Source organism: Perca flavescens, chromosome 3, assembly GCF_004354835.1.
Source record: "Perca flavescens isolate YP-PL-M2 chromosome 3, PFLA_1.0, whole genome shotgun sequence".
NCBI classification, from domain to species: domain Eukaryota; kingdom Metazoa; phylum Chordata; class Actinopteri; order Perciformes; family Percidae; genus Perca; species Perca flavescens.
Genome location: NC_041333.1, coordinates 13,789,886 through 13,861,974, shown reverse-complemented (window position 1 = coordinate 13,861,974; position 72,089 = coordinate 13,789,886). Strand labels below are relative to the sequence as shown.

Below are 72,089 nucleotides of genomic sequence, written 5' to 3'. Positions count from 1 at the left end.
ACCTCCTCTTCTGCCTCTTCTCCCTCCTCCACCGCCATATCCAGAACTCATGCCTCCGTCAGAAACAAGCTGTGGTGGTAGCACCAGATGCTACAACGCTGTCAGGATATCAGTTAACGGAACGTTAACTAGTAAGTAACGTTAGCTACTCGCTAATGCTAACGTTGCTTAGCTAGATGTGTTGGATGGACTTTTGGGACAGAGACTGAAGTTAAACATACGAGGCTACACCTACGTAGCTACTGACAGTGCATTTCTTGATTGCTAGCTACATGTACAATTTAAATCTGGGTTCACTCTTCAAAATACAGCACTTCGTGCTATCTTGTTTCCATCCAGCATGTCGCACAGAAATGACGTCAGAATGTTTTGGCAGCATGATATTGTCGTGGCGCTCTGTGATTGGTTATCCTCCCTCCACTCACTTTTCTCAAATTATTCACAATTAAATGATAAATTGTTTGGGTAAAAATCCTCTTCAGTAGATGTGGTGGTATTTTTTTTTCTTAGACATATCATTTTGATAACCCACAAGCAAATGTGGCTATATTAAAAGCTTATCTAGAAGCACAACTTTAGGCTGTTTGTAGTCTATTGGCCTACTGTAGGTTTAATAATAATAAAAACATTTATAATTTGATTAGTTATATTCTGTTATAGCCTTTAACAACTCTTTAAATCTTTAAAAAAACGTATACTAATGTAAACCTCGATGACAGATAATGTAATAACAAGATAATTACAGCTGCTGTGATTGTCGAGTGGACAGTAGTTGATATAGGCGTGATTCAAATTAGAGGCAAATGTTTATTATTGCCTTTTCCTTCAAAAGTAAAAGATTTCCATTTTAAAAGAGTTGATACTATACTGATGTAGTCCTACTGAGTCCTTTAATCAGAGGTTGATCACTGTCAACAAAAGATACAGTACCAGTCAAAGGTTTGGACACACTCAATGAACAACACACTTGAATGAGAAAGTGTGTCCAAACATTTGACTGGTACTGTATATTTTTGGGAAACACTTTTTTGGCTAGATCTTCAGTTGTTTTGTTTTTTTACCCGACACTAACAAACAAACAGAAAATTGGTCATATGTATCATATGCTTTGTAGAGTCTTTATTCTTCATGCAGGACAGGAAGGTTGAATATCTTGTAAACAATTAAGTCTTGGTCTCAAAATATTGTTTACTAAAATATGCTTTTTATAAGTCATCTCCTGCATTTAAAGTAATGTCCTATTTTGAAAATTAGTACACCCAATTTATTATGTTTTATTTTTATTTTTTATTTTCTTCTAATTTAACATGGATTTTCTATCAGCATGTTTATCTGGTGTATTGCATTATGCCACTGTATTGTGGTGCCTGTTTGGGTGTCTGTACACAGATCATCAGACCAAAAAAAGAAACCTCTGGCTAGTCATTCCCCAGACCCTAATCCGTAACATTTCTATTTGTCCTTCAATAGTTAGGCAAGTCAATTTTGAATCACTGAAGAAGCAATGATTGGTGGAAAAGATACATTTATATTACTTTTTAAACCACGTCCTCAAGCTCTGAAAATCCACACCAGGGAATATAAATGCGCAGACAGAGACAGTCTGTGCTGTAACGGCTCATCCTGCTCCCAGCTCAACAGACCATCGGGAATGACCTGTTGTCTGGGCCTTAAAGGTTAAAGCCAAATGAAAAAGATCTACCATGACTGCTCTTAAGCTTTCTGGCTCTGCTGTATTGTGGGCATTGTGATGAATAGCATCAGCAGATTTAAAACCTTAACCTCAAATTCATAAAATGTCTGCAGCTTTTCAGTAGTCCCTTTTAAAATATGATATTTTTTTTTTTTAAATATATCTACTCCAATAAAGTTTAATAAACAACAGCAAAACAAACTGAACTGGATTAATGACATTAACTATTAGTCAAAAACACTGCCTCTGGTTGTAACTTTGGCACTGCATTATTGTTTTTGATAAACCATCTGAAAACAACATGGCAATACTAAAGTCAGAGAAACACAGTGGGCAGGCAACACTCCATTCAATCAATAATTGGTTCTGCATTGTTATTTTTGATTTTGTGGTCGTTAGTTTACTCGTTTCTGCTCTTCACTCTTCACTGGCTGATTGTTTTTAAATGTTCACACTTACATGCAATTATCTAACTGGACTGTACTCAACATTCTCTAGTTTTGAAATTAGCTGGAATATTGAGTTCAAGATGTGTTTTTTCCTCATGTCTCTAGCTCATGTCTCTAGCTTCCCTAGATGCTCTGCTGTAATACTGTTTTCGCTCTTCTACCTTTCCCTTCTTCTCTCTCTCTCTCTCTCTCTCTCTCTCTCTCTCTCTCTCTCTCTCTCTCTCTCTCTCTCTCTCTTCTGGATGTACAGTACAGGTCAAAAGTTTGGACACACCTTCTCATTCAATGTGTTTCCTTTTTATTTTCATGACTATTTACATTGTAGATTCTCACTGAAGGCATCAAAACTATGAATGAACACATATGGAATTATGTACTTAACAAAAAGTGTGAAATAACTTTTTTTTAATGTCTTATATTTTAGATTCTTCAAAGTAGCCACCCTTTGCTTTTAAGGGTAAAAATTCCACTAATTAACCCTGACAAAGCACACCTGTGAAGTGAAAACCATTTCAGGTGACTACCTCATGAAGCTCATTGAGAGCTGACAGTACTTAGGTAAGGACTACTAGCCAGTCAGAAGCAGAGTATGAGGGCGTGCCCTGACAGTAAGGACTACTAGCCAGTCAGAAGCAGATTATGAGGATGTGCCCTGACAGTAGCTAGCAAACCAAGGGTTTGCAGAGTTATCAAAAAAAGCAAAGGGTGGCTACTTTGAAGAATCTAAAATATCAGACATGTTTTCAGTTATTTCACACTTTTTTGTTAAGTACATAATTCCATATGTGTTCATTCATAGTTTTGATGCCTTTAGTGAGAATCTACAATGTAAATAGTCATGAAAATAAAGAATGAGAAGGTGTGTCCAAACTTTTGGCCTGTACTGTATATTGTAAAATAAAAAATATTAACACCAAATTTGTGCCATGAAGCACATGTCAGAGACAAAATAATTGAAACAGCAATTCAAGGTGTGACTGTCATTAATGGGGGGTGTGAGCTCGAGAGTGCATCGCACCCTCGAGCTCTGCGTCATATCATGCATCACCACTTTAAAATCAACTTCTGCTCTTTACACACTCACTCTCCTGTTCTGTCGTCATCATAGCAATGATACATTCGAGCATGTGAAATGTTCCATTTTATATACTGTGAAATGAAAATTTGCAATGCGTGTCCACATTTAGGGTGTCGTCACCTTTTTTTTAAATTAAGGAAATGCAGCTGCCCACACAGACAGCCACGCACAGACCCAGTGGAAGTAGATCATTTCCTGATAAAATGAACCATTGTCATTTAGTGTGAAAAATAAGCCTGGTTTATGTGATTTCTTTTGTTTCAATCTCTATCTTGAGGATCTTGGTTTCATCAGCTGTCTCACATTAAATCTATAGCTCTGTTTTTCAATTTTAAGATTTGATAGAAATATATTCAGTCTTGTCTTTCAGCAGGACTCAGTTTGTAATAAAAACAAATAAACTGTGAATAGCTCAATTTTGCTTGTTTAAATTAGGAGTGACTGCCAATACTTTTGAAATATGTGAGCACGATCAATATCTCAGCGGGAGGGGGCCAGGTGGAGTCAGATTGGAAACATTGCACGAAAATAGCGACAAATAGGAAAGGCAATAATAAAGGAACATGCTGAGGATGAAGCTGAGATGTGTGCGGTGTGAGGAGAAATTTGAGAAAGCCCTTTGAGTAGTGGAGGGGTTGTGAAAACAAAAGGATACTAGGGAAGAAAGGATTGTTTCGTATGCCCTGGGCCCCCCTCCCCCCACTCCCCTCAGTACTGTTGGGAATGTACAATTCTTCTGCACACACGGTTTTCATACCCTCGGGGCTACCTGTGATGCATCCAAATGATCTCTGACCCTAATGAATCATTAAACAAGACCTCAGATAAAGCATCACATTTTAACATTGGTTGTCTTTTTTCCCTTCTTCTAGCTTAGGCTTACTCTCGAGGTCTCAAGCAGTGCTAGTGATGCTACATTTTGATGCCAGCTTACCTCCACCTTATTGCTGCAGCATAATCAGAGGTTGTGAGTGGGAGGTGGAAGTCCTTGGATCAGAGAGAAATGACAAAACATTAGCAATAGCTGTTGATGTTTTATATTATTTTGCTTTGCTACTATTTGCTTTCCAGTCTCTACCTCTACTGTCATTCCACAAAGGCTACATCTCTAAAAGTCTGCACAAGCTGCACAGATGAAATAGAATTTGTGAAACCTCCCTAAAACACAAGAAAATGTAATGTCTTTACTGCAGATTTTAGGTCAGCTCAAACACAGATAAAAGCATTATAAAAAATATCATGCAGCTGTTGTGGATTAGTCATATTGCTGTCATCTGAGGGGCACAACAACCAATGATGGTAGCTAATGCACTTTATTTGCTTTTATTCTGTAATAAAGATCCGATTTGAGTAGATTGTGTGTTACCGAATCAGTCCAGATGGTTAACATGACTGAGTAAACACACATTTGTACAGCTAATGTGCAACTCCCAATTTCTGACAAAGCAAATAACAATTTATTGATCACAAGGGTTTATGAGAATGGTTGACCAGTAGCTGAAACGTTGTCCTGTTTAGAAGTGAGAATAAGCAGATGATCCAATTACTTCCATTCTGTTAGGCTGTGGAGATGAAGCTGCGCTCAGTTGAAAACCTTTGGCACCATTAACAGCAAAAATGGTTTACATTAAATACAACTATACATTCATTATGATTCGCCTGTACATCATTTTCTTTTACATTTTGCCCGGGAGCACTCAACATAGAAATGCATTGCAATCCAGTTGGAGGCAATTTTCTGGTATGAATCTTTAATGACAACATATTATATATATATATATATATATATATATATATATATATATATATATATATATATATATATATATATATATATATATATATATATATATATATATATATACACACACATACTTTACTATATATACTTTAGAATGTATATATATATATATATATATATATGTGTATATACATATATATATGTGTATATACACACACACATATATATATATATATATATATATATATATATTCTAAAATTACTCTGAAATACCTATTTTTACTATGTTACTGCAATGTATACACACACATGTAAATGTAAATGTACATATACGTAATATTATCTGTGAAAGACAATAAAGATGTATATGCTTCTGATAGATGTTCACAGTCTATGTTACCATTCAAAAACAGTACTGAAATACATAATACTATCTATGAAAAATGTATTCCAGTCCTGAATGTATGCATGTATTCAATACAGAAAGTGATTGGATGGGCAGTGAACTGAGCAGGCAGAGAGATGATCCCCCAAAGTGGCTCTGAAATGTACATTCATATGCTGCTTACTGTAGTAAAATATGCACACTGTCACTCATTTAAATTGCACCAAATGTGCATGAGGCAGAAAACTACTCTGCATAAGTATCCCCTCGACCTCTTCTTCAATAATGCATTGCACTGTCCCTCAAATGCTTGGCCTCTCCTTTCCTTTCTTTCTCTCGCCTCCTCCTTCTCATTTGATAGAAGCAAGATTAATTGCGTAAATACATGATGGACACACAGCAGCTGGATGCAAAGGAAAACACACCACAGTTTAAACAAATAAAGTATATGCAGAAACACGTGAATATTTTTGGTAGCGGACATCACAAACCATTACGCTCATTATGTATACCCTCATCCTTACGGGCAAGGCTACTTCTCACACAAAAAAAAAAGCACAACAACACACACTGGGATGAGTCAGACACATGGACCGGGTGACCCCGCCCCTCGCAGCTGAGTCACCCGTGATGTAGTCTACAGGAGCAGCTTCATATCAAGCCCGTGACTAGACCTGGGCCCCTCCTTTTCCACTTCTAAGTGAATGTCTCTTTCTCTGTATCTATTTTAGACATGTGACAGGCTGCCATATGGTTGAAACTCTTGCAAGGAATATAGATGCTCTGCTGGAATACTGTTTTCGCTCTCCTCTCTCTCTCTCTCTCTCTCTCTCTCTCTCTCTCTCTCTCTCTCTCTCTCTCTTTCTTTCTCTCTCTCTCTCTCGCAGGAGACAAAGCGGAGACAAAGCGGAGACAAAGCGGAGACAAAGCGGTTCTCTCTCTCTCTCTCTCTCTCTCTCTCTCTCTCTCTCTTTCCTCAATTTACAATACAACTCTTGCAAGGAATATAGATGCTCTGCTGGAATACTGTTTTCGCTCTCCTCTCTCTCTCTCTCTCTCTCTCTCTCTCTCTCTCTCTTTCCTCAATTTACAATCATCTCTCTTCCTTTCCAGGCTCATCTAACTCTACGTGCTATGCAGAGGAATACTAGATGGAAGTACAAGCGTAGCCAAACAAACAATTCTAACAGTCTTTAGTCTCTATTTGGGTCACCTCTCAGTTCTATTAGAGTGGTGATCAGAAATAAGTAAATATAGAATGATTAGGAAATTTGTCTTTCATCCTTTGCCGTCAGAAGTGCTCCTTCAAACCTCCTCCTAAGAGACACCTTCTTGTCATCCTGTATGTACTGTATGTCACTCTTCCTTCTCCCCAGCTTGCTTTCTGTAGGCCTCGTTCAGCAGCTGTATCTCCTCACGATACCCAGAGCTCTCCTGCGTCTGCCGGCGGCTGTTCTGCCGGTGAGCCTCCACAGTGTCAGGTATAGTGATATTGATGGTCTCTGCCTCTTGGTTGCCACTGTTGGGGATGAGCAGAGAGTAAGAAGCCGTCTCACCCAGGTCGCAGGAGACAAAGCGGTTCTCCCTTCGTGAGTAACGCAGCGATGGCGAGCGGGTGTGGGTGGAGGACTGGCTGATGTTGGAGATGATGGACACACTGTCCATGGCCTCCTCGTTGTCACATATCTCCAGAACCTCAAGGTGGATCTTGACGTTGGTGTCGCCAACCCCAGCTCCTATGCCCAACTCCATTCCGATCTCCATGCCCATCCCTACGCTGCTGACGTTCACGTCTCCAGCCTGGCCTCCGGATGCTGGGTCGTCTGCACTGGGCTCATGGCCAACTGATTTGGAGCGATACACTTCCACCTTTGATGCAGAGGGAGATTTATAATTCAAGTTATTCATAGACTGTATGGGGTCACAATGTAATTCAACTTTAGTTTAATTTTGTTCTGAAACTAAAGTATTTTCATCACAGGGATCATTCATGTCTTTTCCTATTTTATCTTGGAATACACTGTATGATGCATAGTATATGTCTTATTTTACTTTAGTATAGTATAAGTCATATGTAACTTTGTCCCATATCAAATCACCCCACGTTATAGGGCCCTTAAATTTCTCTCTACTCCAAAATCATCTCAACTATATCTTCCATTAGTCTTTGCCAAGTTGTGGTTTTACAGGCACCACTAGTCAACAAAAAGTTACAGCACATAACTCCCCATAAAAACCACAACTTGGAGGCTAGCTGTTTCCTGCTCCTTCAAATCTTTTACAACCTCATGTCTCTAGCTTCATAGGCCTAATTGATGAACAGACGGAGAGTGATACCAATCTTTTCATCTAAGTCTCAGCAAGAAAGCAACAAGCATATTTCCCAAAAATGTCAAACTATTCCTTTGATGAAAGGCTTAGAATTACAAGAGGGCTATTACCTTCTTGGCATTGTTGGAGATTTTGAGTCCGTCACTGCTGACCTCATAGGTGGAGAGAGAGAGTGTCTTTCCAGTTGGTGATTGCAGAGATACGGTGCCCTGAAAGGCGCACAGGGGGATTGCCAGACCACCTGATGAGCGCTGCACAGGAAAACCAAAGAAAAGAAAAAATAAAGTAATCTAGTCATCTAGCACAACATCTTTATTTACGTATTTACCTGGCAGGTCCCATTACTTTAGAATATTATTATGCATATTACTAAATTAAATCTTGGCTGCTCATCATGTTATTGACAAGAAGTACAAAGTGTAATGATCCTTTTGCATCTGGTTCCCTTTATTCAAACTAATTGAGCTTAGATCATGTCCATGATGTTAAGGGCAGGGATTTGAATGTGTTGACTAACCATTTCTATCCCAAGGGTTAAAGGTGCACTATGAGTTCCTGCATTGTTTCAGGGCAATTTCATTGTTGTCTCGAATCATAGGCATCTCTCCTTGATCCGCTAGCTGCCTGCCCCCTAGTGTGCATGCACATACAAACCATCTTGTCGGTGATTGGCTGGAACGTGGTTTGTTGTATTTTGGTGCACAGCCTGTGCCCCTAGTGTTTGTTTGACGTTAACAACCCCTGTGTTTTCTCCCGAGGCCAGGTTTTTTCACAGTGTATTCAGGGGGCAGGCAGCTAGCGGATCAATCTCTATCTCTGTCACGTTCAACTATGTAGAGGTCAAATATGGGCAGTTTTACGAAAATTAATGGCTAATTGCAAATTTTGTCCGACTGTGTGTCGGAGTTCAGCAGCCGGTGCTGCCTGTGTTGCTGCCTCGCCGCCCAGCCTGTCCTCCTTCACAGACCCCGGCCTGCAGTGAGGTAGATGGAGCTCCGTCATGGCTGGCAGCCCACGGTGCTCCATACCCGCGCAAAGTCACCGTTTCTGGGTTACTGGAGTACCAAACACCGCTGCCCTGAGAGAGCTCCAGGCCCTGCAGCTTGCTGTTCTCCCTCCCCTCTTCCTGCTAAATGGCCGGTGTGTGTGAGTGAGAGAGCGGTCAGCGAGCTTGTTACGCCCGCAATCTCTTACCACAGGTTCCAGTTCATCTTATAATGGATATGTGTGTTAAGTTATTTAAACAAACGATCGGGGAAATAAACGCCTCTTGTCCGCGAGTCCCATTGATAGAGCCCGTGGCTGGATGGAGCTCTATCACTGAGAGCTAGCTAGCCTCCTCCTAGACCTCTGAAATTCCCAAAAATGCATTAAATTGCTTATTAAAAATAAGCTTTGTAAGGCCTTAGGGTAGCTGTGATATATATATATGCCCGTGATGAAATTCAAAATGTAAATATACTCTAGTTATGCCAAAAGTGTATCTAGCTAGCAGCGATCTTTACACATAGGATTGAAGGGACACTAGCAGCTAACGAAACCCCTCATATTCACAAAAATGCATTAAATTGAAATCGTCACAAGTGTTAGCTTTGTAAGACCTTGGGGTAGCTGTAATATAAGTGGCGTGACGAGATTCAAACTGTAAATATACTCTAGTTATGCTGAAAGTGTAGCTAACTAGCCGCAATCTTTACCCATAGGATTGAAGGGACACTAGCAGCTAACGAAACCCCTCATATTCACAAAAATGCATTAAACTGAAATCGTCACAAGTGTTAGCTTTGTAAGACCTTAGGGTAGCTGTAATATAAGTGGCGTGACGAAATTCAAACTGTAAATATACTCTAGTTATGCCGAAAGCGTAGCTAACTAGCCGCGATCTTTGCCCATAGGATTGAAGGGACACTAGCAGCTAACGAAACCCCTCATATTCACAAAAATGCCTTAAATTGAAATTGGAAATTTCACATTGTTTTCATTAAATTAAATTCAACACATGCATTAAAGTGAGCCTGTGTCAATTTGATGTGTTTGAGAAAATGCATATTGCTGGCAGGGGGAAGGAGAAACATCCTGCGGTTCGACAGTGGGGAGACTGTGGCAGGTCTCATTAAGCCCTCTAAATTATTTAGATTAGTTCAATGTAATGATCTGATTGTGACTATGACGCACAATAAAAACAAAGAGGATGTCAATCTCTTGTCCTCCCTGACTGTTTTCCTGTCACTGTCTTTGCATTATTGTGAATGGAGAGAGACACAAAGGGAGAGACAGACCATCATGTAGAGCTGAAAATACAATCGAGTAATGCTCAGAAGCCATCAATGTGGAAAGTGCATTGATGGATGTGTACGTGTGTGTGTGTGTGTGTGTGTGTGTGTGTGTGTGTGTGTGTGTGTGTGTGTATTCTGGGTATACTCAAATGACTTACTTGTTTTGATCACATTTAATGTTGCAATTCTTTTGCAAACATTTCGATTGTGCATTGATTTTAAAGTATTGCTTTTGCAGCATGGCTGAGTGGCTTTGAATTACCATTATATTTTCCATTCACGTTGCCCGAAGGATGAATTTTGGTGATCCCCGACTTTTCCTCTGACACCACCATGGGCTTGACATTTTTTATTTTAGTAGCAAATTTTTTTTGTAGTGAAATGCCTCAATAACTATTGACTATATTGAAATATGGAAATGGAAACATGGAAAAACAATTAATCGTAATGACTTTGGTGATCTATTGACTTTCCATCTAATGCCACTGTTACGGTCACATTTGGGGTTAGGAATATGATTGAAATGTCTCAACAAGCATTTGATGGATTGGTATAACATTTTGTACAGACATTCATGTTCCCCTCAGGATGAATTGTAATAACTTTGGTGATACCCGTTTTTTATCATTCGGTCAACATTTTAATTTATGACCATATACCTGCAAAACCAATGACATTCCCATTAGCCTCAGCTGGACTTTGTGTTTAGGTAATGCTAATTACCAAATGTTAACATGCTAACACACTAAACAAAGATGATAGACATGGTAAACATTATAACAAAACATCAGCATGTTAGTATTGTCATTGTAAGCATGTTAGCATGCTAAATTTGGCAATAAGTTCAAAGCACCGCTGTGCCTAAATACAGCCTCACAGAGGTTCTGTCGTGGCTGTGTACATTTTTTCTGTACCTATATTTTAACGAATGAATTAAAGGAATGAAAATATACCACCTATTTTGTATAAGCAACACTGTCCAGTATCTGTTGTTGACGCCTACAGAACCTGGCATTTTATTGATTCTTGTTGTGTTATTTTCTTATTTTCCTGTCCATTCAAAATCAATAGCTTTTTTTTTTATTCTCCACCTTGTAGCCTTTTGGTGAGAACATTTATTTACAGTTTGAAATGTGTCCCAAGGGTACAAGGTTTCAATTCTCTACATCTGAATGCACATTAGATGCGCCCCCAGCTCTGTGCTTGCTAGCAGGGAGCATAAAGTCACAGAGAGGGTAAAGATGTCTTTAAGCTCTAATTCCACCTCTCCCTGTGGATGCTGAAGGCCAAAGGGGCTGACAGTAAGGAGGACAGACGCTTGGTAATGACATCTAGCCTGCTAACAAGGAACAAAACACAGTCAAGAAGCACTATAAATCCCAAAGTATTTAGGCTTGTCTTTTGTGTTGCTTGGCTTTGTGTACATATGCAGTCTGTGTGTGTGTGTGTGTGTGTGTGTGTGTGTGTGTGTGTGTGTGTGTGTCTGTGAGCTAATAAAGGGGGAAGGTTGCTGGATCTGTGCAGCTTAATTATGTTATTTTTTTGTCTTTGATTTTTTTGTATGCAGCGTGTGACTGCACATGCACACTGTATACCGTACTTATATACTGACCCCAATCAATGAATAAAGCCTAAGGAAGCATGATATACAGAGTTTGCTTTATAAGAACTGAGAAGTAGGACAGGCACACACACACACACACACACACACACACACACACACACACACACACACACACACACACACACACACACACACACACACACACACACACACACACACACACACACACACACACACACACACCAGCAGTGAGCATCTCAGACTTGTACATGATGCAAACTGAGTGCCAAAGCCAAGCTGTAGATGCATGCTCTGTGGATATTTCACCCTCTGGTGATTTTCAAACCAAAACATTTCAGACTCATAAGTAGAGCAGAGACAGAGAGGAAGAGACACATAGATAGTCAGTGTGTTTGTCCGTGTGCACATATATGCACACATGTTTCTGCATCTGTTCATGTCCCAGTTTTGAAACTGTCATTGCTCTAAAAGTCACAATTACTCTGCTGTGGTAATGTTAGGTAATGCCTGCGGCTGCTCTGCTGTTTTTCTAGAGAAAAGTGAGGCTGTGCTCTCATCTGTGTCTGGTATCTCCAATGCCAGGATACATCATTAAGGCCTTACTGTTTTTACCTTGTTTAACAGTTAAATTGGGTCCAACAAAGAGAGAATTAGGCTTCTGGTATTACAAAGAGCAAATCATGTGGATAGTGATTAATGTGCTTGTAGCAAACTGTCTTGAGCTGCATTGTTTGCATTTAGTAGTATTTGACTTCTACTGGATAGAACAACTATTGAGTGACAGAGCAAATAATACATTTATAAGCATAGCTTTGGGTCTTGGCAGAGAGATAACTCTGCACTATAGATAAATAGATATACAGCATGCATTTGATTTCAAAATGGATTGTGTTTAATTTTTATATTCAATTTGCATACCAAATCACCTTGCACAAAAAACATTCACAAACACACATAACGGAGCTTACCTTGAGTGGTTAATTTTTACTGTAATACTGATATTGAATGATCTGATTGCCAAAAACGGACTAAAAAGACTAAAAGCAATGAACTGAGCTGTGCCTTGAGAGTTGGTCTGATTTTAGAGTGGAGCAGCAATGAAAGAATATTTGGTTTTGAAAGACAGGCTGACATTTGTTATGCTGCTGATAGTATCTTGATCGATTGCTCTATTAGTCAAATCCATTGATGCTTAGCACAAACAAAGATGCAGAAAGAGGAAAGGAGAGGAAAGAAGAGGAGAGAAGAGGAGAGGAGAGGAGAGGAGAGGAGAGGAGGACAAACAGAAAGTCAGACAGGCATTCAGACAAATACACGCACATAATTTTCCAAAGCCTGATTATGTAAAGACTGCATCCTAGTCCAACAGCTGTGTGTCTCTGTATCTCAGTAAAGGTGCACTGCAATGAGAACACATTTAATTTCCCTTTGAACAAAATGTAAACACAGATATGGAGATTGAAAATCTATCCATTTTATGGTTTGGAGGCAATTATCAATCTTAAACGATCCTCTCTAGAATGCATCGCCATATGTTGCATGCTAATGCAGCAGTTGTTTGACTAGTTAGCAAACCAATACAGTGTGAGTGTGGAAAATCAATTAATGCCACCCATAAACCACAGAGGGACAGGTAGAAATTACTTAATTCAATGGTTCAACATCAGACTAATAAACTGAGGACTCTGGTGGTTCGTGTACCTGTCTGGGTGTTCTCTCTGATTTACTCCTGCACCACTCCCAGTCTGTCAGCTCGATTTTCCGACACTCCTCATGTGACAGCCTCCTCTCCGGGCCCTCGAACACGGACGACGTATCAGTGAGATTGTGATCGTGCTCCTGGTGATGAGAAGGCAGCGAAGGGACACGGCAGAAGTTGTCGTCATCTCCGTGGTTCTCATGAGGGAGTGAAGGACAATCAGCCAGTGCCTCTCCTCCACTGGCCACCGCTTCCAACAGAAGGTCTGCATGAGAGGAGCTGTCCACAGGGCAGGTGGTGCTGAAAACAAAATCAGGCCCCAAGCTGGAGAGCCCGCCACTTTCTAATGCATCCAGACGCGTATTAGTGAAGTCACAGTTAAAGAGGTTGTGATAGGCAGGCTTCTCAAGGGGTGGACTGTTATGAGACATTGCGGCATGTGACAACTTGTAGACTCCATAGCCTTGTTGGAAAGAAAGACTGAACTCAAATCTTCTTTTCATCACTGTGAAAAAAGTAATTGAGAATCATTGTATTACACCTTTCATCTACATCACAATGGGAAACTTGTTCAGGGGTATATAATGTAGAAAGACACTTGATGGTGAATTGCTGGTAAATTTGCATAACCTCATGGTTTACCTGAAGGTTCCTGCATTGAATCCCGTTTGCAGTTAATGAAGCAGCCACATGGCATGTGGATCCAGCGCTCAGACAGCACGAATAATGGAGTGAACGCAGGGGCAAGCAGAGTGAGAAAGAAGCTCAGCGTCTCCAGGGATGAGCTGCGTGCATTCACTGCGTGGCGCACCAGCACCAAAGTCTGTGAATGAAGAGGAAGAAGGAAATTAATTCACTGAGGAGTCCGTGATTCAATATGCATTAGGAAGTGTGGAGAGGGAGACCCACGAATGAATATGAAGCCCATACTGGGCTTTTTTGCTTTTCCCTTTCTTTTGTTTCTGTATTCAAAAATGATATTTCTTTAAATGCAAACACAATAGATACATAGAGACATAGAGACAAACCATCTTAGGAAAGACGTGTGTTTCTTAAGAGACAATAAATAAATCACCCCCACAGAAATAAAATTCATTTTGAATTGTAAGGTTGTATTTTCTGATGAGTGACATTGTCTGTGCTAATAATATCCGGTGCTTTTGCTCATTTTCAGTGTTGCAAGTCTGTTTGCACATCATTGTCTGCTGGCTGCACAGCATTTATCATAAAATTAAAAATTAAAAAATTAAATGTGATGAGCAAAAGCAAATGTTGAAACAGTGGCACTCACTGTGTAACAATCATGGAAGGTATTTCACAATGCAGCTCAATGAATGCTGCCCTTTAGGTGTTGACTAAAACCTGCCAAAACTGGTCTCACGGCCTTTCAGGAATGTTAATTGAATGGGACATTGTATGTAAATAAATAATTGCTGCTTGTTGTTTTAAATGTCAGTTTTTAACTATTTGAATGAGACCACAAACCATGATGAGATGTATTAATGCTTTCAAAACTGTAAAGATACCAGATTATTAGTTAAATACAATACTGTAGTGATTCCCAAAGTTGCCTAGAGAGACATTCAATGTCTCATAATAGGTCTCTAGTAGTAGTAGCATCATCTCTAACAAAACAGGAGGAATATTTTAATGTATTTTCTTCATCACATTAAAGAATTTTAAGAGAGTATAACTTTTCTGACATACTGTAAGAGTCTACATTTTGTTACTTGTGTCCACGTGTAAACTTCTTGAACATCTCTTTGTTTCCCCCAAAAGGGAAACAATGTACTCCTTTATTATTCTTTTGGGTGAAAGGTATTACATGTACTTTCCACCACAAGTCTGTACTATAATTGGTTGACCCAAAGAGCTAAGTTCTGCTCATCTTAATAACTTAAATCACCAAAGTAACAGAAAGAATTGGGTGAGTTTAATTGGGGCAGACAGGAGGTTTAGGTTAAAGTGATTTTATTCTAAAGTTCAGTTTTGGAATCGTATTTTTCTAGGTTGTTCCAATATAATAAGACAGTTCCACTTGTTTGAATTGTAGTTTTATGGATTTTATGTCAGTGTAAAATAGGGCATATTCCCAAAAAAATAACACTGAAAACTGGAAACAAGTTGGAAATAAGTACAAACCATAGCACATCTTGTTTGCGAAACAATAAAATACCAATTTTTAACCTACTAGATTACATGGTTTGCAGGGCATTTTCTTATTACTGTATGTTGTTGCTTTTGACTTCAAATATTGTCATTTGCATGCATCACGCTGCTTACCATCATTGGCATCCATAAAATAACTCGAACAACCGCCAGGATCATGGAGAAGCGCTTTTGCGCAAACACCACTGGAGTGTCCCCGACAGCAGCAGTCCTCTGCCCTCTGACAGACACTGGGGACAGACCGCTGTCCTCTTTCTCTTTGAGCTCTGTCCCGCATGAACTAGGGCTCAGCTCGTTGTAGGCACCGAAACTTTTGTCCAATCTGTCCCTGGAAAAGGAAGGAAGATCACAGAGGGGGACGGAGCCACTCAGTCCCCTCGCCATCTCCAAATAGCTGGGGTACAGTAAAGTCCTCTGGGACTCCCTGGAGCACAGCAGCTGATAGGTGAGAGGGATGAAGAAAAATAACAAGCCGCAGAAACACATGGAGTATAAAGAGAAAAGCAGCATGGTGTAAAAACTGTCGCTCTCTGGGAAACACCCAAGAGAGGCCGGCGTAAAGCTGCCCCATCCGCACAAAGGTAACACACTGACGGCAAGGCTGACCGCCCACACACCGGCAATGGCCCATATCACTCTTAGGGGCCGGCGGACAGATTGAAGCACTCCAAATCTCTTTGTAACATAAAAAGTGTAGGCTGCTATGAGACAAGCCTTCATATTACTAGAAACACCCTGGAACACGTACAGAAGTCCAGATGAAGTGCACAGGCTGCCCGACCCTCCACCTCCATCTGACTCCCACTGCAGGAGCATGAACAAGGAGAGAGGGACCACACTGAGCAGGTCGTCCACCGACATGGAAGCCACAATGAGACATAGGGATGTTTTTCTCCTCATCCGAATGAGAGACAGCAGCGAATACACACCTCCGACAAAGGTAGCAGCGGCGATGATTACGCACAAGCCGAATAGCAGCAGGCGGATTTGCCTTTTCACCCCCGAGGGGTCTGTCTTCTCGTAGGTGGCCGTGGAAAGGTAGCTCTGGTTGGGCGCCGGAGAGCTAAGGTGCGTCGTGGACATTTTCAATAAATTAACTTCTCTGTCTCTTTTGGCCCTTTTAATTGGTCAAATCGGACTCATTATCCTGTAAAGTTTACTGCGGTGCAAATATGTAAGGATGGCACAACTTGCGCCGCATCTCTAAAAAAAAAACCACACACCGTGTAGATGATGAGAGAGACATTATGAAATATCCTCCTCCGTTCCAACTGAGAACGCACGCGTAATCAAAGCTTCCCGGTGCCTTGGATGTGGAGCCTCCGGGTACCGTGCTGGCAGGCAGGCAGGCACTTGTGTTCAAATCGCGCGACCAGGGCACCTCTCGTTTCCAGTTGCCGACTTACGCGATGTCGTCATCATCATTTCCTCACACGGTCATTTGGGGGTGGGCCAAACGCTGCCTACTACTACATTGCCTCTATTTGGTCCGATGCATCAGGCGGCGTTTTCATTTACGGCTTGGCTCGACCCTCTCCTCAGGTCATGCCAAATACTGTCGTCGCCCCCCCCATCTCTCTGAGGGACTTTTACCCACAACTGAATACAAAAGATAAAGAAGATCCCTTAAAGGATGTTTTTCCTGCCAATGCAGATTTGTGTTTGTGTGTAAGGGGCCCATCCATTTGTGGTTAATTCCATTTGGAAACCAAACTGACCATACAGACAGGCTTTCATTGTTGCATTTTCAAAACCTTTTTTGCTTAATGTAGTCAGGGCACTAAATGCCGGGGCTAAAATTAGAACGCAAACATAAATTAGATAAGATTTGAGGCTGAGCTGAGTTGACTGTGTATGGCTGGATGCTCTCCGAGCCACACTGTAAACAGAATAAGGCCAGTTTACTGTAAGTGCATGTGTCTGCATTTAATCCTGTTATAAACTGTCAGAGTGGAGCAGCCCTCATGAGACAAAAGGGCAGAGGACACGATCATGGCAATGAAGTACCTTAAAAGCAAGTTATCCTTGTTTGACTCATCCAAATGGACACTGTGTAATCTTGGTTGGTTGTGTGTTGTTGGTTGGTTGTCACTAGAGGCCTGTGTTTTAAATCATGATTTAGGGAATGATTAAGTTGTAATTAAGCCGCCTGATAGTTTTATTAGATGCAACATTAAAGCAGGTTAAAAGGAACACTTTGGTAGATGCAAACAACTCCATCCATGTCCATGTCTTTATGTGTGTGTGTCTGTGTGTGTGTGTGTGTGTCCATGTCTTTATGTGTGTGTGAATCCTTTACCCATGGTGTGTTGTCCTTGTCTCATTCATCCCTGTAGTGTTCAAGGATTTTCAGGCTGAAGGACTCCTCAGTTTGTTTAGATGGTTCATGAGTTCATTTATCCTCACAGCAGTCCCTAGATAAGACAGATAGATAGATAAATAAGATAGAGATAACTCTCCATGTGTAGTGCTCTGTTTATCACTAGTGATAGATTTGTAGACTTGCACCCTTTATGTAAATGCAAACATGGATGTGCATGATGATGACAGCCCGTGCTTTTGTATTTACACCCCTCCATCATGTTGTCACTCGCTATATTATATCATTACACTGTATCTGTGGATGCTCAGCTCTTTCAGTTTTGTGCAACATATATCAATGTGAATGCATACATGAGTGTAAGTGCACCTGACTTTAGGTCTTGCAATTGCATTAGAGTTGGGGCTAAGTGACTTACAGCCAATCTAATGACTAGACTCTCTGGGGCCATGAGGACACAGAGAGGAACACAAAAGGAAAAAACACAATCTACAAGGGTGCATAAACACAATCACCCCCTCCCCCCCCCCCCCCCCCCACACACACACACACACACACACACACACACACACACACACACAGATGCACCAGCTGAGCTCAGCGTCACACATCAAGGTGATCTACTTTGTGTGTGTGTTTTGTGCATACTGCATGTTTTTATTGTAAAGGAATGTGTAACTGTCTATCAAAGTTTGTTATTATGATGTATTAATGTATGCATGAAATGGCACAAAGTAAGAGTGAAACTATGTAAAGGCTTTCACCGACAAGTGCATTGGTGAGGAATAGAGTAAGTGTAATTCAACAGAATCTGTTGGAAAATATGAGAAAAGCTAACATTCTGTCGAAACACATCCCATCATCTATTCATGCAGGGCAAACTGAAAACAAATGTTATATCAAGGTAGTTTGATGAAGAGATGGAAAGGAAGAGACACAACATCACTGAAAAATACATATGCAATTATCACTAAAGTCAAGATTCATGCATAAAGTGTCAGTTTGTGCACTGTCAAAACAAAACAATACAATACATCTTACATGCATTATGGATGCATAATGGGCTCGCCTAACTCTAGATAAGATATACAAGCATATATCCCATACAGTGAAGTAGATTTGGCATAGCTGTTGAAATGTTAAAATGTGCTCTTCATTTTGTTACAGTTATGGCAAATTTGCCATAGCTACCATGTTTAGCCATAGCATGCCTCATGCAAAAATGGAAACCTGAGTCCTCTAGACATTCAATCAATTTGTCTTATTTAAATTCCAGACATTGATCTCCTGTCAACAGCAGAAACAGAAACACTGCTGCGCAAAGTTTTCTAGCTTCAATATCCACGTTCTACTGAACAAAATTAGATCAAAGACATATTTCTCCAACTGCAGACTGATCATTCAGATGTTCCTGCCTGCTGACACATGATGCAGAATCTATCCTGTGCAAATCTGTTTAGTAAACAGAAACTGAATCTTCCATTATTATTATACTGTGGAGAGTTATGGTAAATTAAATCTCTTAAATGAGGCCTGTTATGACCAATATTGTTCTTGAGTTTACACAGAAAAAGGTACTTTGCTAAAACCCGACATTTTCATCACAGCGCCTACTTTCATAGGTTGGTCTACTTCAATAAACATGTGATGAAATCTCTTGAAGTCAAACAAAATTACATTATAACTAATGAAGCAAGAGTTTAATTTGAGAATAACAGCCATTTTACAATATCTAATAAATCATTCATCCGTAATATTGGCTTGGAAATGAAAATGAAACCATGGGACCTCATTGTGTCTGCATCAATTCATCTAGATTATGAAATGGAAGCAGGTAATCAATGATAGATGGCATTGATATGTTGTATAAACCCTTCAAAATCATGAATAATGTACTGTGTTGTACATATGCTCATACGTCTGCACGCATGTTTGCACTAAAAAAACACCGCCATTACTCAGTTGCTTACTGGCCTCTGGTGGTGCATCCTAATTTAGCACAGCACAGTTAGTAACTTCAGATTGTAACTGCTGGAGTGTCTCTGCTTCCTACTCCCTCCCACACACACACACACACACACACACACACACACACACACAAACACACACAGAGTCTAAGTGCATCATTATCCTAAGTCTACTCCCTCCCTCCCACACACACACACACACACACACACACACAAACACACACAGAGTCTAAGTGCATCATTATCCTAAGTCACATCAAATATTAATGAAGCAGCACTTGACACAAAGACACAAAGACAGAATCCGAATGGAAGATTAAATTTGCATAAAAGAGAGAAGTAAAACTGAATGAGGACAGGGATAAATAGTTATGAATTCATAATGACTCACACTTAAACTCTGCTACTAGTCGTTTTGCTGCCTAAACCTTCGTTGTTGTCGCATGACTGTCGCATGACTGTCACCTTTTGTCGGCTTAAAGCAACACTAAAGCACTTTTCCCGCTTCGGTCTCCCTACAGGTTGGAAGCGGAATTGTCCCATTATGCAAGTTTGCCAGATCGGGTAGCTGATCTGTAGTTCGAATCAGACATAATGAGACATTTACAACAGCGGTAATGGACAATTCGAAGCGGGAAAAGTGCTTTAGTGTTGCTTTAACTCAACTGCAACGGCCTCTGAAACAACCGGCGACTAATGATGACCGGTACCCGGCTCACAGTGTCCTTTTCTCTGCAAAATTTAACTGTAAAGAAAGCTAGCTAAACTTTACTGTCATGTAGCCGGTCGTCACGTGACCAGCGGGTGGTCGCCGTATTTCATAGGATATCATACGAATTGTTGTGCATATGTTTTCGTAATTTATCATTATGGGTTGAGGGGCACAATAAACATCAAATTCTCAAGAGCAATTTTTGAAGTGGACACAAATAATGCCAACTGCCAAAATGTTACAGTTGTATAGGATGTGTGTAGTTGTGATGTGTGGAGATGATGCTGAACTGATCCCCTAGCAAGTAGGCTAGATAACTAGCCAGCTGGCTCATGTTCTGTAACCAGTGAAAGCATGTTGGGTGGAACTAGCAAGCTAGCTAATCAACTATCCAACAAGCTATTAAACTAGCTACCAAACAAGCTAGGTACACAGAGGACTCATGGAAAAATGTGTCGTGAGTGACTCATTTATTAATGACTCAGCATTGTCTGTGTTAGAGAAAAGAATCCCTTCAGCCAATGTTTAAAATCAAGAGAATAGCCCTGTCTATTTACTAGAGTTCCACAAAGTGATTCAAACTTTGTTCTCTCTCAGTAGTTAATCTGAATGATTTTAGTTCACAATTCCGTCTTTCCTCTTTCCTTGACGGTTTTTCCTTGCTTAGCCACAATGGATGGACCGAAACACAAGAAATATATTTCTTACAAAAAAGAATGTAAATCTGGAAGATATTCACTTGATTTGTCTACGTCACGCTGCTGAAGCCCCATGTTAGGTTCAGATAAACTTTGAAACATATTTTACGAGGACCGTGGATTTGGTCCCTTATCACTTGCATTGTATTAGAGAGGGATCTCTTTAGGGCCTGTATGAACAGGAGAAATAACTACAGAGAGAAAAAAATATTTACATATGGGCTGTACTTGAAAAATTGTGAACCTATCCTGTAAGTATTACCAGGTCACAAATAGTTTTGGATATGTCCACCAGATGGACCTATTGTTCTGTGGAAAAGCTGGCCTATGTGATGGACAAGTCAAACATAATCCTGGATAATGGGTCACTCGGGATGAGGCAGGTGTACCAAAGTATTGCCTAAAGCCACTATAAGCTGAACAAAACCAGAGCCAGACAACAATGTATTTGTCTTCTAAATCCATATCTGCTTTCCTGCAGGATTGTAACCCTGATAGTGTTATGTGAGGACGCTCGTGCCGCTCTGCAAGTTCTGAACGCAGAGGATCCGGTGCGGCTTCAGGTTGGGTCACAGCTACAGTCCTTAAAGGACAGAAATGCTCAAAGCATCTGACTGTGAAGAAATGTGACTAATTAGCTCTTGTCTTTTGACCATCTCTCTCCATGATTTCCAAACCTCCATCCCGACAACCTGTACCACACTAATCAGCATAATGAATTCCTCCAGCATGCCTGGCTTAATGGAATCAATTACTCGCAAAAGAAGAAAAGATCTGGTAAGAAAACAAACAGCCCAGAGCAATTTACCTGGATGGTTACAGAGAGAACATTAAGACAAACCTACGTTGCTTGTCTGAGTGTTTATGCAGAGAAACTGATGATGACAAACTATTATTTGTTTTCTTTTTTATTGGAGCAAAAGAAAGCGTTAAGTAGAGGCAGAGAGAGGAGATAAAAGGAGAGCAGGATAAGGAGGAGATGTGACAAACACATCTGTTTCTCTCTCTCTCTCTCTCTCTCTCTCTCTCTCTCTCTCTCTCTCTCTCTCTCTCTCTCTCTCTCTCTCTCTCTCTCTCTGTGTGTCTGTGTGTGCAAGCTTTAAATCTTGTTTCCCCTCCCTGGCTGTGTGCTGTGGGTGATGTGTGTATATTTCAACATTAATGAGCAGACTGGAGATTTTCATTAAGGTCCCATTAGTACCTATTTTTCCCTCTGGGCCCCATCTCACGACCGTTTTCTCATTCATTCCTCTGATGCAATAACCATCAAGAGGCAGACAGAGAGTGGCAGCAGACATGGCGTACTGTTAAAGGAATTCAGTTACCTGTCAACCTAGTTATATATTTGCCATTCCTTCTCGAATATATATAAACTCTTTTGAACTCAAACATCAAATGTATTTTTTAGAGAAAGACATCTGCTTGAAATGATGAAAAGGCAAAGTGGTGAGAAGTAAATTATGAACTATGATGTTCATTAAATAAACATTTGTGCATTAGACATTTTCAAGTTGAAAGCTTAATATCGGCGTTATCTAAAACAAACAGATAAGGAATTGAGCCTGCTTTCCCTCAACTCACATATGTGCACTAGCTTGGCATCCACACACTGCTGACTGGCACAGCTGGACAAACCTTTAAAAACCTTTCAAGCAGGCCTGCTATCAAACCAGAGCACTCTTCAAAACACTGTGGAAGTGTTGCAACTCCCCAGCAAGTCAACTGGCAGCAGATTTGTATCTTGGGGTTTTCAATCTTGGTCTTTCCAATCCAGTGCGCTTCTGAGACAGAGATGAACAGTTTGAAAAAGTTGGCTGGCGTAAAAAAAAAGGGTTTTATTTGTGAACATCGCTAAAAATAACAAGCGTGTTTCACCACAGGGGTTCACAACTTACAGTGGATGTTGGATGTGCTTTTATCACAGAACATTAGAGGGCTGTGGCTTTAAATAAAGCACCAAAGCAGCTTCCACATCAACCAGAACCCTTTTAAAATACATTGGAGAGGTTGACACCACTCAGTAGTTAGTGGTACCGTAACAAGTCTCTCTGTGCAGCCCGCTGTGTGTTTCACCTTCACGCCGCCTCAACCCTTATTTTCTGGATAATTTACACTTCTCAACATATGCTCAATGTCACTTACTGCTGAAACTTTGAGGAAGATGGAAAACACAAATAGCAATCATCGTCTGGTGCATTGAGAAGAAAATAGTAGAGATGGACACATTGTCTGTGTCTGTGCGGACTGTTTAAAGTCAAGTTGAGTAAAACATTTCCTGTCAGAGAATTTAGGACAGAGGGGGAGACGAGAGAGGGGGAGGAAACAGAGTGTGTAAACCCAAATAGAGGTGTAGGAATGTCAGCGGTGGACGACAGATTGTGTTGGAGTGTTAAGACAAATATTGCTTGAAACAGTACGATATCCGCTCACAGAAAACAGAACTCCACACAAAGGTGACCACAGCCAATGCTGTTGTTCACAAGGATGTTTGTCACAAAGAACAGTAGGTAGTCACAGAGCCCAAACCCAGATACCTCAGCATTAACTCAAGGATTCATGGTGGATCTCTGTGGACAAAGAAAATAAAAAATTAAACTGCCTTGGGAATCCGCCTAGACATGCCTTACATTTTGAGCAGTGGCTGCTTTTAGTCACATCCATCCTCAGTGTCAGGATTAGGATGACAAATCCCACCATTGTATCTGCATTGTTATGCGCTTACAATATGCCATGCCAAGATACCTGCTGAAACATTCAGCGTGATAACAGAACTATGAAAGGTACAAAAGAACAGTATCTGTGTTGAAATCATTCATCGGTACCTTGAACAGAACAAACACCCTGTAAGTAACAGCCAAGTATTCTCATTGCGTAACTGAAGATATTTTTTACAAACGTTTAGCTTATTCTAAAATCAGTGTTACTTGATAAGGCAAGAATTGTAGTGTAGCGCATAGTTATGCTATGCTGTTATTTAGAAATCAGGAAGTTGTAGCAAGCCCTCTTGCTTCCATCCTCTTTCCTTGTCAGGAATGGTGAAAAAGAAGGGAAGGAAAACACAGTAATCACTTTCGGCATTGTTGAGTTGGAAAGATATATGGGAAATTCATAATAAATGGTTCCAGTCAGAAAGTCACGTGGGCCCATTCACAATACATAAAGTAACTACAAGGTTTGGTACCTCTTTCTATTACGGCACCATCAGTAACGGGCTCACAATTTGTAACTAATTTATGGTTGATAAATTAGAACTAAAGATAGACCATTAATAAGAAAAACTTTTTGGTCCCTTTGACTTATGTTTCTTTTCTTCTTTTTGGTAATAATGCTATTATAAATGTTGGTAATGCTTCAAAAAATTTTATTTTTGTTATTAATCAATTACATTCCAGAGACTCCAATCAGTTGTTATTTTTAAAGGCTTATAACTGTTCTAACGAAACATTATGAAGTCATTTATTAATTGCCTAAATAATTACAACTTAAAAAAATGATTTACAATGTGTACCATATCAAAACTGCTACTTTTAAACACAAGCAGTTTTTAGGATAGTCTAGTACTGTTTTCGCAGACACACATACACCAATCTTTGTCACGCCATTTGTGTACAAAGAGAAATTGTACAGTAGTGGGACACAGTATAGGGCTTTATCAGACTTGAGCCTGGCACAAAGATGCCACGGGGGAAGGGAACACACTCATGAGAAGGCATGCTAAGTGGCCTTGATAGACAAGAGCTATCAGACCGCATTCCTTGTTCTGATTTCAGAACAGCGTGCACATGCATGAACACAACAACACACAAGAAGATACACAGACATTGTTAATGAAGAATAAACAATCAAATGAACACCAATTTGTGAGCAAATGTAGTTGTTTACGTAAAGTGTTCTATGGGAAGCTAGAGAGCCAGATAACTATTCAGAAGGTTTAAGGCTAAAGCACAAGCACTGTATGGCAGTGCTAGATTTGGGACAGATTACACATATGCATGCAACTGGAACTGGCAAATCTTCATAGCATAGCAGTCTTGTCCCTGGTACAGTGTGGGACCTTAAGCACGGAGAACAGCGCTTACTGTCCTAAGCTGTGAAAACTAGTGGCACTCAGTCCAGGAGAAATTATCACTCTAAGTCTGTGATCAAAGATCAGAAAATCAACTTGACCGACCAGCTTGACCTCCAGCTGTCAGCATGTGAGGGCCTTTGGAGGGACATGGGTATGTGTGTGTGTAAGTGTCTGTGAATGTGTGTGTGTGTGTGTGTGTGTGTGTGTGTGTGTGTGTGTGTGCGTGTGCGTGTGCGTGTGTGTGAGTGTGTGTGTGTGTGTGTGTGTGTGTTCTATGTAATTATTGTATCCTATTGTAATTATTGAGATGGAATATGTTTTCAGTTGTAGAAAAATTAGACAATCATGGAGAAAATGAATGCAATAGCCTATGTGTTGCATTCAGCCCATTCCTCTCAGTCCTCCTTTGGTTGGATCCAGGGGTGGGCTGAAGGGTACGGACATGCACTGGTCTGCCACAGCAACTTGTTTTTTATCCTACCACTGGGGGGCGCCAAAGCAGAACATTTAGAAATTTTACACAAAATGGCTTTAAAGTTGCATTATTTGAGTTTTTGGCTACTTGGGGGGAGCAGAACAATATTGAGATATCATCACCTTATAAAGTTGTTATTGCTAATCTGTTAGCAAACAGAGCACCATTAGCATTCATTTGTCAGTCATGTTTCTGGCAACTTAAAGGTCCCATGACATGCTGCTTTTTGGATGCTTTTATATAGACCTTAGTGGTCCCCTAATACTGTATCTGAAGTCTCTTCCCCCAAATTGGTGCAGAATTACAGCCACTAGAGATAGTCCCACAATGAGCTTTCCTTAGGATGTGCCATTTCTGTGTCTGTAGCTATTGAGGAGGGTGGGGGTGTGGCCTTGACCAACTGCCACTTTGCTTGTGTGAAAGCCATGATGTCTCTCTCTTTCTCATGGACGGGCCAAATTCTCTGGGCGGGCAAAGCAGAGTAAGGGGAGGTAACCTTTCCCCTTATGACCTCATAAGGAGCAAGATTCCAGATTGGCCCATCTGACCTTTCATTTTCTCAAAGGCAGAGCAGGATACCTAGAGCTTGGTTTACACCTATCGCCATTTCTAGGCACTGGGGGACCATAGGCAGGCTGGGGGAACACATATTAATGTTAAAAAACTTAATAAAGTGAAATTTTACTGCCATAGGACATTTGGTTTTGGTCTTCAACAACCTCTGTCTTTTTAGCAGCTAAATGCTTTACTATGTTTACCTGCTAGTCACTAACCTTGTCTATGTGCTGATGCTGGGAAGGAAGCATACAGAGGATTTATAGAGCTTTTTCTTTTTTTTTTTAGCTTAAAACAGCTGCCTGCTGAGACTGTAAAGTAGATGAGAATGCTGAAAGTGAACCCAAACGACGAATGTCCATAGAACTAAAACAGTAAACTGAAAGATGCTAAAACACTCTGTAGAGTTGTGTGGGTGATAATTATCTATGTGTTCAACACTTCAGGTGACCCCTTTCACATAATCAAAATGTGATGTTAAAAAACATCCATTAGTGCAGTTTTAAATATACAATGGAATAAAATATGTATATTCTGGGTTCAACCGCACATATCTGCGTTGCCTGAGTAAATATATCTATTGTCCTTGGCATCTAAATGAATTTGACATGTACCACCATGCATAAGATGAAAGGAGAGGGCAGAGAGAATTGTTAGAAGAAACAAAGACATTTCAAGAGAATGGACAAGTGTGTGACCGAAAAATGAGCATGATGAAGGCATAGCACTACCACTTATTGATGTGTTTAGTGAGTTCTAAAAGTATGTCCGTCAGACTTTTCATTAAAGTAGAAATTACGATTATTTTAGTGATATGAGTTTATCTGATCTACAGGGGAGGTCCTTGAAACAGGGTATCAAAGCCACTTTTCATTCCTTTCCACATCAGTAGATTCCTACAGATACCAACTCACCGTGGCAAAGCAAGTGCGGTCAAGTGAAAGGGATAGTTACTGGTTGCAGGAAATGTCTCTTCAGTTGTGGTTTTGTTCATCACAGCTACTGCGTAAAGTCATTATCATATAAGCAATGATGCAGGTGAGCACAAAGTAAGATGCAGAAAAGCCAGAAAGAAAAGAGGTATTTGTCACACTTGTGCATTTCAAATGAAATTGGAAAAACCCTGAGAACTTAATCACAAAAGTAATCTGTGCACAAATAATGCATATCAGAAAGAATTATATATATATATATATATATATATATATAGTACAGGCCAACACACCTTCTCATTCAATGAGTTTCTTTATTTTCATGACTATTTACATTGTAGATTCTCACTGAAGGCATCAAAACTATGAATGAACACATATGGAATTATGTACATAACAAAAAAGTGTGAAATAACTGAAAACATGTCTTATATTTTTGATTCTTCAAAGTATCCACCCTTTGCTTTTTTTGATAACTCTGCAAACCCTTGGTGTTCTCTCAGTGAGCTTCATGAGGTAGTCACCTGAAATGGTTTTCACTTCACAGGTGTGCTTTGTCAGGGTTAATTAGTGGAATTTTTTCCCTTATTAATAAAAAAGCAAAGGGTGGCTACTTTGAAGAATCTAAAATATCAGACATGTTTTCAGTTATTTCACACTTGTTTGTTAAGTACATAATTCCATATGTGTTCATTCATAGTTTTGATGCCTTCAGTGAGAATCTACAATGTAAATAGTCATGAAAATAAAGGAAACACATTGAATGAGAAGGTGTGTCCAAACTTTTGGCCTGTACTGTGTATATATATATATATATAAATGTGTGTGTGTCTGTGTGTGTCTGTGTGTGTGTTTAAAAGGGACAACACACATTAAAGGAGCTTTTCTTAGACATGAGTAGGGGGAGCGCCAAGGAAAAAAGGTCGGGAACCACTGCTCTAAGTGATATGACATGTTTTTTAGGCTACAACATTTTTTGTCACATACAGCAAACATCTCCTCATTATCCGATAGCTGCCTGTCCCCTGACCACACTGTAAAAAAACGCGGTCTCTGAAGACAGCTCAGGCTCCACAAACAGCAACAAAAACAAACTACACCAACCTGCCCCACGAACCATAACAAACAGTGTTCCAACCAATAACCAACAAGAAGGAGCTGGTTGAGCCATCACTGCAGCAGCGTTAGCACGTAGGCTACTTCCACAATGCATATTCATGACTCAACCAACTCCTTCTTGTCAGTTATTGGCTTAACATGTACAAATTGTGTACTTGTGCACCCCCTGTGATCTTTGCCGCACCCCTAAGGGGTGCCCGGACCCCAGGTTGGGAGCCACTGACTTAGAGCACCTTTAATCAACATAAGCACAGTGTCCAACATGTAAATGTGCCAGATTTAGCTACACAGGCTGATTTTCATCTGCAGTCCATAGCGGGTTGATGGCTTAAAAGAAAACATTAGATAAATTACAAAAATACAACACATAAGCATAAAACAAGAACACATGAGCATAGACAAGTAAAATGACACAACAACTATTCCAGGTCATGACAGCTGGCAGGCTGATGGCATGAGAAAAACACAAGACAAGTAGCATATAGACATAGGTAAAAGTGCATAGACGCACATTAAAACACATTTAAGCACATCAGGCACATAAGTACATGCAGTAACACTACTAGTAGCAACAAAGCACACATTATTCTGGATTATGGCAGCATATTTGATTTGTCAGTAGCAGATGTTTTATGGATTTGGAGAAGGGTTTGATAGATTTGATGTTCCTAGTACTATGGATATGGTGTTCCACGTATTTGCTGCTCAATACAGAGACTCACCTCCCAAAAAGTTTGGTAAACCATAAAATATAATGGTTAAAGCTTGTTTTTTTGTTAGGGCAAAGGTTTTGACTAGAAATATACTGGTTATTGTAAATCTACAGAGAATGAAGTAAATACAGTGTCCTCCCAAGTGACAAAAACAAGTTTGTGTGTGTACTGTATGTGTGTGGAAAGTGAACCTTGGCCTTGCTTCAATTTTGCGACCACTTCCCATGTGTACACTTTGCTAATGTTTTATCACACATGTGTTTCATACTGAGTCACATAAATCACTGAAGTGATTGCAACGAGCAGTAATAACAGTATCATGGAGTTGTGGAGAACAACAAAAGACCATTGTTATTATAGTCAAATTCTTTTCTTGGATACGCTCAAAACATTATGTTCCTCAATCCAATTCCTCATAGATAACACACGCAACTGAAAAAACAACTCCTGAGCTGGCTGTGGCACTCTGGAAATATTGAGTAAGTTGGCACTTTTAACCATTTTCCTCTTCTTATCTCTCTGCCCATCTCCTCTGTTCCTCTTCTTGCTGCCTCATGACCGACACAACCCTCTGTCTGAAAGCCCCTCACTCTGAGTGACAGCAGTGAGCTTAATAATGTGTGTGTAGTATGTGTGAGTCCTTGCCTGTGTGGGTCCTTTACTTTGGTACTAGATTGTGTGTGTGTGTGTGTGTGTGTGTGTGTGTGTGTGTGTGTGTGTGTGTGTGTGCACTGACAGCATACTTTGAGCAGAACTGGACAGCCCGTCTGTTGCTGATAGGAGAGTTACTCCCCTGACAGTTCCTGAAGGGGGGAGAGGGGGTGGGGTGGGTGCTGCTGATAGAACAAGACGCCCAAGTGACCTTGAATCATCCAAAGAACCTGATGAAAATAAATTCTTGGACTTGTAACAAACCTGCTGGTCTGTGTGATTCACAAGCATATGTGGACCAAATACAGAACTGCTTATTAGTCACGGTGTTTGCTTCTTAGGAAGATTGATATCACAGCCACAAGGCTGTCACTCAAAGCTCTAATGATGCATCATCTTTTAAAGTAAATGCGTGCGTTGGCTTTCAAGGAACACGCCGACTTATTGGGAATTAAGCTTATTCACCGTAACCCCCAGAGTTAGACAAGTCCATACATACCCTTCTCATCTCCGTGCGTGCTGTAACGCTGTCTGACGGTTCCAGCATTAGCTTAGCCTAGCTCAGATCCTGCAGGTAACTGGTTCCAACTAGCCTACTGCTCCCAATTGTGACAAAAGTGACAAAATAACGCCAACATGTTCCTATTTACATGTTGTGATTTGTATAGTCTGGCGTGTACAAAAACAACGTAACATGAAACACAGCCATCTTCTAACAGTAAACAAACCGAACTATATTCTCAGACAGGCTTGCTGCGAGCATATCACTCCGCCCAAGTACTATATTCTTCCGCCTGAGAATATAGTTCCCGGTTTGTTTACAGTTAGAAGACGGCTGTGTCTCATGTTACGTTGTTTTTTGTACACGCTGTGACTCTATAAATCACAACATGTAAATAGGAACATATTGGCGTTATTTTGTCACTTATTCGGAGCAGTAGGATTGCTGGAACCATTTACCTGCATGTTCTGTGCTGGCCTGATGCCGCTGGAGCCGTCAGACAGCATTACAGCACGCACGGAGATGAGAAGGGTTTGTATGGACTTGTCTAACTCTGGGGGTTACGGTAAATAAGCTAAATTCCCCAATAAGTCGGCGTGTTCCTTTAAGAAAGGTACAATTAAAACCACATATTTCACGTCAGAGAGGGATGGTTTGCAACTAAATGTCACTGACGCCATATGCATGTTGCTACTTGATACATGTGTGTATCTGTGTGCTGGGCACTGATTACCTTTCTTGAGAAGCACTACAATTCCAAGAGAGTAATGCAGAGTGCACGCAAGTCTGTTTTTTCTGTGTTTGGACTTGTGCAACTATTTTTTTTTGCAACAAAAGACTGTTTAATACCTGTGTCACCGCGGGCACATCGCAATTAAAATCCAATACTCTCCAGGTGTACATAACATGCTGAGTTTACTGACAGCGAACAGAGCTCAAATGGCCAACCGAGAAGTGGTGAGGGCTTTTATTTGAAGGGCACAGCAACAACATGATGGAAAAGATTATCACAGAGGTTGCACTGCTGGCAAATGTGAACATCTTTTAGAAGCATTAACTGGCAGCTGTTGTGAAAATTGCTCGTCAGTTTAGCTGCACAGATATTCAAAAGATATACAAACAGATGGAAATTCCTCAGAGGGGAATCATGCTGTTCTTTATCAGGAGCAATGAAACATGGACTAAAATAGGCTCGCATAAGTATTTATCTTTTAAGTTTATAGTAATTGACAACGGAGCTGCATTAAAAACATATCAAGAGATGAAGTCTAAGGGCCACATGAAATGGTTTGGGTGTAGTCAATGATAGTTTAGGAAATAGTTTACCAATCACGTAGGGGACATACAAAATATCTTCATCAGCAGATGAATAATCTCACTTATAACATCACTCTGGCAAAATGTTCTGTACCTAAATGCACATCGGCAACCACAGCTTAACATAGATTGCATGACCACTGTCAGTTACTGATTAAAATGACAAGTTCTCATCCGTTACACACCCTTGCTGAAATGAGGTCATTTATTATATTTATTTTATTATTATTATCTGCAGTGATGTAGTCCTTGCTTTTTTTCTCGCTTTAATGCCAACTTTCACTTTTAGACCCAACATCCTCATGTGGTGGCAGACTTAATTGCTCCTACGAAAGTGACCCTCTGATGAACGTTGGTGTTCAACATTAGAGCAAAAGACCACATGCAACAACAGAGTAAATGGATCAAAGTAAAAGGTTTTTTATGGGCCTATATAAAGAGCCATGTCACTATACTGTAACAATGTGTATAGGCTCATGAACCACTTGTGGTTTAGAGTAACGGAGATCAGAGAGCAAGCAGGTTTTTACTGTAGTAGAATCATTTATACAACACAGTGCTGATGACAGCCTTAATCTGTCAGCATTGGATCAAGTGGATATTGTCTTGGTTCCACCAGTTGAGTATTTAGATGCCACTTCCATATGTATAGTGCAGAAGACTGCTTCTGTGACTGACATTTATTTTTTTAAATTTATTTTTATCAAAATACAGCTTAGAAAATCTGCTTAGAAATAGGAAATATAGGATAGGATAGAATAACTACTAATAAATAATGTAATTCTGCTAAACAAAACGTCACATTCATTATTAGTTTCACTTATTTCATTTGAAGCAAATTGTATATCTGAATACAATACATATTTTCTATAGGCTCAGTCTGCCAATTAAAAAAAAAAACATTTGTATCAGAATTTTGATAAGTGCCACACTTCTAGCCCCACCCCTGCTTTTAAGGAGTCTATTGTAACATATTGTAAAAATAGCTTTTTGGCTAATTCTAGCATATTTACAGCAATATTGATTAATGTGCACTGTCCCTGTCAAATAAATGAATAATAATAATACAAAAATGAGACATATTATGCATTGTGTGCCATCAACACGCAAATGCACTCTTATGAGATGGTAAAATTCTAAATGTTTTATTTGTTATATAGGCAATAATTCCACTAAAAAGCTGTTGGTTTAATATTAACTCACTACAGTGTGTCCCTATGCCCTACTGTATATCAATATGATTACAACATGGATTTTGCTGTATGCACTTTCTAACTATGAAGTGCTCTATATTGACAGCTCTGTAAAAATATAGGCTACAATACATCACTTCATCACACTCTTTACCTGAACATGCGCCCCGGAGCTACTGACTATTCACTGACAGCAAGTGCCGCTGACAGGGTCACTTCTAAACGCCGCCCTGACGTAGGAGGCAACGACTCGGAAGACGGGGAACTTCAGAGGTCTGCTTCACTGCCTCACTATCTGTCATAGGCTGTATAAATGGGATCTCCCCCCCAACGTGGATCACACACTTGACCAATTGCGACGCGCAAGAGTCTAATGGGTCATTTGAATCCAGCGATCTTTTATAGGTAGATGTGGTACATTGTAGCCTATAGTAATTAGTTGTAGTAGAGGGGTCTGTGCGTGAGTGTGTGCGCGTGTGTTTGTGTGCATGTGCGCTCCTAGGATAGAAAGCCAAAGGAAGAAGAATAAGGAGTAGAGAGGCGGGATCGGTGTGTGGCATGTTGAAATCCAGGTTGAAGCAAATAGAGAGTCTGTGACAGATCGATCAGCACTTCGCGCTCGCTTTGTGGATTTGATGGATCAGTGGATGTGATGCCCATATATATCATCGACCGAAAATTTCCCGACACATCTGGTAAGTCGCTCACGCACCCCGAGCGCTTCTTCTAACGCGCAGCCATCTCTGTGCGTCTCCGTCTGTGTGCGATTGTGTGTGTGTGTGTGTGTGCATTATTTTGTGCGTGTGCGAGCGTGCCGGCACGGGGCAGCGTGCACCAGTTGATCATGCCAACCCCCTAGAATTCTCGCTGTGCAACAGGAGATGAGGATCTGGCACCCATGCAACTGCGTCCCTGCTCAACGGCGGTGCTGCATCTATATATTTTTATCACTGGAGAGTTGCATTTGGTCCAATTAGAACACACTTAAATCTACTGTCATGGGATTACCGCCTGGTATCTGGATTTGATTTACTGTACATCAGCTTTTCTGGTGATGTTTTCAATTTTGTGTTCTATCCCTTAGTTATCCCTAGTTATTGTTCCCATTCCATTCATACTGCTATATCAGAAAAACCACTAGGAGAGTAATTTAAGATGTGTACTTCATTTCAGCTAGATCACAGCACCTTTGGGCATCAAGTGGCCTTCTCTGGAAAAAAAAAGAAGTGATTTTAGTCTTCAGTGTGCAGATACAGGCCCAGTGCTGGAGATCATATCCCAGAGAAGGTGTTATTTTAAGTTAAAGTAGGCCACATTCCTCTACTTCTTCAATTAGCTCCATGGCATGTTCATGGCTCTCACAGATGTAGGTTGTAAAAAAAAAGTGACTTTGTGAGAGTAGTCTTGAGTTTACTTGTGTGTGTGCAGACGCATGGGTGTTTTCAGGCGTCTCAGTGAATGATGGGTTTAATTTTGAAGGGGTTCGTGAGGTCTCACAATACATAAGGGCCGGTTATGTTTCAGATATATTGTGATAGACGGACAGACAAAAAAGGGAAAGAGAGTTTTGACACATACCTTCCAAAACACACTGAGGTATACGCATCAGAGCCACATCACGAAAAGTAAAAACCAGTGACTGCGTCCTGCAACAGGAGCAGGCACAACAGCAGCAGAAATGACAGCTCAACTTACAAATAACTCACACACGTACAGTTTTAGGCCATCCTCCCTCACAGAGCAGACGTCCTGAAAGGCATCAGTGTCACGTACTATTGTAACACATTCCTTAATCCACCCAGAAGCAATGTTGAAAAGGAATGAGAATTGCCTGACGTGTACAATTCCTTTTTTCTCCTGAGTCATGTCAAGAAACCCTGCAGTAAGTGTTATGTGTGAGTGATACATAAGTGCATGTACAGTAAGTGCTCCTTAAGAGTCATACCTTACATGCCTCAGCTCACTCACAACATGAATTAGGGCCTCTCAGTGTCCAGTGTCCCTCTCTGTTTTTACGTCTTTAATTCCCTCCTCACTCTTGCGCTCATTTTTGCTCATTCCTTCACTCCGTCACTTCATTTTCAATAAATTCCACAAGCCTTTTCCTTTGTTTTTGTTGGCGTGCAACGTGTCAGGCTTCGAGCAAATTAATATAATAAACAGCCTCTCAAATGCGCACATGGTTTTATTAGAGCTGTGGGACTGCTGTCACGGTGATGTGTTTGTTTGCACAAAGTGGAAAAAGAAAAAAAGTTGACACAAAGTTTCTGCCCCCTCCTGCAGCCAGCCAGTGGGAGGTTGACAGGAAGTTCTGATTAACACATCAACTCGCGTCATTCTCCTGTCTCAGCTCCTCTTTTTAGGCCTTCAATTACTCCTTATCTGCCCATATTTTCGTGAATCACATCCTTTAAACAAAATCACTGCAAAAGGAAAGATATCCATTATATGCAGGGCCACCACTGTCGTATAGCAAATCTTATGACATGTGAGTTAAGTCATGCATGCATGCATGCAGTAGTGCTGGTGTGGAGTTGGGGAAGCAGCCTCTTGGGAGTTGTGGTTGGTGTGTACAGTAATGGCCAATTACCAGCCTGGATAATGACTGTAACCGGGGGAGTTTACTCCACATTGGGCTATTGTTTAGTCACGAAGAAGAATGATAGGGGAGTTGAGCTTCAGCAGGACTGTTGTTATAGGTGATGTGCGTCTGTGGCGGTCTACTCATTTAAAGGAAACTCACCGAGACTTTGTCCTTTGGTTGGGCGGCGCTCTCATCTCAGCCAGCACGCAGAGAGACCCACCCATCTGCACGGACGCCTCATGACACCAGCTTGTAAAAGTGTGTGTGAGAGAATGGCTGTGATTGTGGGAGTGTGTATGTGCACGTGTGCACATGCGTCTTCGTTAAAGGGATTAAGGATTAATTGCCTTCAAAGATAGACTTAACTGCTTACATGAAGTTTGTAAAGTTCTCACTTGGCCCCAGAGAGGAAAACAACATAGCATAGTGAGGAGTAGAGGAAAGTTCTCTCTTGATTTTTTTTTTCCTTCAGAAGTTTGTATTTTTGTTGTCTTTTGGTCTGGAGTGTAATGCCACTTGAGGGTAAGAATTTCCATTGTTCTTACTTTTTGCTTCAAGACTGGTTTAAAAAAAATATTCTGTTATTCTGCCAGGTGTATTTCATCTCAATTTCACTCTTTGTATTTTCTTTCTTCAGCTTGTACCTAAAAATTTGAAGATTAAACAGAATGTTTGCTTTATTAACGTCAAAATTAATACAATTTGATAGAAAATAGTATGTTGCCAAAGTACCAAAAAACAAACAAACTTCAAAGATCATTGGTTTTCAGAATTGTATTCTATTGAATGATGCCGACATGATGAAGATGTATGTGTTCAAGACAAAGTAAACATCTATGCTATCTACGGTATGTAAGGCTTCTTTTCTTCTGTATAGGGCAGCTAATGATTATTGTTTGAATCTATCCATTCACATTTCAATTAATCCATTAATCAATTATGGAAATGTCATAAAATAGTAAGAGCATTCTCAGAGCTCAAGATGACATTTTAAAATTGCTTTTTTTGTCCAAACTACAGTGCAAAACCAAAAATTACTAAAAAAAATTACATTACAGGTCATTTAGCAGACAGTTTTATCCAAAGCGATTTACAATTGCTATGTATCAGAGGTTGCACGTCTCTGGAGCAACTAGGGATTAAATGTCTTGCTCAGGGACACATTGCTTGATGTATCGCAGTGGGAATTGAACCCAGATCTCCCACACCAAGGCATGTGTCATGACTGCGCCATCAGCACCGCAAATTACATTTCATATAAACCAGAGAGAAGCAGCACATTCTCATGTTTAAGAAGCCGCAAACTTGTTCGACATATTTGCTTGATAAATGACGATTAATTGCTAATCATAATTCTTGCCGATTAATTTCCTCGTCAACTTTCAGTTCTACCTCTGTCGTTCTCCCTCTTTCCTCAGGTGAGTTGATACAGCCGGCAGCTGAAGCAGGAGACCTGAGAATGATGGAAACCAACCCCCCCAAGTCAGCTAAGAAGCCCCGCTGGACCTCCCTGGAGGTCGGCCTAACTACTATCGTCTCCTTGCTCTTTATCGTCATCGTCGCCCTCATCATCCTCTTTGCCACACAGAAGACTGGTGAGTACTACAGAGAGGACAGAGTGACTGTGAGAAATATGTGAAGACCTGAGTGGCTCCTAGAAAAACAGACTCATGTTGATGAAACTTTGGTAACCACTGAGAAAATCCTAAGTGATCAAAAAAAGCGTGTCATGTAATTAAACGCTTTTTTTGGGAGGCATTCAGCGTAGAAAACACGTTCTTTTTTTTCTTGTTAGGACAATATTAAGTGAACTTTTGAAGCTGTGTACATGCACGGACCGTCACTTTGAGCAGAGTTCATGGTTAATGGCAAGCATGAAGGAGCGTGCTTAAGAGCAGCATTTTGTTCAGGTGAATAGAAAACACTTGAGCTGTGTGCTTTTAAAGCAAAGTGCAAGAGTACAACCACTGAGCCTGAAAGAAGCTTGCAGTGTGCAAAGGTCTTTTTTAGCGTTTCCTTTGTGTACCTGAAAACTTGGTGCTATATGACACGTCAGACTGTATCTAACAGGCTATATCGAGTTGAATGTCATCAATTCACAGTATGAGACATGAATCATTTAAAATGGTGAAATCACACAGGCACCCCCACCCATCTTTCCTCGCCATGGGAAACCAATCGAACCCGCTTCATTCAGATCAATCTCAGCAATATGGTTTTATTTTATCATTATGATCCTGACTTGGATAATACATTTATTAAACTGATACTGACACAAAGTCTTTGTAACGTAACATGATGACTAATAAGTCACTAGTAAGTCTAAGGTTGATGCATCACTGTGATGTGGTAAGAAAAGCTATTTACTACATTAATCAATAGATTAATTATTGACAAATGGAACACTTTCAGATGGTCAAGAAGGCAAAAACATGTAAAAAAAAGGCCTTATGACACATGGCTTGGCATATATGTGTGTGTGTGTGTTGAGCTATTATTATCTACTGGAATCTTGTGCTTGATAAATGTGTAAGCTGCCATGTCAGGAAAACTAAAAAGTTGAGTGACTATGTTTGTACCTGTGTGTGCATATCATGTGCATTCACACGTAACGCATTAACAAGTGTATTTATGGTCAAATGACAGCTCACTGTTGTGTCCGTCAGTATATTTCAGACTGAATTTAATTAACAGTTTAGCACCTAATTTATTCCTGACGGAGTGAAAGCACTTCTAAGTAGTTTTGGGTGGGAGAAAGATGAGATAACGATATAAATAAAGGGAAGATGGAAAAGAGAAAGAGGAAGGAGAGTACGAGCATTTTGACATGATGACTGATGACTGCAAAAATCCCACTGAATAATAATTTGTTTTGCATTTTCCAACAGATGAAATCTGCACCACAGGTGACTGCACACAATCAGGTAAGCATTCTTTTTGTTTGGCTGTGTGTTGTCTTCAAAGTCCCATTCTGAAGCGTTTGATTTTTCTAAGAGGTGGACAGATTGTGAAAATTCAGACCAGCCCAGGGATATCAGACATACTTAGAGAAAATGGCCACTTCAACTGTGAATATGTTGCCTCTCAGTCAAAACAGTGCTCAACAGGAACATGGGTCACACTTTACTTGATGGTATCTACGTAAGAGTGACAGGACACCATCATGAACGTGTTATAAACATTATAAACAAGTCATAAATGTTTATGACATCACGCTTCTTTTAGTTAAGTGTCATTCGGTTTTTGTCATGACAAGTTATGGCTAGGGTTAGGGTTAGGGTTCATGTGTCATGACACTGTCATGTGTCATGACAGTGTCATGTCACTCTTATGTAGATTATGTGTAAAGTAAAGTAAGTACAGTGTTACCGAAACATGTTCCAAAAGGTTGTCATTCGGATCACCTCTGAGATGTAAAAGAGAAGTTGAGAAACTGGTGATGATATATACAGCTTGAGCAAATCTATGGGATATATGAATATAAATGTTGTGCAACGTGTGTTTCAACATATGAAAATGTTGTTGTTCAGCTTTTATAATTTAGAACTTCTTGACCATGGCTGCAGTAATGGTGCTGAGACCTTTTTGTCTCACACAGACCAATATTTTTGAAAGCATAGACCAGGGTCAGTGTCATTTCTTTTATTAGTCTTTTATGCAAATAGACCCCCCTTACATATAATATTATACATTGTAGAAATTGTTCATAGGAGAACAATGTTTTTTCATGAAAAACACTGCCATAATAAATTTCATATTTATAACTCTTCCTCTAGTTTGCAGCCATTCGTATCCGATGCAATTTTGGGGAACCAATGTCCCAATTCAGTCAGATTTGACAGACAGCCTTGTCACAAGAGATCTCTCAGCTGTCTTATATAATTTAATTGCAGCTCAAAAAGGTTCACATTTTTCCAAGACTGGTGCCAAACTTAACCAATTAGTGCCAATATACTGTTACTGTTACTTTTGTAAATGGGTGCATGTTAACCTTTTTTTTAACAGGTCTATGTATGATATTGTAACTAAGTTAATTACATGGTATTTTAATTAAGTTAATTACATGGTAAGTTAATTAGATTTTTTTGTATGTGTTTTTGGGGTAACATTTTGGCAAGCATCCAAGGCTCAAGGTGGTCTATAATCTCAACTGTGCTTGCCAATGGTTAGATGAGAAGTTCAATTACACTCTCATATCTGTCTATTCACTGTAAGGCTTCAGCCAGCAGCTGGTTATGTTAACTTAGCACAAAGATCGAGAACAGGTGTAAATTGCTAGCTTGGCTCTGTCTGAAGGTAACACAATCCACACATCTAAAGCTTACACATTAACTCATATCTAGTTAGTTAAATACGTATAAAAGCAGAAGTGTAAATTGTAGTTTTACAGTATGTGTCAAACTATTTATTGGCCAGGCGCAGTAACCTCATTGTGCCTTTGGTGGTTTCCTGGGAACCTCAAAGTGTTGACAGAACTTCCCCTGGCCAAGAAATAGTCCAATATATTCCAGCATTATATTAAAATCCAATAACATCATCTAGCCTACTATCATGTGTCATAGTTTGTTTTACACTACGTATAAAACAAACTATAATGTCTCTTATATAAAAAGTAAGCTTAGTCAGCTTTAGAGGTGCTGTTATAGGGAGTTTCTTATACTTAGTCAGAGCCTGTTAGCTGTTTTCCCTTTTCCAGTGCTTATACTAAGCTAAGCTAACCAGCTACAGGCTGTAGCCTTATAATTTTCCAACTATTAAATGATAAATTTGTAGGCACCTCTGACATCCTTTATACACTTGTATGGCTGTATAATTCTACGTACAATTCACGTGCATTATGTCATACTACCGTGGCTTTTGTGTCGGTTGAATTCACATCATACTCCTATAATCAGTATATTGCAGCACATTATAATTTCTTTAGGTTAGCATCTCCTCCAGTTTTGTTGAGCTTGTTTCCACTCTGTGCAGCGTCTCGCCTCATTGAGAACATGGATGATAGTGTGGACCCTTGTGACAACTTCTACCAGTACGCCTGTGGAGGCTGGCTGAAAAAGAACATCATCCCTGAGACCAGCTCTAGATACAGCACCTTTGACATCTTACGAGACGAACTGGAGGTTATCCTCAAAGGTCAGACACCTACTCACACATCCACACAAACAAACAAACAGAAAAGGCCGTAACACAGACATGCAGGGTAACTCATCTGTGAAAGTTGGAGACCTGTGGTGCCTTTTTTCATTAGAGTAATGCATTTGTATTTAGTCAATGATTTAGAGTTTTTAAGCAACCTAGAATAGTTAGGCCTTTTCAGTCCACTTGCTTTGTAAGAGGATGGAGAACAGCATTCAGTTGCTCGAAAATACGAGCTAAAGAGGACTGTCCTTCAGGCACTGCAGCTCTATAGATATCACAGATGCCATGGGAGTTTGGCTTCAGAAATATCATGCGAGTGGACAGTTTGTCAACAGAGCTGGCATTGTCAGTGTGCGTGTGTGTGGACATTGCGTCCAGGCTGTTCTCTGAAGATGTCACCACACGGTAGTGAGAAAACTCTTAATTGCAAGTTTGTATGTGCATGTGTATCTCAGGTGTTCTGCCAGCTTTTAGCAAGCGTGTCCTTGTGGCAATAGCTGATACAGAGAATGTGAAGTTACACTGCATACTGTATGTGTGAGCGCTTGTGGATTTGTGTGTGTGTGTGTGAGGGTCCATACTTCACCTAAAGTTGTCTGTGAGAAGGCCAGTCGAGTCCTGACCAGTGGGTGCTAAATCTTGAAAGGACACAAACTTTCCACGGACAACCCAAACTCTTCATCTACCATAAATTTACAATTTATATGCCGGTCCCTTCCACTATAATAACCTTTTGCAGATTGACTGCTGGAGAAACAGAGTGATTCAGAGGGCTGAGAAAGATTGATATTTTGGGGGAAAGGGAAACCAGGGTTTAAAGTGCAGCCCATCTCAGGGACTCAGATACTTTGCACCAGCCTGGAGTACTTTATCTGTCCAATCTTGATGGAAAAACACTCTTGGGATACCACGTTATTTTCTTTTGCTGCTCTTGTGATGACTTGCAGTTTACTTTTTTATAAAGACATACCTGAATGGCTAGATTTATTTATTTAATCCCAAATTTAATCCCAATAAATACATTTTAGTATTTCACAATAATTGCTCATAACACTTTATCGTTTGAAAGGAAAGTGACCCAATAATAAGTCTTTAGCCAACAAAATGATGACTTTTAACATTAGATTTGTCTCTGTATACTGACAGCTCTCAATGTCCTCACTTCACTTTCACTTCTTGATTAACACCTTTAAACAGATCAATATAACATTTATTAGGGTTTAGAGATTGCTTTTCTTTCCAGGGTTCTTGTAGTGGTAAAAGTGCATCTTCATTCACTCTGTGTAGTGTAATTATAAAAGTGAGTACTTGAAATTCTGGCTCTTATTCCCTCGCAATGATTTGCTTGTACATGAGCTCCTGTATTATTCAGAGATTTCTAATTAGTTTTTAAACAAACAGGACATGGTTGGTATAGAATTATAGGAAAAAAGCGTGCAGGCAACTATGGGAATTGTCAGACAAAATGATGCATGTTGACTTTTTGTTGCATTGTACATTGCTAACAACTTATAGCCATATGTTATGTTCTGCTCACTTTTCCTCTCTTCTCCATGGCTTACCACCCATAAAAATCACACACAGGGTGGAAAAAGGAAAATAAACATTGCTCAACAAGGGCTCATTTCTGGCATTTTGTAACTATGTGCACTTACGTACATAGCATCTCTCTGTGTAAGTGTGTGGCGTCATTTCACACTTTGTTGTATTTTTACTGCGCCTGAGCAGATTCATCAGAGATCTCGCGGGGATATTTGCGTCCTGTCTGAAAGCCGAGATAGAGGAAAAATACACCTTTGCAGCTAATGATGAAATATTGGGCAAAGTGCAAAGGTTGGTGCTTTAGAATTGTTGACTTAAGTGCTCCAAATGCTGCATTTACGAGCAGCCACATAGCTGTTCTTAATCATTCAACAGCTTAAATCCCCACCAACCGTTGTGCTCATTCCTTGAAGGCGTCTGGCTTACCAGTCAGAGTTGGAATGTCTCCGACTGTAATGTATACACACATGTTCAGGTTGACTTTGTGTGTCCGGGTCTGTGTGTGTTTTACAGAGAAATAAAAAGAGAATGCTGTATATTAAAGATAATACTTGATATTCCAAAACCTTGCAGTAGCAACTAAGACCTATCTAGCTGTCAGAATTGACTTATATCTTAATGATATATGCCTCGGCAGTGTGAGGCCTCAGGAGGGTTGTGACCTCTGCTTTGGAGGTGACATCAAACATGCAACCTCTGATCTCGGAAATGGCTGCTGCCACCTGCTTGGAAACAGCCCCCCCGCTGATGGACGGATCCTTTTTCCTGTCAACAGCTTCAGGGGCCTGGAAACACCTGGACACTGCGGCGCCCTAGGCTGTATGACAGCAATAAAAAAAAAAAAAGGCTGTGTGCACGTGAACGTGTGTGAAAGCTGTGCAGATTTGTTGTCGCTTGTAAATGCCTTGGCTTGTCTTCTGCTGTAAAAGGCCATAAATGTTTCATAATGAGGATCGGTTCTCGAATTGTGACCACAGCTTGGTGTTTATGTGTGTGCGTGCCTGTGTGAGTGTCTTTTTCCACTTCCTAATACTCCGGTGTGGCATACTGTGCAATACTTTGCCCAATTGACCGTGAGCGTTTTAATTACTAGCTGGTTTGTGTCAGGAAGAGGAAGGGGAGAAGTACAACAGGAGAGTGTAAGAAAGGAGTTTCACTCAAACTAAACAAAAAACGGTGAATAGTGAGTTGAAATGAAGGACAAAAGGAGAGTGATAGAAGAAAAAGATATTAAGATACACACAAACCAGGGGGCTTTGAGGTGAAGTGGGGAAGAGCCCTGTAGCAAGAGGATGGTGGTATTGAGAAAAGCTATAAAGACAGGTCAGGAAATGTGAAACAGCATGTTCATCTACAAGCTATAAGTTTGAAGACGTGTGTGAGCGCACTGCTGCTCTTCTGTATTACATGAGGTGCTTCTTGCACGACTCCAGGTCTAAATCTCGTTGTATGGAGACAATTGCAGCCAGGGGCACACAACACAGGAACCAGCGTATGGGTCTTATAGAATTTGGCATCGCCAAGAGAGCGTCAAAGCACGTCTGTGACGTCAGAAAAGTGTTGTCGACGTGAGGAGTTTGGAGACTGGATGTCTGGGTTTTTCGTGTGATAATAATAACTGAAACAGAACTTGTGTCAAACAAAACCGACGGCAATAAGACATTTGAGATAAATGGTTTGTTCCCATGACCTCTGTGATATCAAAATTCCAGTCTGAACCCTTGCACAACACCATAAATACTGTATTTCTCATAAACATATCAAATAAAGATAGCAGACCAGAGGTTTGTGGCCAAGTAAAATAATATGAATATTAATGCAATAATTCTTGGCCAACAGAAACATATTGAATAAATGATCCTAAATTGACTATGTTTTTGCCAGCAAGGATTCTTATGAATAACAGGAAACAGGTTAGACCTCCACCAAGGTAAAAATGTGCCCTGTTAGCTGTTTCAAAGCCAACACTGTACTGGGTACGTACATGATGGAACTTTTATATACAGTAAAAAAGACAACATGGTACTGATTCAATGACAGACTTGGTGTGGCCAAAGTTTGGCGTGGTGGCATGGCTAGTGGAAAAGTCAGGAGCACGCCAAAGTCAATGGTTTTATAGTAGCTGGGAACAAATGTATTTACTACTTGTAGATTAAAGGACACTGTTGAGCTGTAACCACTCTAACAACATGACATCATGACGCCGCGTAAACATACTCGCCACTTTCTTTCTACTAAAGCCAAGTGCCGTGTTATCTGTATGCATTTTCCGTGTGTATGTCTACGTTGCATACAGCCGACGGCAGTCTACAACGTTCGCTTTCTAAAGCCACGTGGCGCGTTATCGCGAGGCTACGGTTAGCAAACGTCACACGCGGGTTGGGTTTAGGAAAAGAACAACCTAGGAAAAGAAGAACAGGACGGTTGGATTTAGGAACTGTGACATGTGGGTTGGGTTTAGGAAAACAAGAAATGGTTGGGTTTAGGAAAAGAAGAACAGGGTTGTGTTTAGGAAAACAACAAACATGGAAAGGAAACGTCACACGCAGGACACAAAGTAAACGCCACGCGTGGGACGTGATCCCCACTCTCCTCGGTGAAAGTCCTGCGTTTTACCCATCCACCACCCCGACCAACTTTGCTATGCGGCTTTTCGCCCTTTCATACTACTCGCTAAGGCGTCAATTCACACGCAATTACAAGGTAATGTAAGTCAATGGAGGCCAAACAGCATTGATAAACACGCTAAAAAGCGACTATGTGTCTTGATAACACGCCAATAATGGCATACAAATTGGCGTGTCATACATACGCCACTTCATGAGATCAGTCTGGTTTGTGTGTGTTACAGTGCGGATCGGTCCGCATTTTTCTGTGGTTAAACATTAGCACCAGGCAGCCAGTAATCCAATCACACACACATGATCTGTGCCCTTTTGCAGGAAGCGCCCCATGAAGGGTCCCTATCTCAGGACTTCATTAAGATTAAATGAGCACATAAATAGTGCACACATGGTAATGAGAAAACGGGAGGATTACAAAAATGAAAGGGTAGAAAGAGACTGAAGTGAAAAGCAGTCATGCAATGAGTGTAAAACAAGTAGATATAAAGGAAAGAGATGACTCAAAGCTCTGAGCAAATGAAAGTAACTGAAAAAGATTGTGATTTAATATTGAATTTAATTTAGAATATTCGGGGGAACATTAATTATGCACAACAGAACAGATGTTTTTAATACACGCTGATCTGATGAAATTGGAGATTAAGGAAAGGGTAAACCTTTTTTTAATGTGTGTCTTGTCTAACTGTGTTTATTGTAATTGGCCCTGTCAGTAAGTCTCGAAAATTACAAAGAAAGAACAATTTTTCTTCATCTATATCTTTTGATCCTAACTCACTGGGAAACGAGTGATGGACTCAGGGGAGAGTTCCCTGTCAGTTGGCTGTGTAATTCAAGATCCATCCTCTTTCCTGTATTGATCTTTGCGTTGCATTGAGATGTGCAATATGATGGGGTATATCTGTTGATCCCGTTGCAACATTTATAAGAGATAACTTTTTAAGTGACAGGCAATACTGAGGCTACGAGTTGTGCGATGGTTTATAAAAATCAAAAGGTTGTCCAACTGACATGGTACCCTTTAAAAACGGGTTTTCTTTTAAATGGAAATGACAGAAAGTTTCAGACATTTTCAGAAAAACTTTTATTACTTTTTGGCTAAGAATTAGATGAGAATATTGTTGATACCAAACATCTGCCAACAATAACTTCTAAGGCTCTCTAATTAATCTGAACAATATGATCTGATCAACAATTTATAGGGGCTTATGTGCTAGACTATTTCTTGGCCGGGACCAGTAACTTTCTGGAGTCTCTGCTAGTTGCCTGGCAAGAAATAGTCCAGCACATAACCCTCTGTGAAACGGAAAATTGTTGTTTTTGTACTTTGGTTTTAGTGTACGAATTAAACAAATGAGATATAATGTGTTATTGAGTGAGCTTTAGAGGTTCTGGTAGGTGGATTTTGTTATCTTTAGATAGAGCCAGGCTACCTAATTCCAGTCTTTTTTGCTAAGCTAAGCTGCTGGATGTACATACACGATCCGTACTGAACTTTGTTTGCGCAGCTTGACATGGCTAGTGGAAGTCAACATTAGCAGTTTTGTGAGTGCACAAAAGATGCAGATTCTGATGCTGAGCTAACTGATGAAGCCATGATTTAGCGCTTTTTTAAACTTCAACAACCTGAGGAATGGATGACTTATAAATGCTGCTACAGACAATAATGCTGCAACCATCCAAGTGCATATCAGAAATAGCTTAGAAACATTTAGAATATTGAAGTCATGTCACACCTTGCACATACATACAAATGCAATAATGTGTGATATAAATGTAAATGGATTTCAAATGACAAACATTTTTACATTTGAAATTCAGAAAGGCTTCGGACTGCTTTCAAACAATTTCAAATAGCCCATTTATGACTCTAAATTACCATAAACAACAGCAATAGCAATCATGAGATCTACCATTTACATAGTCTACATTTCGCATGTACACGAGTAGACTTTAAATACAAAATTACATCATCCATTATTCATGATGCAGTCCTTCAAAACCAAATAGAGACATCATGAATCCTACGTACATATTAATCCACACGCTTCTGGAAAATTGTCTGTTATATATTTTCAGAAATGTTAAACCCAAAACCATAAAAACAAATGACAAAACTACAATTTTCCAAGGCCAATTAAGAAACTGTCAGCCACAAAGAAAAAATAATATATCCTAGATAAAAAAAAATATGTGATCAGGCTCGTTTGTTATACATGATGATTTATTTGTCAGTACAGTGAAAGTAGTGCTGTGCCACTGAACCATGCCCAGGTGTAATGAATTTCAGATTTCAAAACCCTCCCTGTCACAATAGCTTAATATAACTTTCTACAAGTGTCTCAGTCTGGATTTGAGCTCCTCATCTCTGACAGGACAAGGCTTTTCTAAAATTGTCTTTAAAAGAGCCCAATGCCACCCATGAGCCCTGGTGTACTAGCTAAACTACAGTAAAAAAAATATTCAGTTAAAATGATGTACCAAATGACACCTCACCAGATAGTTTAAGCTGAAGTTGAGCAAACGTTTGAGATACCATTTGAGTCAACACATCCTCCTACCTAAATACGTCAACTGCCAATGACTCCCAAAGTGACATACAGTATGAGCTTTTTATTTTTTATTTTACTTATTACCGTTTTAAACACATGACTGTAACACATAACCGCAGTGGTTGTTTTAATAATGTGACTGTTCTATTTAAAACGGTTGCAAGTTTTGAACACATAGTAAACACTGTAAAACAGAACTAGTTAGGTTTAGGCAACAAAAATACTTAATTAGGGTTAGGAAATGGATCAGGGATTGGCTTAAAATGAGTCACGTAAAACTACTAAAATGAGGCTGTGACGTGACGACACAAACTAAGGTCTGTAAACCTTGACTTTCGGTTTCACACTGGACACCTGAGTGAAAGTCCTGTGTTTGTTTGCTAGGACAGAGGGCATTTAACACTATCGTAACAAAACACTCGCATTCCCCATTTTAGCAAACACCCAAATTACCAAGTGGGTGTTAGGTTGAATCTTGATGATCACTCACTCTCGTGATTGATGCTGCTGAAAAGCAACAGCGCATCCTGAAGGAATGGTTACACTTGCAACTTTGTGCCTTGAGGCATCGCAGGAAAAGTGTATTGTTGGTCCCATTCTCCTCCCCCCTTAGTTGAGCAAGTTTACACACCAACACTTCATCACTCATTTTGATTAGCTGTCTACCTAGAAATGTCTACCTAGCCTGAGGCTGAGCTAACGGACATCCATACACCCACAGCAGGTGTTGACAAGGGCAATATACTCAAGCAAAAAAAAAGAAGCAGTGACGTTCACTCTTGTTTTCCAATGGCGTTTTACTGCCACTCATTTAACTTGGCTGCTCCTTGATTTCTTTCCACCTTTTTCTTTGCTTCCCTACTCTGAGGTCACTAGCCGCGCCTTGATTACCACTGCCGTGCTGCAAATTCAATTTATAGCAACAACAGATTCAAATATGCATTGCAGATTGCAATTTGTGGTCTATATGAGCGTTGACCTCTACAAAAAAAAATGACCCAAATATTCTAATCACTCAAATGAAAAGATGAATTGCACCGCAACTAATAGTTTGCGTTTGATCATTTATTCCATCCTTCAAAGCAAAGATTGGCCATGCATAGTACAAGGGAACATTTTATGATTGTGTACTGGTGTACTACCCAGGTCTATCAATGAATTAATGCAACGTTCCAGTTCATTCAGTGTTAGATACAACGTTTGATCTTCGGCAAGTGGACTTGATATGATTTTACAATTGCCAAATATTAAAAACTGATTTCCATTAAAGGACAGTCAGCATTAAAGCTGTATTTGTTCTCTGCAAACCTTTAATATCCTCATAAGAATATCCCATTTATGTTGGCCAGTTTTGTCATACACAAACCTCATAACATACAGTAGGTTGTCTGAATTGGTTGAAATTAGTTTTTTGCAGGTAGCTACTGTACATATTGTGTAACATTAGAATTACATTGGGAACATTTTTAGGTATTCTATACTGTATATATTATATACAAAATTGTTGTTTTCCCATCAGTTTAATTGGATTGATTTGTGCATGGCAGCTTTAAAGTTGATTTAAACTTTTTTTTCCCTTTAAAATTTAAACACGTTTTGTTTCTTCCCCCTGTGGAATTATGTCCTATTGTCTGTTGTAGAAGAAAATGAATTACCACACAGATTTAGTCTCATTTTACCGTAATACTCTCTTTCCTGTTCACTGATCAAGTTCCTGCTGTTCTTTAAGACATTTTGACTGTCCTGAAATGGTTTTACCTGATCAACACACTTAATGTATCCGGAATTATAAATCTGCCTTTTTTCTAGCTTAGTTAAGAGAAAGCATTTCACTCTTTGATCACTGAGTGAGACCTCTTGTTTAAAGCCCAGGTTGGCTCCGACAGAGGTTCACACCTTAACTGATCAAAACACCTTGGCTTTGACCGAGCAGACGGTACTGAGTCTATAGGCTCGTTCGAGATGAGCCAGGTCTGCGCAGAATCGATCACCAGCGATCGCTGCCCAATGCATGCTGGTTAGATTTGTGTCCGACCCTGATCCCGACTTTCTGACGTCATGCACACGTGGGCAATGATAACCTCACGAGATGAAGGCGGCTGCAGGTTTGAGATGCAGGCAGAGCAGTTGCTTTTCACCGACTGCAAGAGCCAGGCGGACCCAGGGCATGCTGGGAAACGCCGGCCTCCCAGCTGATTGGTTCAGAATTGACTCAACATGATGACGTTTTATATAAACTTTTTATTGATTTTGAATTGGAGGGATTTTAACTGCTATTTGTCTGATTTAAAGGCTTATTCTGTACAGAACACATGTTGTGTTGCTGGTACGTTACATTTAGAAGTCCGTTCAGATTACGTATCACCTACAGCGTGTTGTTAATTTAAATCAGCAACAGATTGCATGTAGAGCATTTTGAGAGCTACTCTGTCATAATAAAAACAACTGGAGACTGTGTACAAGCTGATATATGGGTCTGATAATATTTTATTAAATCGGAATCAGACCACAGTGTTTATGTGACTTCCTGTTCAGCCTGAAGGCTGCTGGACTCGGCTGGAAACTATCCGACTTGACAGCGGATTTTTGCCACCGTCCCCGGCTGCTGCCGCCTGCTCTCGTCTGCTTTACAGGCGAGGTGCGGCTCATCTTGAACGAGCCTAATGTAAGAATCTGCTCAGACAGACTTGTGAGTTGAATGTCCTCTCAGCTTTTCTTTATTCTGTTGTTTCCTGTAAACTTGTATAAAGCCCTTGCCAGAAACTCTACAGCGTCTTGCTAACTTCTGTCTCCATTGCGCGGTGAATAACATTCATCTGAACCTGCCACCATAGAACCTGAAATCACTTTTTCTTCCGTACGGTTTTGTCACTGGTTGCTATGTATTGCCACAGTTTGAAGTCATCACTTTATTTGTGTTGGCGCTCTCTGACGCAGGGGACAACATGCCTTAATTAAAATGATTAAATGCATCTGGGCGACAGCTGGATTCTATTTGGAATCCACCAAGATGAAAAAAAAAAAAACATTGTACCTGAGGTCATTTACACCCCTCTCTCTTTTCCCTTCCCTCTGTGCACTCGTTCCTTCTTTATCATTCTGACTTTGTCTTTATTTCTTTCCTTCAATTTTGCGGTTTCTCTGCTCTCATTTTAGGTGTCCTTGAAAAAACAGACGAGGGGGAAGCCACCGCTCTCACCAAGGCTAAGACCCTTTACAAGTCCTGTACCAATGAGAGTGAGTCAGCAGGCATCAGATGTCAACAGACATTCATTTTTGCATCCTCTATTGTCCTAAAGTTCAAATGTTCCTTGCATTCATCAAAGGTTATGTGTCTCTGATTCAGTTTATTGCCTTGTCAAACTTAATTAAATGTTAAAACCTAATTAACAAACTGTCATAACAATCGTCATCCATTATTAGTTTTGAAAGTAAGAATCACAGGCTTTCAGCTTTCCAGCATTATGTGATGCAAATACATGCTTTTCTTAGAAGTAAGATCAATAAACTACTCAAATGCCTCCAAATTTGCATGTATTAATTATGCTTGATATTAAGTACAATATATGAATATCGGTTTCTTTTCTTTTTCTATTGTGAATTTTGATTAGACAATGACATCCATTATTAGAAACCGACTAAAGCTTGTTGGTATCTACTCCCCATTTTAGGTTTAATTGAGCTCAGGGGAGGGGCTCCTTTGCTCGACATGCTGCCTGATGTGTTTGAGTGGCCCGTAGCTGTGGACAACTGGGAGACCAACTATGGTAGAGTAATCTTTTTACAATGTCACACACCGCAGATGTCGTGTACAGTCAATTCTCCTTTTCTCACTTTTCCTTCCTTCTCCGTTACTCAGGTAAAACATGGAGGTTGGAGGACGTCATCGCCAAGCTGAATGAGAAATATGGAACTCAACTCTTGGTCAACTTTTTTGTCGGCACCGATGACAGGGACTCCAATTCATACATCATTCATGTAGGTGTGCAACTGTAGCTTAGAAACAACGCCCTCCTCTCTCCCTCTAACACACACACACACACACACACACACACACACACACACACACACACACACACACACACACACACACACACACACACACACACACACACACACACACACACACACACACACACACACACACACACACACACACACACGTAATTTCTTTGGCTTATTTAAATAAATATGAATGTTTTCTTGTCTTCCTCTTTGCCAGTTTGACCAGCAGACAAACCTCGGCCTCTTATCTAGAGATTACTACGCTTGCACTGGACCCTACGCAGAGGTAGGTTTAAGGTGTACACTTATAGGCCTACACAAGCGCACACACACACACACTTCTGTATTCAGGGGTTAAAGCTTCAGACAGCCCCGGCAAATAGGCCTACACTCTTCTACTGTATGTGATCGGGATGCAATGTAACTTTTACAGGGTTTCCATTTTTTCTGTCAATGGGTTTCTTTAAAGCAGATCAGGGACCTCAGTCTAGGTGGCGGTAATGTACCTTAACACTGGTCGCCTCCCACCATAAAATTGAAGAAAATAAAAATAAGTGACCTCATTGCACTTGTCAGTCAGACGGACAGCACAGATGGCATAGAATGAAAGGTGGATGACAATGTATGGAGAAAAAAATAATCAGAAACTAACAGGTCTGAAAGGAAAGTAAACGCTGTCATAATGCTATGATATTCTGCTTAAACAGTGTTTTCCTTTTACAAAATGATACTATGTCTTTGATAGGCATGTTCAGAGCAGAGGGTTGTCGCACCTTGCTATATTTTATATACAGTCTGTCAAATGATATTATTGTAGTAGTAGTAGTAGTAGTAGTAGAAGATTTTGTTGTAGTGCACACACGCACACTTTCACCCATGACAACCCTGAAACCACAGAACCCCCCACATAACAAATTCCAATTTAACCCCTGCTTGTTATATAATTAAGGTTTACATCAACTGATGCACAATGAACAAAGCTCCATGTGTTCATTTGGGCCAGTGCCACTGAGGCTCTTTGACCCCAGGAGTTTGTTCCAAGAAACATGATAATTAACAAATGACGAGGGTCTCAGTTAAATATTAGTTCCTGAATTCACTTTGTGCTCATTTGTACACGTACTTGCATTTACGAGCATGTGTATGCAATAAATACAAATGTCCTCTGAAGCAGTGATGATTAAAATCAAAGAGGCAAAACAGAACAGTTTTGTTTGTCTCTCAATCTAGACCAGATGTGTGGGATTGCAGCAAACATCCTCTGCTCTGGTTTTACTTTACAAATTATGGACCCTTGATTGAAATGCAAAAAAGCACTTAACCTCATTTAGCTTGAGGCAGGCAACTTATGTGTGTGTGTGTGTGTGTGTGTGTGCGCAACGTGACATCATGACTTCGCGTCAACATAGACGCCACTTTCTAAAGCCAACTGGTGTGTTATCTGTATGCATTTTGAGCTATCCACGTGTATGTCTATGCCGTACACAGCACGTTGCATTTTCGTGTGTATGTCTACGCCGTATACAGCGGACAGGTTGCAGACTGATCTCAATAAGTTGCGTATGTATGACACGCCAATTCGTATGCCATTTTGGTGTGTTATTAACACGCATAATCGCTTTTCGGACGGTTGGGTTTAGGAAAACAATAACGGGGTTGGGTTTAGAAAAAGAAGAAAGCAACACTTTAGTTTAGGAAACGTGACACGCGGGACACGATCCCCGGTCTCCTGGGTGAAAGTCCTGTGTTGTTTACCCATCCACCACCCCGACCCTACGGCCTAAGTTGACACGCAATCGCAATGTAATATAAGTCAATGGAGGCCAAACGGCGTTGATAAAAACGCTAAAAAGCGATTATGCATCTTGATAACATGCCAAAATGGCATAAAAATTGGCGCGTCATACATACGCCACTTATTGAGATCAGTCTGGTTTGTGTGTGTTACAGTGCGGATCGGTCCGCATTTTTCTGTCCGAGCCCGGCCCGCATCCAACAGAGCAGTAACCGAACCCGGCCCGAGCCCGACAGGCATTAAGATATTTATGTCCGAGCCCGAGCTGAGCCCGACACAGTTAAAATCTCTACTAGTGACACATGTACGTTTGTTTCTGTGGAAAGCCTGCTTTTATTAAGCAATTGTAGGAAGGTGACAAACAGATGAGCGCATCAGCGCACACAGGGCAACAAGCGCACGTTCACACAGGTGCGACCTACATAATAAGCTTTTTTAAATTTAAAATGTTCAATGCTTTATCGCCCTGATGTGACCGAGCCCGACCCGAACCCGAACATCATTTATAAATATCTGTCCGAACCCTGCTCGCGGTTCAGGTATCCATCCTCTGGTGTGTGTGTGTGTGTGTGTGTGTGTGTGTGTGTGTGTGTGGCCTCTGTTTTTTTGGTCACTGGTTAAACTGACCTCCTTTTCATTCTGTTAAAATAAATTCAACATACGGATATCATAAATGAGTCTTTGTTTGACAGGCATGTCGGGCCTACGAGAAGTTCATGATTGACCTTGCCAAGCTGATCCGCATTGACCGGGGATTGAACATCAGTGAAACAGACATCAGAGAGGAGGTGAAACGAGTTATGGACCTGGAGAGAGACATCGCCAATGTAAGCGTGCATTCACACTTTTTGCCAGTAGACGCCTAAATAGTTGGTCAGATCTGAGAACTAAAACTAAAAGACCACTTTTTAGTTCTTCGAGACACTCGAGGGAAGGTGGCCATGTTTTCCAGCAGCAATGCATATCTTATCTTCAAGCTCAGCTTCACACAACAGGAGGATTTTGTGAGCAAATAACTTCTGACAGAATTATCTCCTCCATTTGAAGCCCAAACCTCTCTCCTTAGTGTGTTTGTGGCTGCAGTCTGGAGCCTGTGCCATGTAAAACAAGCTGTTAACCAGCCTGATCCCTGCACAACAAACTGTCTCAGACATCAACAGGTTTACACAGTCCACGTTTGTCATTCAGTGCTAGATGTGTGCTCACTGCCATGCTTCACTTCCCCTCCTCTCTGCTGCTGGCTTTTACAAGGCAAGTCAGACCGTTCGAGCTCTGACATTTACAGACCTGAAGCCTCCAGGGACTCCAAATGTTTGTTGCTGCTGGACGTGTACTTCACTTGTACACGTCAGGAAACAGGAGGGTTATGTTGTGACAGAATTCTTGATTTTCTACCTCTCTGACTTATTCACTTCCAGGCTACCGATACTCCAGAGGACCGTAACAACCCAGTGTTGCTTTACAACAAGATGGAACTGGGTGATCTGAACGCCAACTTCACCCTTGAGGTTGAATCGCAGGTAAAAATAGACTCCTTTTCTATCAGAATTTGCGGTTTCCTTTTCATCTTACTTCCTCTTTCTAATGCCGATTTTTCTGTACGTGCTTTCGGACTTGAAGGTATTTGACTGGAGTTACTTCACAGCTAAGATAATGGATACAGTCAACATCAGCGTTCCTGACACAGAGAAGGTCATAAACTACTCCCCCAACTATTACAGAAGACTCAACCTTATCTTGGCCAGATACAACAAAAGGTAGGTGTGTGTGTGGGTGTGTGTGTGTGTGTGTGTGTGTGTGTGTGTGTGTGTGTGTGTGTGTGTGTGTGTTTGTTTGAGTCTGTAGCCAAATTGTGTTTGTGTACAATAGCCTGTTTGTGGGGGTGGGTTGTAATAAATAAAAAAACTGATATATTGTAGCTTTGTGTGAGCAAGAGAGAGTTTCTTTGAACATCCTTCATCTCCCCACAGGGATCTGCAGAACTACATGGTGTGGCGTTTTGCTATGAACATGGTGGTAGGCCTGAGCAGATCTTACAGGGACACCAGGAAAGCCTTTCGCAAGGTACACCCTGACACCTTAACTTTCTATCAATAAACTCAACTACACTAATGCATAATTTTAGAGGTGGTTTCTAGTATTGAAATTTGAGCACTGAAAATGAAATGTACGGGCACAGTGGTGCTTCGAGCAATGCTGACTTTAACACTGCAACACGCGTAGCTACAATGACAATGCTAACGTAAGGATGTTCAGCAGGTATGTTTACTTCGGTCACCATCTAAATGTAACATGTTAGCATGTTAACATTAGCTAATTAGCATTAAACACAAAGTACAGCTGAGGCTGATGGGGATGTCATTAGGTTTACAGGTATTTGGTCATAAACCAAAGTAGTAGGCAAAGTTAAACTTCGACCTGCTGGTGGCACCTAATGAAAAGTTAAGAAATCACCAAAGTTACCACAATTAATTCTATTCAATTAATTGAATGTCTGAACCTATGGTCTGTACCACATTTCCATGGAAATCCATCCAGTGGTTGAGAAATTTTAACCTGGATCAAAGATGCACTGACATTGCTGCCCCTAGAGCAATGCTGCTAGCATAAACGTGTTGGTGCCTTGATTGAACAAACTATGTAAGAGTGTTTCTAAAATGGTGCTATACTGCAGTTTCTTGATACTTATCAGCTGACATATACTGTACTATACACAGATACTGAGGTATCATTTGGGCTAAAATAAGCTGTTCTGTCCTCACTAAGCGTTGTCCATACGAACGTACACTCAGCTATACAGACCGCTAAACACTCTCCTAATCAAGCTCCAAGGAACAGGCTCATGTGTTGCTTTTGGTTGTAAAACTGTGGACAAAGAACAAAAAGGATATAAAAATGAAAATGATGCATCATAATGCAATATCATACAAAGCTTAACTTAAAGCTACATTGTGTAAGAATTTATCCCATCTAGCGGTGAAATTGTATATGACAACCAATTGAATATTACTTTCTAGCCCTTCCTCCTACGGCAGCCGAACCCGAAATTAGCGCTCTCCATCGTTTACACACAGCTGTTCCAGCCACTCCAATATTAACTTTGGTCTTGCTACTTTGCCTGTCGCGTTTTCATTTTAATTCTCTTTTTCGCTTCCCTGGCGAGTAGTCTCCCCCTTCCATTCGTTACGGTGCCAATAGGTGTAAGAGGGCGAAGGACATGCGGAGGTATGTCCCTCTTTGGCTAATGTATGTTAAAGATGGCGCCGCTACATGGCTGCGGTCATTCGAGCGGGTTGCTCGTATGTATTCTGAATGATTCTGAATGTCATATTCTACGCTTACGAGAATACTTTAGAGATTAGTTGGAGGAAGTAATTACACTTGAATGAGTACATATTTGTGAAAGAACAAAGGGGTTACACAATGTAGGTTTAAGAGTTACAAGAAATATTGCACAAGGTAAGTGTAAACACAAAGCAAAACTGTTTTCCATATGTTGGTATAACAAACAACCCAGGTTTTACAATACTAAATAGCAGATACAAGTCAACCACGTTAGATGACTTAGGAAAGACATAACTTTCTAACCAATACATTTTCAAACATATTAATGTATACATGTCTCTTCTAGGATAATAAACAATATAACTTACAGATGATGCCATGTATAAACTGTGAAGTGAGGATAACACCAAATTGAAGCCAGCAGGAACATGTGGCTGTCTCAGGCAATATATACAATGAAGCACTTCCTGTTTCCTCCCTTAAAGTGACAGTTCACAAAACAACCACCAAGGGTCCCAAATCAATGCAAACACATCTGGCTCCATAACGTAACCACTAGATGTCAACACTCGGCTCCATTCATTCCTCACCACATTTATAGCTATTTCTAATCCTAACCCTCTTCATAATCAGATCATCTCCAATCAGTCCTATTTCTCATAGTCCTAACTCCAATGGTGATCCATAATGGAGGCACAAATAAAGAATTGTCACAAGCCTCTTTAACCAACATGCTAAGTGGTTTATCCTGCATCTGTAATTGATCGGTGCCTCATTACTTTCCTTGCAGGCTCTGTCTGGTACAACGTCAGAGGCAGCAGTGTGGCGACAGTGTGCCCTTTACGTCAACAACAACATGGACAATGCTGTGGGACGACTGTATGTGCAGGAGGCCTTCTCTGAAAAAAGCAAAGAACTGGTCAGTAGTGGGTGGATTGTACGTTAGATGTAATGCAGGATAAAACACTAGAGGAATTCCTTATTAGACAGAGTAGAGACTGTGTAATACATAATGAAATGCACTGTTTTATTGTTTATTGACACTTGGAACTGCTACCGAATCACTGAAATTAATCTGCAGGGCATGCATTTTCACAAAAACAGTGCACGTGTTTATATATTCAGTTTTTCATATATACAAGTATGAGAACATCTGTTTCAAGCCCATCCTGTTGAGTGTGTTTGTGTTTCTTAATTGTTTTTTTCACCTTTGCGTCTTGTGATCCCACCACTCTGCTTGCACCCATTGAAAGCAGCTGATCAAGGTGTCCTTGCTATCATCCCCACACCACCCACACTGTAAATCTCAACTCTGGGCACACGCGTGTGTATGTGTGTCAGTTTGTGAGTCAGATTGTGTGCGATTATACATCTGTCATAATGCTGAGTGTCTCACACACTGTAAATCTTGGTCATTTTCTGGACCTTCACCCACTTGAGCATGTGGATTTCACATTGCACCCTGAGTAAATTCATTTGTACGTGTGAAAAGTGACACACAACTCCAAGTATGTATCAACACCCCTTTTGCTCAAATACATGGCCATACATACTATATGTGTGTGTAAGCGTGCTGAGTTGACCTGCAGCTGGCACACATGCTGCACTCCTCACATACCAACCTTCTCTCAGCCACAGATATATATTTCCACCAGTAGAATATAACAAAGTACTTTTACACAAGTTCTGAACTTATATACATTTTAGAGTAACTTATATGTAATTGAGCATTTACATTTGTGCTACTTAATGCTTGCACTACCATACTATTGTCACAGCATAACAACAACCCTGAGACTTGGCTTGGTCGTGCATTTGAATACACGAGAGCCAAACACTTGGCCCGCCAGGCTGAAAGTAAGGATGAGAGGCCTACCTTTGTCATAGCCAGGGCGCAGTATTGCTCTGTCTTTCTGACCAGCCCAGTCCTCGGTGCGATGTCAGTCAGCGTTGACACTCCGTTGATAGTTCATTGATAGACATTTAAGACACAAAACAAAAAACATTAACACAACTTGATGGGGAAAAAGAAAACTTCATCCCTCAACTCTCATTGTGTCTCTTCCAAAACCGGCACGCCCTTGGGCTGCTTCTTGTCCGCTTTGTAAGCTCTTTGAGGCAGGTAAGCAACACCCACCTCAGCCTGGTGGCCAATAGGAAACGATTTCTGTCGTGACACTGTGATTCAGAAGCAAACATTGCATGTTTTAAGTCCATGAAATTTATTGGACAGCTATATGTAAAATCTTTTACTAGTTAAAGATTTCACAAAATGTGATCAGCTTTTGTTTTCTTATAGATTAAACTACCATGACCTACTACAAAAGTAAAATATGGCACTCATTAATAAAACTATGACACTAATCCAAAATATAATACATAATAATATATCACTTTTTTTTGCACAAGGTAGTACTTTATGATCCTTAGAGAATATTATGATTATACTATTTCTCTACATTTACTCAAGGATTTTGTATGCGGACCTGTTCATTATTTGGAGACAGAGTGAATTAAATCAAATTGAATAGCAGTAGATTAGATCAAACTATAAGGATACATACAGTTTTTGTAGATTTACCATATATTATAAACCCTGCATTTCACCCTTGCAAATTATATTGTAGCGTTTTCCATGCAAACAGACATGCACACATGCAACCACAAACATCTGTGTACTCACACACACGCACGCACACACACACACTCACACTCACACACACACACACACTGTATGCTAAAAGTATGCTGTATGCTAAAAGATTTTAAGAAAAGCCTATTAGTACGGTCCCTGGCGGTTTGTGGCGAACCACAGCGTGTTGTCCGAGTGGTCATGTAGTGTGTCAGCGAGGGGTCTGCTGATGGGATGAGATACTGGAATGCCTCTGTCAGCTCGCCGCGGTCTCAGAGCACAGCTGTGGTTAGAGGGATCTGGAAGGGTGACCTTCGTTCTCCCTGCAGTTTTTACTGTCATTTTTCCCATATTTGGCTTTCATTCTTTCACTGGTTCAGGTACTTTTTCGTGAATTATTCTTATTCTGTTTTTGTTTTGTTTGTGGACATAACTTGGATGTCCCATCTCACCATCTCTCATACAACGTTTGCACATCATGGTGGCGTCAGTCTCTCTGCGTGCAGGCGCATTCTTGTTAATTCTTCAACTCAAGAGCAATACATTATAGAATATATACTTAAGCTTACACCACAACTGAGCTTTGGATGTGGATTTTTGAGCACCTTACTGTGTGAACGGTATATCTCATTATCGTGAGATTCCTACAGTTGAGCCAGTATGTTATTTGAAGACAAGTATGATATGGAAATATTTGTTTAGTTCCAAACATGAATTTGCTTAATAAGAATAGCATAACTTGTTTGTTTACTAATTGTGCAATATTAGGCTCAAGTACCACTTGTAAATTACAGTTATAAAGTTTTGGATTATTTCAGTAACTCAGTAATTCAACCCCAAACGGCTGGATGTCTTAAGATGCAGAATGTAAATTGGTAGCATTATAAATAATGCATCTGCAAATTTGCCATTACAGCAGTGTAGAACATTAGATGAGACTTTTTTTTAGATACCACACTTTTAATTGTCACTAAACATGATATAATTCTGACTGCCATCACCTCACCTCCCTTTATTCATACATAAAAATAGTTGATCTTTTTATTATTATTTCCTCTGTTTTATTAATCTCATAAAACATTATTACACTACCGGTAATATTACCCAGGGCCACAACCCTTCTACGCAGAGGGAATGTAACCCTGAGTGCTTATATTGATATGTGACTATGTAATGATGGGGCCTGGTTCAGGGAAGTGTATTTTTATGTGTTTCACAATATGTTGCAGTGTGTGCTTTCCACTGCATCCTTTCTGCAGACCTTATGAGAAAAACTCCCACACTATGTACAAGTTGCACAGACTGACTGTTTTGTTCAGGATATATATTTGATTGTGAAATATCAGTGGCATATGACTGTTGTCTCTTTCCCTCTCTATGTGTATGTGTGTGTGTGCATCAGATGGAGGAGATGATTAAAGACATTCGGGAAGTGTTCATTAGTAACCTTGATGACCTGACCTGGATGGATGCAGAGACCAAGAAAGCAGCTGAGGAGAAGGTTAGCAGGCCTGCCATCGGGAGGAGGGGTAATGGGGGTGGGGGTGAGGGGGGGTGTTAAAGGGTACAGATTACCCCAGCCCAAGGGTATTGTTTATAATGACCTGTCAATTGTATTGTATTCTATTTGTCAAATTGTCTCCTCTACTTTTCTGTAGGCCCGAGCTATTCGGGAACGGATCGGCTATTCCGACAACATCAAGGATGACAAATACCTTAACAATGAGTACAACGATGTGAGTGTCTGAAAAGATGTGATTGTGAATGTTTTTCTTCTTTAACCAAATTAATGTAACAGAATACCTGAGTGGGTTCATCAAAACTGCATAAAAGTTCTATGAAAACATCTTGATGAATTCTTGGCTGGAGAATATATGGCCAAGTGCTGATAGCTCTCATCAGGGCTAATCCTCCTGTTTCTCTGGCTGTGTGTTGGTGTTAGCTGGCCTACAGTGCAGAGGAGTACTTTGAAAACATCCTACAGAACCTGGAGTACGTGCAGAAGAAACGCCTGCGGAAACTCAGAGTCAAAGTCAACAAAGAGGAGTACGATTTAATTGATGTATTTCTGGTGGTGGGGTTAAATCATTGTTCTGCAAACAGGCTTGTTCCAGTTGTGTAGTACATTTTTTATTATTTAATCACTAATAATAAATGACTTATTCGCTTATGGTGCTTGTAGTGTGATACACCATCTTGCCTTCAGCACAGTGCATTCACATTCTCCCACACAAACTCCTACTCACACATGCAGTTCAGCCTTCCACTGAGCACAGCAGTAATGCTAATATTAGCTTGTTGTCATTAATCACAAGTTAATTTGATACTGCAGTGCCTTGTCAACACAGTTGATAGGAATTTGTCTTAGTGCATTCTTAAAAACTGACAACCAAAAAAACCACACACACACATAAATAAATAAAGTATATGAGAAATACGAGCAGCAAAAACCTTTTTACATGCAAACATACATAATATTATATAGTCATATTTATCTCTCATCAAATCTATCATGCTGCACTATATTGCTCCTCACTTTATCAGTCTTTAATTCCACCCTCCTTGTCTTCTGCAGGTGGGTAACTGGAGCTGCTGTTGTCAACGCCTTCTACTCATCCAGCAAAAATCAAATAGGTATTTTCACATGTGCACATGCAATTATTTAACATTCTGAATTTTGCAAAGCAAGTTGTGTAAAGACAAACCCATAGAAGTTAAATTTTCATTTTATTTCTACTTCTTTTTTTTTTTAATTTTTTCTTTCCCCCTGGTGTCAGTTTTCCCTGCAGGTATCCTGCAGCCGCCTTTCTTCAGCAAAGGCCAGGCTAAATCTCTCAACTATGGTGGCATTGGCATGGTGATCGGTCACGAGATCACACATGGCTTTGATGACAATGGTATGATTGTCCACACTATTGCTCTTTGTTTCTCCTAAAAGCACACTTTTCATTGGGTTATGTAAAGTTATTATGTTCATTAGGATTCTTGTATACTGATCTCCACAAGTGCACGTCACCCAGAAACACAATGCAAACGAATGAAATGTAATGGAAACCTGTAATTAATGTCACTTGCAGCATGTTTGGGCTGTCTCAGATAACAAGATAATGGATGTGTGGGCATAGAGATCACAATCCTTTTTTTCTTGTTAAACAAATACAACCAGCCAACTCTAAATGCATTTGGCTTCTTTTATTAGGTCGTAACTATGATAAAGATGGTGATCTGAAGGACTGGTGGACACCAGGCTCCACTGATAGGTTCCTGGACCTGTCGAAGTGCATCGTCAATCAGTATGGCAACTTTTCCTGGGACCTGGCCAATGGACTTCATGTATGTCCTGGTAGACAATCTCTCTCTCCTTCTTTCTTTAAGTTTTTTATATAATTTACTTTTTCTCAAATATTGTCCCAAACTTTGCTCATTGTCTTACAGTATTTATTTGCTTTCCTGTTACCTTTGCCAGCCTATCCATTTTCATCTTTCTCCCAGTTTTGCAGGCTCATCTCTTCTCTGCTTCAGGTGCCTTTAATATTTTCTGTTGACATATCAATCCCTCTCCCTCTCTTTGTTTCTCTCCCTCTATCCTATTGCTTTGAACAATGCTTCTTTTATCCCCTGGGACAATGCTTTCTTGTACATGTATCCCAGAAAAGTGATATCTGTGATTTGCTGAAATACAGAGGAAAATAATATCATCTCCCTCTGTCCTTTTTCCCTGCCTACCTTTGTGTTTTCTCTACTTATGTCCCAGTTAAATGGTAACAACACCCTCGGGGAGAACATTGCTGACAATGGAGGGATACGGCAGGCATATCAGGTAATGAGCCTGAAAACTAAGGAGGGAACTCGGTTTAAAAGTCCTGGTTTAAAGATGACGGAGGATAGGATTTAGTATGTGATTTGTTATTTTCATCTGTTTGCTAACATAATAGATGTGTAATTTTGCCAGGTCACTGACAGGCTCATTAGTTATTGTAAACACAACAATAAAGGACATGATGTTGCTGCTGATTTTTTAAGTTGTATCAGAGGTGAACAGAGAAAGGGCATTCACACATTTGAATGCAATATGAGATAATAAATAATCTTACTTTAGGTCAACCATGACATTGTAGTATTTCTTTTACATTTATTTACATTAACATTGTCCATTTTCTTGCTCCTGGAGATTTTATTTCCTTTTTGAGTTACAACTTTTCAAACAGACAACATGCCTGTATACTATTATTTGAGTTTCATGCTGGACAGGGTGTGACAGTATATACAAAAGTGACATGAATTAGCATTAAAATGATAACTAAAAGGCTGACGATAAAGTTTAGATTAGTTGCTGCAGCAACTAAAACATGAATCAATAAATAGTTTCCAAAACAACCCAGTTGTATTTTTCACATACACATGATTTACCAAACAGCCCAGCATGTGAAAGTCTGTATAAGGAGTTTACAGGAAGTATCCTCAGAAATTAGTAATTTTGATAAAGACAACAGAATAATAACCACAACTCCAACAGTTTAACATTCTTGGTTTACTGCTTATTTTCCAAGTTTATCATTGAATAGTAATGAGTCAGAAATGGTATTATCAGGCACATTAGGTATATTTATTAATTGGAACATCTACATTTAATTAGCAGAAGTATAATATGGAAAGATTTTTGGCTAGGTTTTTATAATCAGTAGCAATTAGGTAATTTCAAGACTTTTTTGACATTTTTCAAAAACAGCTGTGATTTAAAATGAGAATATTTGTCTCATATTAATACTGCAGGCCTATAAGAACTATGTGGAAAAGCATGGAGAGGAGCCATCACTGCCGGGCATTAACCTTTCCCACAATCAACTCTTCTTCCTAAACTTTGCTCAGGTAGTTGATGGATGTGTGGTTGGATTGATTGACTGATTGATTGATTGATTGATGTCTCGATGGATGGATGGATGGATAGATGGATTGATTAAAGTAATTGATGAATGATGGATACATAAATGGATGATAAATGGATGGATTACAGTAATGGATGGATGATGGACACTTTGGTGGGCAGTTTGGATATATGAATGGATTGATGAATAAATTGGAAACATGCAGTATATTGGTATATTGTAAATTGTATTGGTCTAATGCTGCATGTCCTAATCTCTGTTTTTTTCAGGTGTGGTGTGGAACGCACCGACCAGAGCAAGCTGTTAATTCCATTAAAGTAGATGTACACAGTCCAGGGAAATTCAGGTAAATTCAAAGCGATAGTTTTTCTTTTACATCAATCAGTCATATGAGGCAAAGGGCAGGAAACAAATTACAATGGGAGCTAACATTTTAAAACCTTGATAAAATGACATGTTGTGTACATTTCAATTACAAGTAACCATCTAATACAGCAACTTTAACCCCAACCAACAATCTCCTCTGTATGTGTTACAGGGTACTGGGCTCTCTTCAGAATTTCCCAGAATTTGCCAAAGCATTCAACTGCAAAAAGAACAGCTACATGGTCCCTGCCAACATCTGCCGTGTGTGGTGATCCACAGAACTCTGGGATAGTGTCGCCCCTGTCCCCCTGCAGTACCTCTCCCCTCTGACTGTTGGAGCACTCGTGGGGGGCTACAGGGAAGTGAAAGCTCCCCTTAGCTCTTTACTGAATGGACCAAGGCCGGTGGATTGACACTGCAGTATGCACTTCCTCCGCGGAAAGCAGTGGACTGTACCCTCACGGACGGATGGAGCACTGTCTCTCCGACTCTGATACTGTAGTTCATTCAATCAGCCTGAGTATTCCCCTACTCACTGGACACAATCACTCCTTCTGTTTAATTTTTTTCATCTTGTTTTACTCATCATTTGCGAGTCTGCCAATGTGTGTGTGTGTGTGTGTGTGTGTGTGTGTGTGTGTGTGTGTGTGTGTGTGTGTGTGTGTGTGTGAGTGTGAGTGTGTTTCAGTCAAAATACTGTACAAGTAGTTGTCAAGAGAGGGGCAGACAGACAAATGTGCTCAAATCCACCGACATGAATACACCACCCACCCACCCACGCTCATACACGTGTAACAGGGCTGAACCACTGTTCTGTATGTGGGACAGAGCTGTATGGCTCTCATCAAACCTCAGCTGGTTTCAGCCTTCATCTACATGCTGATACACTCTACAATGTATTCATAATGTACTCTTTGTTAATACTTAGAACTAGATTAAGTAAATTATTACAGAAAATCTGAATTTATTTTGCTGAATAGACCAGTGCGTTTTTATCCATGATAGCATATTACACAATACTGTTCTATATTTAATGATAATGACTTAACTGCAGTTGACAGGCAGCTGCTGCTCATTAGCAGTATTTCAAATTAACCAAAATTCAAACTTTGCCTTGAAGACAGCTGGTCATGAATCATTGAGTTGACAATCGACAGTCACCAGACCCTTTTATACATTCACTGAACCTCCTGTGTGTTTGTGTGTGGATGTATGTCTCTATGTGTTTTCCAGTCTTTTTAATTCATTATGATCGCTGCCTGCTGTTTGCCAAGCAAATTGGTATGCCTTACATGATCTTTTTGTGCTGCTCTGTCTGAGCGTGTGAATGTGTATTTGCGGGACGAAAAAAAGGACAATGTATCATTGAAGCAATAGTTTGACTTTTTCGTTGCTTTTCTTGCCGACTGTTACATTAGAAGATCAGTACCACTCTCATGTCTTTAGGCTACAGCCAGTAGGCGGTTAGCTTAGCTGAGCATTAAGACTGGAAACAGCTAGCTTGGCTCTGTCCAAAGGTAAAAAAACAATGACATGGAAAGCTCACTAATGACCTGGCTACTTCTTGTTTGTTTAACCAGTACAGTACCAGTTGTGGTTTTGTGGAGCGTTATGTGTCTGACTGTTTCTTGGCTGAGAGCAGTGACTTCCTGGAGTCTTCGCCAGCTGCCCGCCACCTGATGGTGATGACAGGACTTGAGAACTTGGAGTCTTTACCCTTTAGTTTTTCTATGGCTTAAAAAAAAAAAAAATAAATAAATAAATAAATATATATATATATATATATAATACATTTTAAATTTTAATTGGTTAGCTTTAAATGTGCTGGTAGGCAGATTTGGTTTTACCTTTGGACGGTCAAGCTAGCTGTTTCCCCTGTTTCCAGCAGAACCATCTCCTGGCTGCTTTATATTAAATATACTGATATGAGTGGTATCAATATCCTCAACTAACTCTTGGCAAGAAAGCGAATGAGTGTATTACACACAATGTTGAACTATTTAAGAAAGGTGTGGCGGGTTCTCAGTTTGATCTTGGTCTAATCACAGGAAGTGCATCGTATGAGCCATCTATTTTGAATGTTTCTTTTACGCATTGAAACAAAAGTCAATTGACAGACGATATAACTAAGCTTTCGAAGGATTTATCTATTTTAAACTCCAGGCTGAATCTTTGCTGGAAGTTAATGCACTTCATTCAACAGTGGTTGTATCAAGTCAGTAGAACACAGTTTTCATGGTTTTGTATGGCTTTATTTTCTACGTTAAAGTGTAACTGAGGCTGTAACACATTTTAGCCTTTGCCTTTTATATAGAAATCAGTGCAATGAATGATGCGCCATGATCATGTAGATCACTTCTTCAGACAGTATACAACACCCTCCATGTCCTTTATACATTGATGTTTCCCGTGTTCTGTTCTTTTCATTGTTTGTGCAAGCTTTCTGTCTCTCTGTCACTGTCGCTCACTCCCTCAGGCTTTCTTTCTTTCTGTCTCTCTCTCTCTCTCTCTCTCTTTCTCTCTCTCTCACACTCCACCTGTAGAAAGACAGATATACCTCAGTTGCCTGTATTTAGATACTTTATAATAATTATTGATAATCATCTTGAGGAGCATTGTCTTTTCTTTCAAAATAAATCTTTAAATAACATGCTGAGCCTGCAGGCGAAGGATTGTTAATGTATTTGTGTGTGCATGTGTTGTTTTAGCATCTGAATCAGGCTTCTTTATAAATGCATTGCAAGCTCTTAAATCTGATACAAAGACATGTTACATTCCATCTTAAGTGTTGGTGCCTATTTTTTGCAGAGAGCCTCAAAATGACAAACATTCTTTTAATGTGAGACTTAAATTATGCACTGCATGACAGTGTACAGAATATCCTGGTGCTGCTGACTTGATGTTTTTTTTGATTTTCTGGACTTCAGAGACTTAACATATAGAAATCTTGTTAAAATCCACATCAAAGCAGACATTCTGCAGCATGTTCCTTTGCCCTTTGCGGCTGTCTGTGATGTTTTTAAAAAAGGTTAAACTATAGAGAGATTTTCCTACATTCTCTTTCCCCTCATACATTAACTGGCTTGAGGGGAGTATTGGGAACATGGGGCTTTAGTTTCATTTAGTAATTTCCACAGAGACAGGAAAAGAAAAAAATAAGTTAATTTAAATGCAGCATTAGCCCACACTCTTTCTTCACTAATTGGACCTATAAGCATTGAAGGAGTAGGGCAATATCTTTATGGGTGCTCCCAAGCTGCCTACTGATAAATATACCCCATGCCGCAATGAACCAGCAAGCACATTTCCTGGCACAGAGAAGGCTTGGGCAAACAGTCAGGCAAGTGCAGTGAATAAGAAAAAAATATCAAGAACTTTAGATGTAAAATGAGAGCCAAAGAGAATTATAACACACAGGATGTGTAGGGCAGGGGTGCCAAGTAGGAGCACCAGAAACATGGCCAAACTTTGAAGCCCAGTGTTAAAAATACCCAGGAATGGGGAGTGCAGCAGCGGCCAGAACCAACACACTTGTGCAAATACACGTACGTTAAAGGGTAACTTCCTTTTTTTTCAACCAGGACCCTTTTTTTCCTATGTCTTAGTGTCTAAGTAACTGATGGGAACAACATTCTTTGACACTGGTCCAGTATTAAGCAAGATCGCTTCAGTCGGCCTTGTGCGATTGTGTGACTCATCTGAGTTCAGCTTAATAGTAGTTACGATTTCTTATTTACTTCCTGGCCTCCCCTTTTGCTCTCGGTGGCTGCTAGCGCTTAGCTAACTGAAGGTTCACACCACCCACTTTCCTCGTACTCTCGCCCTCCCTCTCATTAGCAGCTAAGCTTTCTGACATCACAGCTAACATTACAACACCTCAGCATGTTCCTGGGAGACTGAACAGAGTGTTTTGCACTTTGTACACCACGGAGTGCTGAGGATTTATCCTGAAAGAACATGGAGCATGGCGGACGTTTGGAGCTTTTAAACTTAATGAGAATAAGAAACATGACTGGAAATATTTTTGTCAGAGAAAAAAAAAGAAAAAGACACACACAGTTAACACCTTTGTACTTTCAACCTTTGATCTTGAAGTCAGTTTTTTTTTATAAATTCATCCGTGTTAGACCTTTTGTTTATTCTCTCAATACAAAGTTGTGCTCCCCTCTGTTGCCCTCTGGTCATAAAACGACTCAGTTTTCCTTCATGTGCCCTTTGGGCGACCCTAACAGTGGGTTCCGTGGTATGTGTGTGTGTGTGTGTGTGTGTGTGTATGTGTGTGTGTGTTGGGAGGGGGGGCAGGCATACAGCCTCTGGAATGCTTGTCAGTGTGTGTGTGTGTGTGTGTGTGTGTGTGTGTGTGTGTGTGTGTGTGTGTGTGTGTGGGGCAATGCTTGTGGCATTGTGTGGTGTCTGAGATGTATGAAGGGGGAACAGAACACTATTATATGCATACGTGTGTACACACCACACACACCTCCACAGGCCCACTCCAGTGTGTTTTGAAATTTTAATATGTCATATTTTTCTGTGTCATTTTCTGACAATGTTGACTAACCACACTGTTAACTTAATGTTGTGTTCAAAGTAAAAAAAAAAAAAAAAAGGTTTCTGCTGGAACAGGAATATGACGTATGACTGTAGTAAAATCTGCAGGTCATACGGCTGACTTAGTTAGGTATAATGTTCGTTAGCATGACTTACTGCATTAGCTAACTGTCTTCATCCACGTGTGTTGTTATATATTTCATAATGGCCTTTGTGTGGCGAACTGGTGTAATCAAGGCATGAAATCTCACTGGTAGAAACACACCAAATGACTCTCTGATTTGCTCTCTTCTTTGCCATCTTTACGGGCCACAGAGCACAATGAGAGAAAAGTACCGTTCAAAACATTACAGTGCAATGCGAGTCTGTGTTATACTAATCCTTGCCTCATTTATGGTATGATAAACAGTAAATTCATCCATTTACCGTAAGTGACATATGGCTTTTATCCAGGATGCTGTAGCTGCAATCTGGTTGTCATGGTTATTGATTACATTTGACCATTATCTACACCCATTCTATGTTTGAGAAAGAAGTTTAACTGCTGAACAGGAAGTAACACTGACTGGAGGGCGGCTGTAAAAAACACGTGTACAAAAGTACACATGCGTACACACACATATACATGGAAATGATGGATTAGGGTCAGAAGTGAGACAGTGTTTCAGGTAGGCGATTAGAGTGGGCACTGTGCTATTGCACACTTCATTTGAAAGGATCTCCTATTGTGAAGTGCACTCTCACTGCTCTCATTGTTAAAAGCCACTAACAACGAACCATTTTGATTTTAAAGTGGCCAGCTTTTCTGTAAAAAGGCCTTCTAATAGCCACAGCTTTCTCACCAATACTTTGGTATGAAAAAAAAAAAATAATTATGTCCTATGCCCATTAGAAAGTGGTACTGTTTTTGGTGCTCTTGATTTAATACATGATATATGATAAAAACATAAATTAAGTGGATTCTTCCATTTAAAAGCATGTTGCTTTTACTTAGTGAAGGCACAGGCAGCAAAAACAAAACAGTACACCTTTTATATGACTTTTTTTGACTCGTGTCAAGGATTTATGTATTTGAAATAATTGATGCACTGTACACATAATGTACAACACAGAGAGCCTCAAAGTACCAATATTGACAGTAACAGTGCTGACATTCACCTGTGAACATTCAATGACAGTGAACCAACCACCTATTCAAAATATAAATATTACAGTCACGACTAATGATGAACCTTTTATAACTGTTTTCCACTGATGGCCAATTTGTCTCTCTCAAGTGATAGTGGAAATCTAGGAACTGCAAGTTTCACTTGATGTATCCCAGAATACAGACTCTCTAAATGTCCTGTTTGCGCTGTCACAACATACAGCATATGCTCACTCCATAATTAATGTAAAACAGTGACATCCTGTGGTTGGTCACCACATCTGTGTCGTTCAGCTGAACCTGCAGTGACTTACTTACATCAAAAACAAACAACAACATCCAATTTATTTTAAACATTATATTACTATCTTATTTCTTTAAATGAAAAAAAACAAACCACCTGTTGATTTCTGCATTTAATCTCATTTCTTTTTCAAAGGTTAAACTGCACGATGGCTTTCTCTTGCTTTACTGACAGCTTACTGATGCCATTTATTATTTCGCAATCTGGAGAAAGCCATGGATGCTTTTTTTTTCTCCTCACATTTTGACTTGGCTACAGAAGGGCGCTTACCTTTTCCTTTTCAACCTCTCCCCCACAAAAAAGGAGCATTAATCCCTCAAGCCCAATAAGTAAAGCAAGAGTTTTAGAAGTTGTTTCAAACCAGCAAATAACTTTAATGAATCAAACATTTGTCAAGAAATCCACTCTTGATTAAAGTTATTGTACAGCGACTGCCGCCATTAAACTTACCATTGATCCTCTGTTAACAGCAGACAGGTGAGAGATCCGTTTTAATACTGTTACATCTTATTGCATTCAGTGACACTGTCGACTATGCAATTCCAATTTACTGCTTCAAGTTTAGGACTGCAAGAAGGTCACAGCACGTAATTGGTTCAGCTAATATAAAACATCTTCTGTCACTTCTTTGACATGCAGTACTCTGTGGGGCTACTTTAGGTTACAGTCTTCATTTTGCTTTCTATTTTGATGCTCTTGTTAGACCAAATGGTCTATAAGAACAGCAGTTCAGTGGCATCTTGTATCATTACATACTATGTATACATAGATACAGCTGACTGAAAGGATGAGTCACTCTTAAGGAATATGATAGAGGCATAAACTAAAGAGAGACGTCATGCCATCTTTCTTTCTTCTTCACTTTTTAATTATCTGAATATCTTTTTTTAGCTACTTGGATTTCCTGACATCTGGACTGGCTGTAATGCTGACATCAAAATGTAGCTGCTGTATATAGTAGCTGTATATAGTTACACAACTTAATCATATAACTCAAATTGTGGCTTTTGGTATCTGGATATGTTTTAAGGTTTTATTGATTTCTTTTACAGCACAGTAGTATCTTGCCCAAAGCTACTATAATAACCAACTGGAGAATTTCCTTTGAGTCAGGGAAGAGCATCACATTCACATACAAGGGCCTTTTTGTGGTCCAAACTAGTTTAAAGGGAAACACCACCTACATTATGAATTCCAATATGCTATGTCCATGGCCTAGGAAAGTTCAATCAGCATGTATGAACATGAGCTACAAAGACAGAACCAGAGAAGAAAGTTTGAAACTTGTGTTGCCATCAAGTATAACGTTTGGAGCTGCTCCAGAGACAATGGATAGAAAATGTTGTGAACCCACAGAATGTTAGTATTCTTTTTTATTCTATTGTAGTATTCTTAGTTCTGAAACCGAAAATGTACTACATACTCAGAACATTCCCATCTCAGTGTCATCTAGAACACCTTTCCCAATTCATTGTCAGAGTAGTTCCAGACTTTATATTTGATAACATCACATATTTGAGTTTTAGCAGTCTATTTTTGGGGATTTGGGAGATAGTTGTTCATGTTTACTAATATTTTTGGACCATAGGAATAACGTGCAAATTTTGAAAATGTGCGTAGTTCCCCTTAAGACCAAAGAAGACCTGGCTTGTCCCTTAACTCCTTTTAACTCCTGTTGTTACAAGACCATGTCTACAAACACAACTACTGGTAACACTAATACTGTTACCAATATTGCTACCAACATTAGAATATAATATGATATGATAAAAAAACAATAGTATGTTTTTAGAGCACATTTTATTAAATAATTATTATTAAAGCAGTTTAACAAGCTGTACTTGTGCAGAAATGACATAATTATTACTACCATTCATTTTGTTGTTATATAGCCTTAACATAGCCTTATCTTAGGATGGAACATCTGTCAACTTTGGGTCCTAATCACATGTTTTCCATATCACCATTCCATTGTGCAAGCAGTATGGCAATACGCATGGAATCTAAATAGTAGACACACAGCGTAATATAACACACTTGGAAGACATCTTATT

The 72,089-nt window shown here is 40.0% G+C and overlaps 3 protein-coding genes across 4 annotated transcripts in view; 1 reads left to right on the top strand and 2 right to left on the bottom strand.

The window, feature by feature from the left end:
• Positions 1 to 383, bottom strand: part of dhx36 (DEAH (Asp-Glu-Ala-His) box polypeptide 36) — a 35,183-nt gene extending 34,800 nt beyond the window's left edge. Inside the window, exon 1 of the mRNA XM_028571940.1 lies at positions 1 to 383. This exon is cut by the window's left edge and continues 210 nt beyond it. Within this exon, the coding sequence (XP_028427741.1) occupies positions 1 to 51 (51 nt within the window). The 5' untranslated portion in view covers positions 52 to 383.
• A 4,982-nt stretch (positions 384 to 5,365) lies between these two features.
• Positions 5,366 to 16,489, bottom strand: LOC114552851 (probable G-protein coupled receptor 149). The gene is given in 7 exon segments (XM_028573948.1): positions 5,366 to 5,686; positions 6,728 to 7,079; positions 7,152 to 7,215; positions 7,788 to 7,928; positions 13,240 to 13,742; positions 13,868 to 14,060; positions 15,521 to 16,489. Coding segments are annotated over 7 exon segments (2,283 nt in total). The 3' UTR covers positions 5,366 to 5,625.
• Positions 16,490 to 32,894: 16,405 nt separating this feature from the next.
• LOC114550948 (neprilysin) lies at positions 32,895 to 65,785 on the top strand. Of its 2 annotated transcripts, none has more exons than XM_028571952.1 (23): positions 32,895 to 33,324; positions 36,632 to 36,808; positions 38,102 to 38,137; positions 40,185 to 40,346; positions 50,224 to 50,304; positions 50,739 to 50,834; positions 50,927 to 51,045; positions 51,290 to 51,358; positions 53,560 to 53,694; positions 54,286 to 54,387; positions 54,488 to 54,624; positions 54,838 to 54,931; positions 56,943 to 57,071; positions 60,187 to 60,285; positions 60,443 to 60,520; positions 60,727 to 60,830; positions 61,360 to 61,418; positions 61,562 to 61,681; positions 61,984 to 62,117; positions 62,539 to 62,604; positions 63,558 to 63,653; positions 63,940 to 64,016; positions 64,209 to 65,785. In XM_028571952.1, the coding sequence occupies exons 1-23, from the start codon at positions 33,282 to 33,284 to the stop codon at positions 64,306 to 64,308; spliced, it is 2,313 nt and encodes a 770-aa protein (XP_028427753.1). In that variant the 5' UTR covers positions 32,895 to 33,281; the 3' UTR covers positions 64,309 to 65,785. The 2 variants fall into 2 exon arrangements, with proteins under 2 accessions (XP_028427753.1, XP_028427758.1); XM_028571957.1 differs by lacking the exon at positions 32,895 to 33,324 and adding an exon at positions 35,257 to 35,735.
• The last annotated feature ends 6,304 nt before the right edge of the window (positions 65,786 to 72,089 follow it).

What these genes read in the sequence shown, in the direction of transcription:
- LOC114550948 (XM_028571952.1), top strand. Translation starts at nt 33,282, where the DNA reads ATGCCCATATATATCATCGACCGAAAATTTCCCGACACATCTG. An exon ending in CAAGTCCTGTACCAATGAGA is followed by an intron (nt 50,305 to 50,738) that starts GTGAGTCAGCAG and finishes TCCCCATTTTAG; the next exon opens with GTTTAATTGAGCTCAGGGGA. An exon ending in CCCTTGAGGTTGAATCGCAG is followed by an intron (nt 54,388 to 54,487) that starts GTAAAAATAGAC and finishes TCGGACTTGAAG; the next exon opens with GTATTTGACTGGAGTTACTT.